Source organism: Gymnogyps californianus, chromosome 15 (genome assembly GCF_018139145.2).
Source record: "Gymnogyps californianus isolate 813 chromosome 15, ASM1813914v2, whole genome shotgun sequence".
Lineage (NCBI taxonomy): Eukaryota > Metazoa > Chordata > Aves > Accipitriformes > Cathartidae > Gymnogyps > Gymnogyps californianus.
The window spans coordinates 19,328,550-19,400,638 of record NC_059485.1 but is presented as its reverse complement, the minus strand read 5'-3'; the positions used below and the strand labels follow the sequence as shown (position 1 = coordinate 19,400,638).

At 41.7% G+C, this 72,089-nt stretch overlaps 3 protein-coding genes across 3 annotated transcripts in view; 1 reads left to right on the top strand and 2 right to left on the bottom strand.

Annotated features, from left to right (window-relative positions):
* LOC127022354 (major facilitator superfamily domain-containing protein 1-like) overlaps positions 1-1,370 on the top strand; it is a 13,113-nt gene extending 11,743 nt beyond the window's left edge. The window contains exon 13 of the mRNA XM_050905895.1: positions 1-1,370. This exon is cut by the window's left edge and continues 131 nt beyond it. The gene's annotated coding sequence lies outside the window, so the exon portion shown is untranslated.
* A 6,548-nt stretch (positions 1,371-7,918) lies between these two features.
* Positions 7,919-18,049, bottom strand: JPT2 (Jupiter microtubule associated homolog 2). The gene is made up of 5 exons (XM_050906144.1): positions 17,994-18,049; positions 11,600-11,748; positions 10,948-11,090; positions 9,008-9,053; positions 7,919-8,253 (listed from the first exon to the last, which is right to left on the bottom strand). The coding sequence occupies exons 1-5, from the start codon at positions 18,035-18,037 to the stop codon at positions 8,069-8,071; spliced, it is 567 nt and encodes a 188-aa protein (XP_050762101.1). The 5' UTR covers positions 18,038-18,049; the 3' UTR covers positions 7,919-8,068.
* A 6,579-nt stretch (positions 18,050-24,628) lies between these two features.
* CRAMP1 (cramped chromatin regulator homolog 1) lies at positions 24,629-71,415 on the bottom strand. The gene is made up of 21 exons (XM_050905746.1): positions 71,224-71,415; positions 68,449-68,798; positions 58,373-58,566; positions 56,552-56,705; positions 54,321-54,404; positions 51,527-51,575; positions 45,792-45,877; positions 44,912-45,035; positions 43,713-43,794; positions 41,394-42,659; positions 38,738-38,915; positions 35,226-35,407; positions 34,489-34,563; positions 33,181-33,262; positions 32,335-32,439; positions 31,143-31,321; positions 30,506-30,586; positions 28,943-29,177; positions 28,497-28,661; positions 27,719-27,864; positions 24,629-25,210 (listed from the first exon to the last, which is right to left on the bottom strand). The coding sequence occupies exons 2-21, from the start codon at positions 68,795-68,797 to the stop codon at positions 25,046-25,048; spliced, it is 3,981 nt and encodes a 1,326-aa protein (XP_050761703.1). The 5' UTR covers position 68,798; positions 71,224-71,415; the 3' UTR covers positions 24,629-25,045.
* Positions 71,416-72,089: the final 674 nt, after the last annotated feature.

Here is a 72,089-nt window from a genome sequence, read left to right as displayed (position 1 = left end):
AGAACGACAACGGCTGCCAGACACAGCACTGATCACTTCTGTTTGAAAGTGGATTTTTAGCCTGTGTATTTTAAACATCTTTAAAGGGAATCTTGAAGGGAATTGTCTACAGAAAGGGAATGTTTCCACTTTCTTAGGCCGGGCACACAAGTGAAAGGTGTCTGCTATATGGTCCTTAGGCATTCTCCAACATACAGAGACCTGCATGGGGCACTTGAAGAACTACACTACAGTAAGTGAAACGAACCTAGCTGAAGGTTGTTCATAAGCCATTAGATAGATAGCTGCTTTTCAATCTTGCATCAGAACTGCCCGCCTAAGGTGTGCCTGCCTGCTCCACCACTGTTTCTCCATCACAAGAATCCTGTACATCAGCACTTGCTAATCCACATACCTTGGCAGGCCTGCTGTTTCAGTTATTGCTCTGGATTAGCATCCATCTTTCACAAATTACATATCCATGCAAGCGACACCATCATTATTCTTTAGGCAGGAGGCTGAATTAATCAAAGTGATTGCCTTTTGCACACACGCCTAGCTTAATTGCTTATTACCTTACTAGAAATGCTTCTGTAAGCCATGCCTATTCATTTGCCTTCAAAAGCGTAGAAGATTTTGATCTGAAATTCTGTCCTTTAAACCAGGGTGCTTTTACTCATGAATGCTAGAGGCTTATTTTACTCAGTCAGCTGCCCTTTTCACTATGCAAAACGCTCACACACACTCACACAGTGTTTACAAAAGCACAAAGGATGTTTTAAGAATGAAGTAAACTTCAACATAGCCAAGTACAAGGAATGCTGAAGTGAATGACTTATGTAAATTATTACAAATTCTTAAGAGAAGGAGCAGCTCCGCTCAAGTTGCATTTAATATAAACACTAGTAGCTTGAAAGCAATTTAGGCACCGACAGCATCCAGTAAAGTCACATTTTGAGTAGATGTCAGAGAAGACAAACCCACCCATCAAAGCAAAGTTTTCTTAAACTGATTTACTGAAGAGAATGTGTTCAGAGGGCAACGTCTTCTAAATTTTAAGTTACACTGTGAATTCACTTCACATGACAGACAATTAAAGGATTTCCCTGTTGGAGTCTGGTGCAGCAGAAATTTGGGGGTGGGGTGAGAAGTCACAGAACTGCAAAATCACAGACTCCTTTAGTTTGGCGGCAACCTCCTGAGATCATCTAGTCCAACATCCCCTGCTCAAGCAGGGTCAGCCGGAGCAGGTTGTCCAGGGCCGCGTCCGGTCAGAGTTTGAGCATCTCCACAGAGGGAGGCTCTACAGCCTCTCTGGGCAACCTGGGCAACCTCTGGGTCCCAGTGTTTGACCGCCCTCACAGTAAAAAAGTGCTTCCTTTTGTGTTCAGATGGAATTGTGTGTGGTTTCATTTGTGCCCGTTGCCTCTTGTCCAGAGAAGTCTGGCTCCCTCATCCTCACTCCCTCCCAGCAGGTACTTAAACACACTGGTAGGATCTCCCTGAGCCGTCTCTTCTGCAGGCTGCATGGCCGCAGCGCTCTCAGCCGCCCCTCCTGGGAAGGATGCTCCAGTCCATTTGCTGCCTTTGTGGCCCATCACTGCACTCCCTCCCTAAGTCACATCTCTCTCGTACTAGGGAGCCCAAAACTGGACCCAGTACTCCATGTGAGGCCTCACCAGTGTTTTCACTCAGCTGGTAAATCAGACTCCTGCTAGACTGTGGCTTTAAGTACAGCCCTCAGCCTCCGGTCACTGTACTACTCAGTGCTGAAATCCTGCAGTTGCATTTTTTCATAGTGGAAAAATCCCATGGTGAATTTCCAGATGTGATTATGAACCCCCCCATGCAGCAGTACTGTAAACTCATGTGGGAGGCTTGTGTACAGAAGGAAGTATGTGTTCAACAGAGCTGATTTTTTGTGTCGATACTACCAACACCTGGCTTAAAAGCAGTGACTTCAGCCTGGCTGGCAGGAAGCCACCAGCTTTCTCGGTTTATATACCATACGATGCTGCAGCTAAACTCAATGGGGTTGGTCCTGTAACGAGTGCTGGGATACCCACTGAAAGTCTTCTACTTGGTTCTTCATGGAAGAAGCTCAAAAGCCAGCCATTCCCATTTGCCATCCCATAATCTACTTCCAAATTACCAGAAAAGAAACTTTACAGTTCTGTTTTGAAGAAGAGTTGTGACATACTTTCCTTAAAATCTGCTACTGGTTAAGAAGGTTCCTGACGATGTAGCACTGGAAGTCTCGCTGCCTACTCTGCTAGGTTTCACTGTGAAGCGCTCCTGCCTATTTCCTCCACTCGCCGCCTATAAGGAGAACTTCTGTTGGCCACAGAGGTTTTTGTAGAAACCGTTGTACAAAAATCCCTGCACGTGCTTTTAAAAACCCATTCATACAGTCTGAAGGTGTGGGGAGACTCTAGTGACCTTCAAGTCTGTTGCACAGAGACCATCTTTAGGTTGGGAGGATTCTACTAGAGGCTCTTACAGGCAAAGAGCTGTTCTTAAAAGACTGCTCACGTCTTTCAGCTCAGATTAATAAAGCTCGAAGCTGGCATAACAACAGTAAGGAGGCAGAGAATGAGCCTTCCTGCAGCAGTACCTGCTCATCTCCATTAGGGTACATCACCAGCTTCCTGTTACTCCTGTTTAACTGCTTTTCTCATTCGTTACTCCACTGATGACAGGAAAGCCACCCTCACTTTGCCTGTCTTCCCGATTCTTGCTGGACACCTGCTGTTGAGATGCCAGAGCTCACTTCTGAGAAACTTTTGACAGAGTAATTGCATGGCTCTCTACTTTGAGCTTGTCATGAAAATGAAAGGGTGGCATCCACAGGGGTCAACGTGCTGCAAGAAAGGGAAAGAAACAATCAGCTGGTTTAGTTTAATTTTTGTAGTTGCGCTGATCGTGTGTACAGGTAACTGAGACCCCCGCCCCTCACCCCCTCCCTAGCCATGGGCAACCCTGGAAACAGTAAGCTCTCTTCAACAATATTCTTTGGCAGAACCTTCCTCTTGTGTAAGACACAGTGGACTGCAACTCTTCAAATATAAACTGTGAAACTTGAAAGTGGACGTTAGTTCAGGCAACTCACACAGAGCTGGGGTGGGTTTTTTTTTTTTTTTTGGCTTATCACACTCCAAAGCATGCTCTCGGAAGCCAGAATGTTAAAACACTTTTACACAGTGGAGCACACGTTTATGTAAGTTTGTGGGAGGTGGCAGTGGAGGAAAAGCCATCATCTTTATGAAGAAACTGGCACAACATTAAGTTCCCAGTTACTTCTGATAGACCTCTGTGCTTCTGATACACTTTGACACGAGCTGTTTGTGTTTTTGGCTTAAGCGGCAAACAGCATACACCCAGCAGGAGCATGGGAGGGATAATCAAGAAGCCAAAGGCAGCATAGCTACTATTTAAAATATATGTATGCGTAGGAGGGAGGAGGGAAGTGGTAAGGCAAGAGACCAGAATTAGAAGCTATCTGGAGCTAGAGAGGCTGATGGGTAAAGCAAATTACTGCGTTCTTGCTGGTTACGGGCAGCATTGTGACCTGCTTGAGGAAGAGGAGGTCCTGTTAACAATATAAGGAGTTGCAGCTTGAAAGAAAGAGAAAGCCAGATTCAAGAGGGGATGATCTTCATCCCCAGAAGCAAGACAAAACAATAAAAATAAATCAGGGCTGCAAATTTAGCACAGTAATTAAAAACTGCTCTTCCTGCTCGTTGACTGTGTTTTCAGAGGGAGGAGCAAGTAGCACTCGGGCTGGCAGCCTGGACATCCAGCTTAGTCTGCTGGCTCTTTGTGGGGGTTCTGTGCATCAGTTCTTGGCTAGCAATAAATCATTACCCAGTCTACTTCTTGCACAGCTGATAACAAGTCATGACATATATGGCTTATCATGTGCCAAAGTCCCTCTATAATCCTGCCCTGCTACCAGCAGATAGCCTGTGCTCACAGAGGTCAGCATCCTTTCGCTTCACAGCATCCTGGTTGTGACCCTGCTTTATTCCTCAAGAAAAATAAACAATGGAAAACTCCAGCCTCAACAACATTTAAACCATCACCTGTTCCAAAGGGAAGTGACACAGGATTTCAGCAGAGCTTCAAGCCGAAATTCAACAGGAGGCACATCAGAGGGCTCGAACAAAATGCTGGGCAGCCAGCTGGCTTCCAAACTATGAAGATGCAAGCTGACAACTGAGCACACTCCACATGTTGACAGGCAAGCATCAAACTTCACCACAGGACCACACAGGTATCCACGATACCTGGACATCCATGAACCAGTGTGATCATACTATACGTAAGCAACTGCGAGAATTTTTCAGGGAACATCCCACAACAGTTACTCATTTAGTGCTTAAATAGTTGTCTCCACACAACACTACATATGTTCTCTCACTAGACAAGCCCCAGGAATGGACTTTAGATATTCCAAGCCTGATTAACCTCTATAAATCCTTCAAAAAAACCACAGTAACACTACTTAAAACACTGACAGAGGACACTGATCTTCCTCATTAAGAGTGCACAGCGGGCTGTTTATCAACAGTTACGCAGTGATGTAACAGAAGGACAGTATCAGACAGTGCTTGCTTAGAAGGTATTGCATGGCAGCCAGCAGTCTCAACAGGGGAAAACACGCACTGATGTGGGTTAGCGGGGTTCGCAGGGGATCAGGAGGGATGACACATTGCAGCTGGGCTGTTCATTAGAACAGTGTTGTCTTGTACTGGACAGCCACGGTGACATATTTAGGAACTCAGCAGCAGCTAGCCTAGAAATGTCCACATGACCTCCGAAAGCACGCAAGTCATCCTTTAACCACTTTCCAAGCTAAGCTTATTGTAACAGGTATCATCATTTTCCTTCCAAGACTGAAACAGTAACCTGGATAATATTCTATCCTAAGTGTTTAAGCTACAAACCTTCAATTTAAGGGCAAAGCAATGAGGTAATGTGTGGAGTTGCAAAGTGAAACTATATTGTAGTCTACTAGTTGGCAGGAGTTCAAAGGAAGGATAATCCTTCACTGCTAATGTGTTATCTGTCAAGGATATTCACAAGTCCCTACACTAAGCAGATCCTACCCAAAGCACTGCGCGTGCTTGAGGGAAGAGTTCTGAACTATAAAAGGCAAGACTGTCAGGGCAAGATACAGAAGTCACTGTAGAAACAAGTGCTGGCCGAGAGGCTCTGCAGGGCATCACAGCCTGTAAATTAAGGGATGAATGCAACAGATGCAGAACACCCTGGCTGAGAGGCCACCATGTCCAGCTCACCCGGAACTGGTATTTCTGTACCTGTAGTTACCTCCACACTGTCAGCCAAGACAGTTTGGCACACGAGCAGAGTTTTATGCACTCACCTGAAGCGTAGAAGTGGGGGTAAGACTTCTCCACATAAACAGCATCCCCTGCTCAAGGGGAATTACTACACTATTCTACAAATAGACTTAAATATTTAAAATATTTGAACATTTAAGTCTATTTACAGTAATGCTGGAGAGCATAACAGCATCCCTGCATTGTACAGGACACCATGGAATGCTGCCCACAAAAAGGCATTGACCTGAACAGCCCGCCCTTGCTACCGTCCCTTCACACTCCCCAGGGATAAGAGGCACTGGTCTCATGAGCAACCTCGAGCAGGATGTCACATCTCCAAAGCATACTCCCCAGTACAGAAGGCCTGAAAATATTTGTGCAATTTTTCCAATTTCTGATAACAAAATTCACCAGTGTATCTACATTGAACTAGATTACCAATTAATTTATAAAAGCAGACATCTACAGCACACAATGAAGTAACAAAATACAGAGGTTTATTGACAATTGCATGATTTATCATTTGATTTCCAATCCCCTTCTGTCCCGGAGAAATGCTCTTATCAATCTTACTTGATGAGTTGAAAACATGGTTTAGATTCCAAAGAAAGAGATGCAAGAAAATGAACATAGTTTAACTAATTTGAGGCCTAGTTGGAAGTTGCTGTTTAAAAGACAGGCACTGTAGCCAATGCATATCAGGTACTAAAAGATGCCAAGTCTAAGCTCAGTCTTACAGACAGCATCACTTACACCAGACCCTTCAATGCAGAAAGCAGCCTCTGGTTGGCTTTTCCACGTGGTAGCCTCTTAAAACCCTGTCAAGTACTGGAACGAGGAATTGAAACAGATAGACGTGTCTGAGACTCAGCCAGAGGCTAGACAGCACAGACTCAAGAATAGCTGCTAGGAAATACATGTTTGGAAGTAACATAAATCCATTCCAGGGTTGCAGTTAGAATCACTGTCTTGTTTTCCTAGGGGGCCAAATAACAGGGAGCTCCAAACCTATCTGAAAGGTACAAAGGCATTGAAATCCCTGCTTTCCCTGGCTACTTCTACCCTTAGCACTGCCCCCTATATTTCATTGTCACTATCTGAAAAGGCAACTAAGTCTTCATGCAGTCATCCACCACTCCTGACATCAACTGAACTGAGCAGTCTAGTAAGCACTACAATCACCGAGTGTTTTAGCACCTGGCCCAGAGACAGTCCCCTGGGCTAGAACAGCAGCGGATATACGCAGATAAGGCCACTTGTTCTTTGGTGTGCGTACCTGAACAACTCCTGTTTTGATACGTCAAATTTAAAAAGTCACTATTAAATACATTGAACAGTAAGCACCTAATGTTAACATTCATATATCAAAGCTCTGGATATGATCAGAAAGTCCATTCAGAGAACAAATGATGGGAGCTAGCCTCCCCAACAAATGTTTGTGCAAAACATGCACGTCTTCCAAACATGATTTAAGACAGCCAGCACAACCAAAAGGTTTGTATTGCTAAAGTCTTTGTTTCTCCAACTAGGATAGTCTACAGCATGTCTCAAAACAACTACAACTGTGGTTTGGGGAGAATCCACGTAGTTCTCCCAACCTTACCAACAAAAATCTGTGGCAGTCAAAGGCGAACGTAAGGCTGACCAAAGACAAGAGAATTCACTAACAGAGTCAGCACAGACAAACAAACAAAAAAATGCACTGTGGTGAAGACAGCAGAACAGTCCTGGTTTCTGCAGGGTACAAAGTAAAAACCTTTGCAGAAGCTAAGGCATTTCTATACAGGTTGGGTCAAAGCTAGCTGGCTGGACACCTCCACTCCTCCAGTATATTCTCCACGGTAATTGTACACTTCAAGTTGCTTCTGTTCAAAGAGTACCATAAAGCTATCGTTTGCACCCACATCTTTACCAGAAAACGTGCAAGCACTCAACCAGGATACTTTTAAATAAAAGTCTTCTAGAAGCACCTACATGAAACAGTATGTTGGACTGATATTATCACTTGTCAAGAGCTAGTCGTAGTAATCAGCAGATTACTGAAGGCATCAGAAAGGCCTGAATACTCTGGGGAGGGGAAGCCCACGATTTTTATTAACATATGATGGTTTATGAGTATAAAAGAAACTTTCAGCATGTTTTGTCCTTGTGTCAGCAATCATGCGCTGCAAAGCAAGAAAGGAGAAAAAGAGAACCAAAGACTGAAGACACTCAAAACCACGGTAGCACTACTCGTTCCAGTGGAACGTATTTACATTAAAGTGACTGCAAGTCAACTCACACTGTGAAGCTGCATCCTATTGCCTAGAGGAAAGCAGAGCCTACCTGCTGTGCTTCAGAATCTTTCTGATGTGACCTCCAGGTCCCTACCCATTCACAATGTTTTACCTGTTGACTGTATGGATAAGCCTGACTCCACAAGAGCGTCCTGAGCCACTAGCTAGCTAAGAACCTAACAGTCTGACAAACTCACCACAAAGTAGCACTGATCTTTCACAAAGTTACACTAATGTCCCCCTCCGCCACCCACCCAGGCAGGCCAATACTCTCATCCTCCACAGGGCACCCTTTCCCTCCCCAGCCCTCCCTCCCCAAATCATCAGGTTATCCTTCCTACACACTGTAGCATAACCCTCATCCATCTGCCTAAGAATCTATCCACAAACAATAGTCTATAAACTGACCTCGCACCCACAGACAAGAGTTTCTGTGCAGACTCCGTTAGTGAAAGTGAACAGATGACCCTAATAGAACGCAATACTGGATTTCCCCCCCGGCGGATTGAGAACTTTGTTGTGTGAGCGTGGCCTTGGCCCTAGTCGGGGCTCGTGATTGTCTATCTTGGGTTCTGGCTCCTTGCATCGCTCCTCTTTGCCCAGATCTTTTTTCTCGCCTCCATCTTCCAGCTGTGGTTTGATATTTTCTGTAGCTGAATAAAAAGAAAAGGGATTAGATCAACTTGCTATTCTGTAGTGCACAAAGTGCCTCATCTTCTGTAGGCTGCATTATTTCCCACGTCTCCCATCCATAGCACACTAAGGTTTCTCTACATCTGTTCATTTTTCCTGAAGGAAACAGGTACTGAGGAAGCATTTCACTTTTCACAACAATTCTGCTCTTCCTTCAGCAATCTTTCTAACAAGGATACGTAGGCTAAGCAATATACCTTCAGAATTATTTCGGCAGTTTCAGGCAATTAAGAGATGTAACATACCAACGAATCCTTTCATACTGAGCTTGAAAGCAGCGTTCCCATCATTCTGTAACAGTAACTAGCTGAGCAATAACACATTTTGTCAGTCACCTATTTGTTATTTACAACTACAGAAGGCCAAGATTACACACTTGAAGGAGATGGCAAGGGAGGAAGAAGCAATCTGATAGGATGTTTTTCTATATATACAGATTCCATATATCTATATATACACATACGGTATCAAGTGAAGTATATGCACACACACATAGTATCAAGACTTACGCCTGTGGTGTTCTCCTCAATAAGAGGAAGAGAACCATTTTCCTGAGACAAATGATTAAATTTCTGACTAACAGAAGGAAAACTTCCCAGTCATATCATCCTGAACAGCAGCCTTAGTCTTATGTTTTTAAGATGAAGCATAAGAAACTATTCCTCAGAGCTTAACTTCTCAAACAGAACAGAGAAAGGAATTTCTCTTGCTGACCTTCTAGCTTCTTTGGTGTTTCATCTTCTTTCAAGACAATGTGATCCTGCAAAGAAACCAAAAACTATCTAAGTATATTATCATTCTCAAACAGTAACTCTGTCACAAAATCCTTCAGAAATTTTTGCTTTGTTTCTGATCTAAGTTTATACATTTATCATGGTAAAAGCCAACAGCTGCAAACCCTCCACCGCTACATAATCCCAAAAGCAGTGGTAGAAGATAACTCCTATGTTATGTCAAGGTGCACATCTCAGACAACTCACTGAAACACAGATGAAGACGCTACATTAATTCATCAGAGGCTTAAAACTTTGGCTATGATAAACAGTTCAGTCCAACGGTCTGGAATTACCATTCTTGTCAAGCACCCACTACCACCCAGGAGAAGCTGGTATTAAGAGCTACAACACAAGCAGCCCTTGAGCACCCTATTTATATTCAGCAATGACTGTTTTCAGTGAGTATCCATAGTGACCCGAACAGCCAGATAATTAACAAAACCTTTTAAGACCATTTCCCCAACAATCCCAATTGACTGTCGGAAATACACAGCAATACTGCAGAGAAGCTTGCATGTTTTCGCACCCTTGAAATTCAACTTGCAGTAATTTTTGCAAATACGCTATCTCCTTTCCATCCCAGTATTTCCCACAATTCCAATGCTCTAATTAAAGACACAGGAATTTCCAAAATGGTGTCCTCCATTTAGTCAGGAATTCACAGGAATTAATGTTGCATTTTTAAAAAAGCAAGTAAAAAGAATCAGAGACTAGCCCGATAAAGGGGTACAGAGGAACACAACAAAGCCCCTTCCTATACCAACAGCACTGCTCCTGACAAAACCTAGCTCCCAGTCTTTTTTTTTTTCTCCTCCTTTCTTATGATCCAAATCCCCCAAAATACACTCCAGAGTCTGTATAAAAAGTTAAACAAGAACACACTACCATCTCCTTCAAATTTAAGGGGGGAAAAAAGTTACATTGGACTAATCTTTTCTTCCTAAGGTTCCAGGAAAAATGAGACTGCTACTACTTTTTCAGCACAGACAATGAGCTGTGTTTCATGGGATGTTAAGTTTCCACGCTGACATGTCAAAAACATTGCCAACATAGTAGCTACTCGCTTAATAGTATCTACTTAGAGTAAGGCAGCAAGTTGTAAATCTGAATATAGGGCATTTAAATACAGAAATAAATTAATTGGAAATGCATTCTCCTTTTTTCCAAAACCAGATTTGGTCATAACTACAAGCCTCTCCAACTATTACACATCCCAGCTTTAAAATCAAAAAATAACAACTGATATAGCACGACACACTTTTGTCTGACATCACAAAATCAAGTACACGCTGGACCTGACACTCAAAGCTGACCTTGAGTTAGCTTTTTCACTGTTGATCACTTAAGCTTAATCTCCTGCTAAAGTGCTTTCATGTTGAATGTAGATACATATATTTAAGCGAGGTGAAGGGCACAGCCATGCCACATGAAGATTTATGACTGTAGCTCACCGGTGTTCACCAACTTTCCAGAGTTGGCATGACGATCGCCTCTGCCAAACTGCAGAATAAAGACAAAAACCTTCTCCCTATCTAGCTTAAATGCCTCTTGGCTGTGTCCCAGGAACTCCAGCTGTACCCCACTTACAAGGAAGACCAAAGGCTTCAGAAGCATTTGTTTCTCTTTTCTTTTGTTTTTTTGAACACACATCCACAGTCTAATTAATAGTTTTACTGCAAACTACAGAGCATGCTGAGATCTGATATACCAAAGATAACAAGTTATCAAAAACAGACAGTTGTCTAACTTGAAGTTACCCTATGCTTAATTCAGGTCTGTCATCTTAAAGAGACTACAGGCATTGCATTGTGACAAGACTGTATGATGACTAACTGAGCTGCTACCTTCTCGGTTTGACAGCGAAAGAAGTACAAATACCTTAGGCTTGTTTGGGTGTGCTCGCACAACACTGGTAGATACAGGAGACCCAAAGATGTCACTTGTCTTCCCACCAGGCGGATTCATGCGTGGACGAGGCTGAGCAGAACTAGAATCCTCAAAAATACCACTTTCTTTTCCCCCTGCAAGGCAGTTGTTAGATTTTTTTTTTCCCCCTAGATGACTTAGTTTTACCACACTATATTAAAAAAATAATAATAAAAAAAGATACAAGAATTCAAAGACTTTAGAACCCTACTGCCTAGAGACTTACTTTTGCATGCCTGAAGATACTCGTTGAAATCCTTTGTTACAAGAATTCGCTAGAGGATCTCAGATTCACAGCTGTACTCACTGCAGCTAACTGATGACACAGCTCTAGAATAGAAGCAGTTCCCTTTCATCACTTCCTAGACCTCAACTCAGAAAGAATTAGAATTGGATGATGTGCTAAAAAGTCTGTGAACATGTAGATCACTGAAATATTCACATATTCAGAAGTCTGAATAGATTTATTGTTCAAGCCCACTCAATTTGTAAAAACGCAACACAAAGAGACAGACAGATCACAGCGTTCCACTTTAGGAATACGAAACCAGTTCTGTGCTGCAATTCAGAGCCCAATTGTGCTGAAGGAGGTAGCTGCTCTTACCTGGAGGGTTTGTTCTTTTTGGAATGTTTTGAGGTTCTTCTGATGCTCCAAAGATATTGGATGCCATCCGGTGTGGCCTGCTTGAAGAAGAAACTTCTTCTGCACCCCCAAAGAGATTACTTGAACCTCCTCCTGGGGGCTTCAATACCCTATATTGCAGAATTAGAGAAGCAAGAGACAGAAGTTTGTTTGAAATTTACAGCATTCAACATATTTGATGTCCCCTCCCCATTCTCCCTTGTATGTTATGACTATTCTGATTTGAACTTACTTCAGGTAATTCTGCTATGTCCATGAAGTATCTACTTTTCAAGAGCTGTTCTAATAAAATATTCTCAAGTTCAGTGCAAGTATTGCCAGCCTCCTAGTCAGTCAACTTGATCATTATGTTATCTACGATTACTTGGAATGGTCATAACAGTGCCACCAGAACAAATGGCTATGCTATCTGTGGTGTTCCAGAAGCAACAGGAGATTAAGAGAAGACATATGACTCTGGTTAGTATTTTAAAAATAACCATTACAGAATCAGACTTTCTGCTAAACTGCACATACCAACTTTGCATCTGCGATACAACTCAAACCCATCGACTTCTAAATAAAAGCAGACATTTCATAACTACTAAAAAATTTGCTAGTTTCAACCATCAGTTATCATATTAGCTGCTGTAGAGTTTAGAATAGAAAGGTGGAATGCCAAAAAGCCAAATGCAAATCCATTACAACCGAAGCTCTGCACCAGAGGTATATCACACAGATCCTCATAAAAATTGGAGGTTACAATACAAATGGACTGACTTCTCGAAAACCTACCAAAAGTCATGCTTGTCCTTGAGTAATAAGTCCACAGTTAATTACCTATGCCTTGTTCAACAGACTTCAGGTCCTGCCCTGAAAAGGAATTGAACCACTACCTGGGAGCAGAATCAGTGGAATTAATTGGAAAATTAACAGAAAAAGCATGGGAAAGTGATGAATCAATCAAAAATAATCTTTACAGTTATGTCTACTTGACCAGTTACCCACAATCTTAGCTGCTGAGCAAAAGTAGTAGCTGAATTATACCTCTTCTAATCCGAATACTTGATCTGGGACCTAAACTAGCCTTTACTTTATACAAATAGAACAGTTACAAATTGCAAGATCTTTATCCCACTCTACCTGAACAGAGTTCAAATGTCAGTGAATTGACTGACACGTCCCCTGTGTCAACAACACATCTCCTCCATAGATCTGTGACAGAAGCAAGCTATTTCAGGTTAGATATCTGCCAGGCATAAAAAGAGGCTCCTCTTAGAGCCAAGATCTACTCCAATTTAACTCTAAGAGTTAATTTCACAAAAGCAGAGATATTTGGCTGCCCTGTCAGAAAATGAACTGGGTCAGCATTTCTGATCTCAGGATGCAGAAAGCAGCTCTAGTCTCTTTGGGAGGAAGGAGAAAAAAGTTCCTCTTTTAGTCTAGTTTATATAGGCAGAACCAGCCTCAGAGAGACTGTCTTTACTGGCCAATTTCAGTATGTCAATCCTTTGTACGACTGTGGATTTAACGAACCCCTTTAGCGTGAGGAAGTAACTAGAATTTCAGTGGACAGGACAACTGTCTTGTCCACTGCACAGGTAAGATAATATCTGAGCAGAAGGTTTATTTACAATTTAGTGTCCAACAGACTACAGATCCAACTATGCTATAGGCTTTCCACATATTTTGGAAGACCTAAAACTGCTATTAAAACAGACATTGTATAGGCAAATTATTTATTTTGATCATTCACAATGGTCCAGAAACCATGAGGCAGTTTAAGCATTTAAACTTGGGAGATGGAAGGAAAAGGGAACAATAAAAAAAAACCTAGAGGAGTTTAGGAAGGGGGTCCTGTTAAAAAAGTAGGTCTGCTAGTATCCCTCATATAATTTAAGTGATTTCTGAGTTTACCCATTCTTTTCAGCTATTTTTTTAATGCATCTAGTCTTTCTTGAGTTCTAAGTATACTAATCTAAGTACACTATCAGAGATTGAAAGGAAGAGAAACAGTTTATACAGATGGAGTTTCTTACACTATAGATTCACTCCATTTACCATGCTGTTTTCTTAACACATGCCTACAAGTGTAGGAGGGAATAACAAAATAACTACATTCAGATTTTTTTGGTTTAAGAAAAACAACCAGTCATAAGAATCAAATTACTTCTCATTCCTGCAACTGGATTTAAGATCCATTGCAGAAAAAAATTCTAGAGAAACTCCATTTTAAGATTAAAGGTCTTGATTATTCAGTTAACAAACTTAATTAAGCACCAAAAGAAATCCAGTACTGATTGATCTTATATTATCCTCCCATTTTCAGCTCAGTATACACACTAAGAAAATCCAACTGTTGCAATGAATAAGTCAGAGGCATCACCTGAGGTACTTAGGAGGCACTTTGAAATCAGCATAATAGGTGACCTTTTCTGCCAGCATCACCCAAAAGAATGTCTTGACTCTACATACACAAAGTGGATTTGTCTCCTCAATTTCAGAAACTTCTAATTGCTAGGAACCTTCCTGTCCTGGTTTTGGCTAGGACAGAGTTAATTTTCTTCCTAGTAGCTGGTATAGTGCTGTGTTTTGGATTTAGCAGGAAAATAATGTTGATAACACACTGATGTTTCTAGTTGTTGCTAAGCAGTGTTTACACTAAGTCAAGGATTTTTCAGCTTCTCATGCCCAGCCAGCAAGAAGGCTGGAGGGGCACAAAAAGTTGGGAGGGGACACCGCCAGGACAGCTGACCCCAACTGGCCAAAGGGATATTCCAGACCATATGACATCATGCCCAGTATATAAACTGGGGGAGTTGGCTGGGAGGGGCAGATCACGGCTCGGGAACTAACTGGGCATCCGTTGGCGAGTGGTGAGCAATTGCATTGTGCATCGCTTGCTTTGTATAGTCTAATTCTTTTAGTATTACTATTGTCATATTATTATCATCATTATTTCTCATTCCTTTCTGTCCTATTAAACTGTCTTTATCTCAACCCACGAGGTTCTTTTGTCTGATTCTCTCCCCCGTCCCACTGGGTGGGGGGGAGTGAGCAAGCGGTTGCATGGTGCTTAGTTGCCGGCTGGGGTTAAACAATGACACTTCCAAATATTCTATAAACTTTCAAGTGACTGCGACACCAGGTCCATAAAATTCTAACTAATGCAGAGTCAGGTGACTAAGTCATTCACAGGAATTACCAAAAATAATCTTGAAGTACAGCAACAAAGTCTTCCAGCTTATGATAGCAAAGAGGACAGGGTTTTGCGCTCCTTCACTTTAGCCAAAACCTGGGGAGAATACAAAGCTATTTTCTTGCTGTGTAGCCTCTAGAGCATTGCTGACCTCCTTGTACTCCCGTGTCACCCAGTTCTAGATCAGCGTGAGATCACCCAGTTCTACATCAGCGTGAGATGTGCAGGTCTCCCAAACCAAACGAGAAAATAAGACTTAGCCTGTGAATCCTACCAAAGGAAAACAGCATGCTAAACTTGATAAGCCAGTGTGAGCTGCTTCAACAGAGCACAAGGAAATTCAACATACACTTTATAGTAATTTTAGTTTATACTTTACAGTCATTTTAGTTTATATTGGTATCATGCCAGTTTACATAGAGATATTTTTGTGTCTTGTAGCCAGATAAGTTAGATCTTCTTTCTTCCTTTGGGAGGAGGTGGGGGAAGGGAAGGTGTTGTTTTATTCTTTTAAACAGTAATGAAAAAAACCACTTTGTTTTCTACACAATCTAAACCTGCCTCTTCTCCCCCTCCCCTCCAGTAGACTAGAAGTCCATCAATTCATCTAGAATAGCTAAATTAAGAACCCTACCCTGTAAGTTTAAAAGCCTCTAATTGCTTTGTTCTCTTCTGGGAGGCTTGAAGAATTTTAATTAGTTCTTGTGGTCTTTTTTTCCTACATTCTAACACACTTGAATTTGGATGCCGTTTCCTCATTAAACCTTTCAGCTGACCTATGGAAGACAGGCCAAGACTTATGCATTACTTCAAGACACTGGCTATATATTTTTTTTTTTTAAATTCTGCCTGAAAGTTAAACACTGAGGTCCTACCAGTTTTCAGACAGTTCTAATAAAGCAGGTAAAATAAGAGAGTTGCATTATACATAAGAGACCATCACTAAGGTAACTAGCAGAAAGCCAACCAGAAAGCAGGTGTTACGGTTTGGAACACCAGGCTCTAAAGCAAAGACCAGAAAGTTACTGGGGGCACTCCTGCTGTTGGATCAATACAAACTCATGGCTCATTAAATAGCTCACTCATCTTACAAACAAACAGCAAGCTTTGTTACATCAGTTATGCTCTTGATCTGAAAGCTCTGCAATATTCTGCAATAACACTGATGGGGAGGAGGGGAACATGTGTATTACATTGCCAAGATGGCTACATTTAACATTTTCAGCTCCATACAGTAGTTGTGAAACTGCTCATATACTAGATGAATTGAGGATGCACAAAAGCAATGCATCTTTACAGTGTGCACCAACAGGAGGATGACAGAATTCTGTCCTGCTTTGCTTTCAGAGCAAGAGCAACTCTTAGACATGCAATTCCTTGTTTTATTTTGGAAAAGCAAAACTTCCTCAAAAATACAAAGTGTCATTATTAAAGTTTAATAAAATGAAACTAGGCAGTTAGTTTGATTCAGCAAACTAGTTTGCTATATCACTGTACACATTAACTGGATCACTAGAGATACATCTTACCGGACAATTATTTAAGTGGAAGCTTTCATTTAAAATATTTTTAGCATCATTTACTTCTAACAGTAATAACCCTGTATTATGAAGGTATCAAACTGCAAAGCATGTTTATAATTTCCTCACACAGATTTTCACATTAGGAAGAGTTATTTTTTCCCACTTCCACAGCTGTTGGTGGTTGCTGCAGGGATTTTGAATTAGGCTCAGTTTTAATTAGAGAAACTTCTACACATCAAGAACTGCAAAAGGATTCGCATTATCACCAAATAAAGTTTTGTTTAGGGAATGAATAGAATAAGCTCTGGAAAAAGTGTCCTTAAATCAAGTACTTTTTGCTTTTGATGGCACAGGCCATACGTCAATAGTTACCATCTCAGAAACCACTCTATAAAATCCAATACCGTAACGTATTGCAGTGCTGCAGTATGCATGCTTGCTATGCTGGGTCTGTTTATATAGTTGTGTGTATTGCTATAGTTTGTTCCCGGGCACGATGAAAACACTCTGCCACAATGCCAGAGAACAAGCTGCAACAAGACCACCTTTGCTTGCCGTTAACTAAAAAGTTATGATGGTCTGCATCCCAGGCTCTATCCAGAAACCCAATTTATGAGTTAAACATCGTTTCAAAATTACCATGAGAAGAGAAGCTTCTCAGAGACTATATTAAGGGTAGAGCATCCTCAGAAGTCTTTTAAAACCAGGTCATAGCTTAGAGCGACTGGAATAAAAGACAAACTTAAAGCACCCTTACACAATTTCGAAACACTTCCTTCCTTCCCCTCCGAGCACATGATTACCTCTCAGATGGATTAACCACTCCAGCTCCAAGTTATTAGGATATATGCCCTCGTCCAAGTATAACAATATCTTTCAACTTCGTAGGGCGAAAACAAGCTAACGCCTGCTTATGCAGGCATTTGTGTTGGATCCTCTCAAAGCTTCACAGAGCGTAACCAGGCCCTCCTCGAGGAGGTACAAACACGGGTGAAGAAGGGACGCCACAGCGCCAGGCCTTTCTTCCCGCACGGGAATCCCCTCAGGATCCAGACCCCCCTCTCCAGCTCGGTAACCCCCAGCAGGAGTTCAACCCCCCTCCCGGCGGGCCGGGGCCGGGCGCCGAGCGCTGCAGCCCCACGGGGACCGACCCTGCCCGCTCGCTCTCCCCGTGCCCCACGCGTGGCCGCCAGCCCAAGGCGGCACGCACCGCCGGGAGCGCAGCGCCGCGCCGCTCCCCGCACCGCCCGCTCCCGCGGCGTCACCCCCGCCCCAACCCCCGGGGCGCGGGAGAGGTAAACTGAGGCACAGCAAGGTCACCGGGCAGGCGGCGAGTGCCGCCGCGCCACGGGCCTCCTGCCCCAGCGGCTACCGGAGGGATGGGGGGCGGCGTTCCCGCCCACCGCGGCCGAAGAGGCCCCTCAGTAGGGACCCACTCCCCTCAGCCGGAGCCCCCCATCTGCTTCCCGCCCCTCAGCGCCAAGCCTCAGCGGGAGCCACCCCCCCCCTCCCTCCCCTCAGCGCCGCGCCTCAGCCGGAGTCCACACCTCTCCGCCGCCCCGAACAAAGCCCCGCCGCGGGCTCTGCGCCGCCCCACGGCTCTTCCCGTTTCCCCCTTCACCCCCGCACCGCCAATCCACCCCCGCTGCGCCACCTGGAGCTGGGCTTGGCCGAGTCGGCCTCGGGGCCCTGGAACATGGTGGCGGACAGCAGACTCGACTCCGCAGCCCCGCGCGCGGCGCTCCTCCTCGGCTGCCTGGGCAGCAGGTAGCGCCGGCCGCCCCGCCCCGCACTACCGTTGGTTGACCCACCTGCCCATCACGTCGAGGAGCCTATCGAACGCAGCCCGCCCTCTCGATATCCCGCCTGTCCGGTGAGCCTCGCAGAGGGAGGGAAGCTTGAAAAGGGCCCGCGTCGTCGTTCATCCTGGCCGCCTCCCATTGGTAATATCGCGCGTCCGTCAGAGGGAACTGCAGAACCATTGGCTGAGAGGAGGAGCGGGGCGAGCGGCGGGAGGGCATTTAAAGGGCCAGGTAGGGTAGTGACGCCTCGACGGCAAACGGCCAAGGGAGGGCGGCGGCCGTGGCGGCGGCAGGAGCGGGCCTGGTCGCCTTCTCGCTGAGGGGGCGCGGCCCGGCAGCCGCCCCTCCGCAGCCCCGTCTGCAGCCGCCCGCTCCCGAGGGCGGGCTCCGGAGCGTGTAGTGCCTTCCCCACGGACGAGCCCAGCCGGCCCTGCCCCTCGGGCGAAGAAGGCCGGTTTTTGTCCGCTGAGGGGCGGCGGCCTGTGGCAAACGGCTGCGACAGCCCCGGGGGAGGTCGGCTCCGGTCCGTGCTGCAGCCGTGCAGCCAGGCCGCTGGGGGCCTTATATGGGCATTTCACCCAAAAACGTCAACGTAAAGCAAAAATCGGGAGGAAGGCGACCCTAAGGAATAACCTCAGACACAACTTTATACCTGATGACTTCAGCATCGTGTCTGCCGGGAACCTCTGAAGCTTCACCCAGCTTCGTCAGAGAGGAGAGGGTTGCACCTCAGTCTGACCAAGTGCAGCAGGTGGGGAGGCAACGTGCATACACCGTTATCGGCCCCGGCGTGTAATCTGATCGTAAACAATCCTCTGCTATAGTTCACCTCTGTCCCTGTGTCGGGAAATGGTGTCTGTGAGTTGCTCCCAGCTCCGCAGGCTGCAGCCGAAGCAGCGTTGGGCAACTGCCACGTGAAAGCCGTCGGTTTCCTGGAGAATCTGGGCTGGGAGGAGCTGGTACAGCTACGCTCAAGGAGCCAGCGCTCGCAGGAGCTGGTACAGCTACACTCAAGGAGCCAACACTTCCACGGCCTTTTTAACCAAACATTTTTCATTGATAGTAACGTTACAAGTTAACATTTTCAGCTGAAGGTTTTATTTAATGGCTTCACAGCTTTCCATATGCCAAGAAGTAAATTTAGAGGCAGCCATATTGCTGCTTTTATCTTGAAGGGTTTAAAAAAAAAACAAACCACACCAAAAAAACATAGTCTAACCGCAATATCTTGCTTTGTTTCATTTCTTGCTTTGCTAATCATTCTTCAGACTCATTCCTTCTGTTTTTACAGTGTTAAGTTTTGGTCATTAAGGGCAAAATTAGATAATCTGTGAGAAAAAGTGGTACCAGCTTGACATAAGGTGGGGAAGAGGTGAAGGTCTCTTAGCTGTGAGCCTTTGTCACAGCATGGTGGAGGTGAGAAGCTGTACAGCAAGAGCTCAAACTTGGTCATATAGTCCCCTTCTCTCAGTAAATAGGTAATAGAGATGAGTCCTCACTCTTTGGATGGAAAGGAAGCATCAAAGAATATTACTAATAAGGTTTTTGTAGAGCTTTTTAAAAAGTTCATTTCCTAGCATCTAGTTTAAGAACACTCTTGCACTTTCTCAATGCAAGATTAAACTAAAGCTGCCACTGTATATTGCAGAGACCAAAATCCTAAATGTGTACAGAAAGGAATTAATTAAGTTAATGACATAGATCACAGGATAATGCAGCTTGAAAGGAACCTCAGGCCTAGAGTGTAACCTCCTGCTCAAAGCAGGGTGAGCTACATCAGGCCAGCTTCCTCTGGGCTTTATTCAGTTTTGTCCCGGAACGCTCTGCAGACACTGCACAACGTTCTCTGGGCAACCTGTTCCTGTTCTTGATTGTCCTGGGGGTGAAAAAGGCTTTTTTTGGTAGTGGGTATATAAAACATGATGGCCTGAATACAACCTCTACATCTAAGTTCCTGCTTATCTGAAGCTATGAAGGAAAAAAAAAAGCCGGGGGAAAAAAATAAAAACCAAGATCTACAATACCCTTTTTATTGTACCCTTTTGCTTGGTGGTTTTTTTGTGGGTTGTTTTTTTTCCTTTCTTCCCCTTGTTACTGGTGAGCATGGACAAAGACAGGACATTCAGGACAGACAGTCCTCTGGTTTGAGCCCTTTCTGACACAATTAGCGGACACTACTGGGAATGGAAGCTGTAAAGCAAAAAAAACCCCAACCAAAACCTTCTCTCACCATGGTGAAAATGATAAAAATTCTGGGATGGGAGAAATCAATGGAAGTTATGCCACTGATTTCACTGAAACCAGAATTTTACCTTGGAAGATTTGGCCTTATGGACAAATTTTTAGCGCCCCCCTGCCAAGGGGCCATTATTATATAAATAAAGGTTAAATGGAAAAATCCGATAGGGCATGAACGGCAAGTAACACACTGGACATAAGTTAGACCAAGTATTAGTATGTATTTATGCACAAGAATAAAAACAGCTTTACAAGTTGAATTGGAAATTTAAACAGAGGAAGTTTAACAGCTTTTGTATATTATATTAAATAACCAAAACACCTTTTTCCAAAATTGGTAAAGAATAAATAATATAATTTACAATATGGTACAAAAAATAATCAGTAAGGACAGGCATTCTGCTTTATACATACACTATATAGGTATATTTATAATCTATAAAACAAATTCACATCTCAAACAAGCCAGAAACCTTAGATGATATGGCTTAACTATTATTAAAAGAAACAGCATTAAATTTTGCTGCCAGAACCATAAGCTCTAAAGCAGTTATCATGTTTCAATAATTAATGATAACTTATTGCCGTAGTGCTTGCCAAGGTTTCACTTAGTTAACATTTACAAATTGCTGTGAAATTAAGAGATTCAAAGGTTTGAAAAGGTTAAAAAAAAGTGCAGTACTTTCCTTATAAATGCATCCGAAGTCTGAGTGTAAAAAACAAAATGCAACTTAATTTCCACTCTGGGATCTGCGGAGTCAGTAAATGAGATGTCTTTAGATTTGATCCAAGCCATTTAATTCAATTTAGAAATATAAAGAGGGGTGTCAAAAAAAGGCTTAACAATGCCATATTAAAAACAATCAGTATTCCTATGCTTAGTAGATTTAGTGATAAAGGATAAAATGAATTGTGTGGGTAATCAGGATGCAACACCCAGCAGAAAACCCAGTTAGCGCGCACATGCACACACAGGTAGATCTAATTCTTAGGATGTAGTACTGCTTTTCACCCAGACTACGATGACAACAAATACTGGATTTTCCGCCATTCACCTTGCTGAACTACTCAGAACTTCCTTATTATAGATAGTCACTAAACCAACACGGGGAAAGCCTAGAGCAATTACTACTAGAACTGGAGGTTGTTAGTGTCCCTCTCCAACCACCGTACAGTGCTCCAAGAAGCTATTCAGCTAACAAAGTCACATTCACCTCAAAAACAATCCTGTGTGCATTTCAGTGTAACTTGCTTGAGTGTTTGCTTAGGATAGGCTGACATTGTTACACATGCGGGTTTTGCTACTTCTGTTGGGGAAGCTGAAGTAATTGAAATGGAAAAGTTTTGTGTTTTACAAAAAAATATATATACACACACATAAGCATACATACATGTATGTGTGTATATACACACCCCCACACCCCTCCTACACCCTCCCCAATTTTTCGCTTAGCAGTCTTAGGCACAAACTGATGATGATTCGTATTGTAAAACACATCCACCTAAAATCTAGAGCTGGTGGAATCAGGTGTGTTTAAGTGACCTTTCACATAATAAGGATAACAAATTCTGCATCAGTTCAGAATTACCACAATGATCTAAGTTATTTTCAAGTTTTTCCCTGATAAGACTTACTTGTCCTGAAAGGGCTTTATTATTAAACTGCAGTTTGCAAAGCATTACATTTCTGAAATCAAATTCTGTTTCATAATGACAACTTTTAAGAGGCTGATGCCAAACACATTTCTAACTACAAAATTCTGAGTGCTGAACTGACCTCTGTCATTTCCACTTTGTTATTACTTGGTGGTCCAAGTCTACTTGCAAAGGTTCAGAATATGAAAGTTTTCCAATCTTATGGCATCATTAAAAATAGCCACTATGCTGACTTCATTCTGCAATTCTATTATTCCCTTATGGCAACTGAATGGGCTGAGAAAGGGCAGCTTGACAGCTCCCTGTATCAGACGGCAGAAAGTCTTCACAGATCTTGATGAAGTGCTCCGCCACAACACTGGCACTTATTCTAGGCAACCTAAGAGTCAAAACCAGTGTCACATCCACTTCATTACCAGCATGGGTAGAGAAGATGAAATGTTTGTCAAGCTACCTAAATACACTGGAGACCATCAGGCTGGTCTTTCAATATTTAGAAGTTCAAGAATGAGAGTTCAGAATTTTTTTTTTATACAGTACTTGATTAGAATGTATCACATCTCCTCCTGCATGACCTGTAGTCCACAGCCACAGTACGAGCCCTCTACTTTTGTTCTGCAAGTCCGAAGGATTTTTGGAGGTACAGCATATAGGATAATCAGCATTACTAATGTAAGAAGCCAAAACCAAGAGGAAACAACCTGGGAAAGACCGAACCAAAATACAGCTCAACTCTAAGTAAAACTTGAGTTTTAGAGGGAGTGACTCTTGAGATTGATGGGTATCCTCTCCATACCAAGGGTGAATGCTCAGAACGATACAGTCCTCAGCATTCATTTTTCTGACAGCCTTCAACTTTTTATATTCTAGGTCTACATGATTTCCTGATAATTCCATCAGAATTCTCAAACAAGGCTCTATAAGAATAATGAAAGAGAAATAATGACAGAAGGACTTAATATCCCACATGACATGCAGTCAGAATAGGAAGTTAGCCCACAGGTATGACATTCTCCATTCTTCTAGTCACGATCGTTTTCCTTCTAGTTGTACAGGTCTGCCTCCCTGTTGGGAACATCCAGTTGTACTAATGCTGTTTTTACACATCTGTATGGTTCCTATGTCAAAGAGGAGAATGTAGCAACCTGATACGTGGGGTCTTGGAATGTCATCCAAATCTCACTACTTTTTGAGTGAAATCAGGAAGGTTGCTCTGGGCCACAGAAAAGGTGCATCAGAAAACTTGTTACATTTTCTCTTAATGACAGAAAGCATAAGGCAAACTATACAGCGGTTAAAAAAAATAATCTACACAAAGCGGGGTAAAGTTACTGGGACAACAGCAAATCCAATCAGTGCATTGTGAGCAAGATTACAAGGAGAAACTCCCAGTCAAATGCCTTGTAAAAGTAGCTAAAGGCAGGTAGAACTACATCCACCAAGTATAGTGCAAGTTGGGAAAACGAACCCCTGATAATAGCCTAAGAGATGGAGAAGTTTTGTTTATTTATTAATAATATAAAGTTGAGGTTTATATAGGACTAGCCCCTTGGATAAGTTCAGAGCTACTTAAAATAGCTAAGGGACATCCTCTTACTGGAGAAGCAGACAAGTGCTTAAAAAAGGGGCACAATAAAGGTATTCTCTCTCATGACCGGTAGGAAAGGAAATAGGAAAAGTCTCCTGAGTTATAAAGGTAGAATCGACGGACAACCAGCTGTAGGGAAAGTAACTTTATATTCCTCTGAACCCGCTGGTATCAGGATCTGGGTCTTTCAAATATTAAAACACTAACATTAAATGCATAGGGATTTAGTAGAGGGAGTAGCAGATCCACTAGTGCCTGGGAGTGACTATAATGAAAAATGATGCCCTGAGGTACTACAGAGCACCTGGAATTCACAGAACAAGGAGGAAATAAGGAAGGGCTAAGGGATTAAGCTAGGACTTGACACCTCTCCTCTTCATGACACAAAACAGATCTCAACAACTTTAGCGTTAACATATTATTTGTTTCTATACATTACAATATTCTTTCCTATTTCCTCTCCCAGGTAAATCCTCAGTTTTTGTGAAGAAAGATGGCAATATATACAGGTTTCCAGCAAAGACAAGACTAATTATGACAAAGTTTCATAGTGATTCCAGTAAGCTCTTTTGCAGTGTTTCCTGACTTAAAAAGCAACCGTTCTTCAGGGAGAGCAAAAAAGCACTCTCCCACTCATGGGATGAAGATGTGCAATGTGATAAAGAATCTCAAAGGCGGAGAATATGAGTGCAGTCAGGATGATGATGATTGTGACATGTGATGGGGTTTAAAAATAGAGGAAACTCCCCAAAGATCCATGCAGTCTGGGAGTAGAGTGAATCAGAGCTCCCCTACAAAACAAGAAAGCAGGTACATGCCCCTGCTGGAATGGTCAAACAACAAAACATAGCCAAAGAAACAGAATGATCTATAAAAACGAAGCATTGTAGAGCTGCAGCGCCTTTGAAGAGAGTGCAAGAAACTTCAGTTTGACTGATTGATAAAAAGAGTGCCAACTAGGACATGTCAAGATGCAAAATGGTGCACCCCCAACCCCCACCCTTCATCCTCCACAACTTCAATGAGGATCCCGAATCATGGCATTTTGATTACTACACAAAAAATAATACACAGGGGAGCTTCTGGCAATACCCTTCCCTGCTTGAGCTTCTTGCTTAGGCCATTCCAAAGTACAAGTCCCGGACTGTCCCATAAATCTGCCATCTTATATCACTGACGCAGGGGACACCATTTCCTGTAATACTATTCCATGTTTTGTTGTTCCCAGTATATTGCACATTCCAGGACTTGCAGGTACTTCTTCAGACCTTTGAAGACAATGCTTCTCTGTTAGAAAGAAGCGCACAAGACGGGGACAACTGAGCCTCAGCTGCTTCTCTACAACCTGCCCTTGCCATGATCCAGCGCTGCAAGCTCCACCTTTAGCTGAACAGTCTACACCAGCCTGCTGGTCTCATACACTCACTGTGAGAGATCCCCAATTGGGGGACCACCACCTCCTCCATCAAAGAGAATTTCCCTGCGGGTTGGCTCAGGTATTGATAGTTCCTGGGCAAGGTCATTAAAACGAGATATGTAATCTATGCTGTTCTCATTCATCATGCAAGCCAGCTGGGAATCCACCACCTAGAAGACACAGAAGAGAAAAGAAGAACTACATGTTAGTCGAAATTTCACAGGATCACAGAATTGTTTAGGCTGGAAGGGATATCTGGAGATCATTTTGTCCAACCATCCTGCTCAAGTAGGGTCAGCTAGAACAGGTTGCCCTGGACCTTGTTTGGCCACGTGTTGAATTATCTCCGTGAATGGAGATTCCACAACCTCTCTGGGCAACCTGTTTCAGTGTTTGACTACCCTCACATTAAAAAAGTTTTCTTGTGTTCAGGTGAGTTTCATGTGTTTCAATTTGTGCCTGCTGCCTCTTGTCCTGAGAAGAGTTTGGCTCCCTCATCTTCATTCCCAGCCTCTCCTCATATGAAAAAGACACTTTATCTCACTTTATCTGAGTTAGAGAATAGCGCTTATTCATGGCTAAATGGAAGCCTCTAAAAAAAAAAAAAAAAAACAAACCACCAACAAAAAACCTTATAGGCTCAATGGGCTTTACCTGCCTATCCTTAATTCAGCATTAAGGTGCACTAAGAGATGCACTGTACAAAAACCGTATAGATATTACCTCTAACATAATAACTACATTTGTAAATAAAACTTGATTCTGCAGGACACTTAATAAAAGGCCTTTCAAAATTCTCCCATCATTAAAGCCATTTTTAAATGATACTTGCTTCCCGTGAAGACTCCCACACAAACCCACATCTGCCACAACAGCTGCTCCGGTGTGCCTAAAATGGTGGCTTACCCCATTTTCTTCTGAAGGCAGTCTGTAAGATCAAGGGCTGCAATGTCGCTTCAAATCCACACAAATAAATTGTCACATATTCCTTTAATAAACATACACCTTGACAGATTCTCACCACCAAGTAAGCAGAATCTTCACATTTATGCCAGGAAGTGGAGCTGTGTGTGGAGTCTGAAGCTGCCAAGGGCACATTAAAACAGCATGAGCTTCCTGCAGCTTCTGGTTACAAGGTCTGTATGGAACCTCCTTATCCAAATCCAAAGGGCAAAGGAGGAATAACATTTTCCTTTCATCAGGGCAAGCCCCCGCAATGTTACAACGTACAGGATGTTACACTGAGTCAATGACTGTAAACTGTACGATAATTAAGACTGGAAGGGACCTGAAGAGGTCTCTAGTTCAACCTCCTGCTCAAAGCAGGGTCACCTAGGAGGACAGAGCAGCTTACTCAGGGCTTTATCCATGTTAGTCGTAAAAAGCTCTGAAGACAGACACTGCACAACATCTCTGGGCAACCTGTTCCCCTGCCTGACTGCCCTCAGGGTGAAAAAGTTTTTCTTTATATGTAGTCAGAACCCTTCTCAATTCAGCTTTTGCCTGCTCCTTCCACCATGCATCACAACTCTGTGAAGGGCCTGGCTACATCTTGTTGATGACCTCCCTGCAAGTACTGGCAGGCAGTTAGGTCCCTCCCACCCTGAAGCCTTCTCAAGGTTGAACAAGCCCAGTACCACCAGCCTTTCCTCACGGACAGGTGCTTCAGCCCCCTAACCGTCCTGGTGGCCCTCTGCTGAACTTGCTCCAGTTTATCTACGTCTTTCCTGTACTGGGCGCTCAAAACTGGTCACAATAGTCTAGACATGGTCTCACAGCTGTTGAGTAGAGTGGGATAATCATCACTTTGTTCAATCTACTGGCTATGCTCCTCTTAAAACAGCCCATGACACTGTTTGGTCTTCTTAGCTGCCACAGAACATCCTGGCTCGTGTTCAGCTTGCTGTCTAGCAGGATGCCCAGGTACTTCTCAGCAGAGCTGTTTCCTAAACAGTCAGTCTCCAGCCTATATTGCCGTCGGGGTTATTCCTTCCTGGCGGCAGGACTTTGCATTTGTCCTTGCTGAATTCCATAATGTTCCTGCAGCTCATTCCTCCAGTCTGTCTCTGTCCCTCTGAAAGGGAGCTCTGTCCTCAAGCGTATCAAAGCCTTAATAACTGCTGGTCTTCACTCTAGCCCTTCAAAAGATTTCAAAACAGAAGGATAATTCTACCAACAGAGAAAATAACTCAGCAGCACAGGACCTTCTGCCATTCTCTCGGGTAACTTAGTATCAGCCATTTCCTGCTTCTTCCTTCTGGACCTATTTATTTTTTTCTACCAGTCCTCCAACTGTACTGTAACTGCATCAGTATTAACCTTTCTCTCATCTTTAGTATTTTTAATTCCTGCTCTGCAAAGCAGGACACACAAAACAGAAGGATTACAACTCTCTCTGTCAAAACAAAGATACGTCCAACAAGGTAAACGTGACCTCCCCCAGCAAAAAGAACCTGGGTTGAAGGTGCTCACAACAGCTTCTTGCACTGGCTCTGGTGCTGTACAGCCTCAAGCCATTTTACATCTTTCCATTAAGACTGTAACCCTCTTTTACTAAGCTAAAGTGCAGATGTCAAAGCATCTTTGCTTCAAGTATCTCAGAAAGGTATGATGGACAATATACAATAACACTGCACTGAAAAAGGAAGCAGACAGCTGAATGTAATTTGACGACATACCTCCGCTACATCTGCCAGAGACCGTGACACAAAAGAGTCCCGTGAGTTTCCATCCAGAAGGCTGGGTCCCAGTAAGGATGTGCCACTGGCAGTCCCAACAGGAGTTGGCAACATTTTTCGTCCCTTCTCGGGTGAGATGAAACTTGCTATAAAGAACAGGCACATCAGTAAGTCACGGCACCGAATGTTTGCAATTGGGAGGATAAAGAGAAGGAAACAGAAAATGGAGGACAGATATCTATTTCTTCTATCTCTGAAAAATTACCTGTTACCAGCATGAACACCATCAGCACACTAAGAGTATACAGACTCATTACACTGGCCTCATTAAATATTAATTAAAAAAACCACCAACCAAATCCCAAACAAACCCAGTGATCTCACGTCTTTGAGATTATGCTCACCAAGCACAGAACGAAGCCTATTTTTCCAACAGCAGAGCCAAGGGCATCTTTTCATTTTGGCAGAACAGCCAAAATGTCTCAACCTAACTGATGAGTCAGGCTCCAAACAGACTACAAAGAACTGCCAAGGAATTATTTGTCCCAAGGTATGGGCCCCAATCTAGCAACAGGATCTTTTCAGGAACCGACTTGTAAAGAGAAAGAAAATGTATTCAAGGCAACACTGTTGAAATGAAAGCAAGAAGTAAGGGAAGAATTCTACAAAATGTCCTGCTGGTTCCAAAGGATTTGCTTCTAATAAACAGCGCCTTTTTTTTTGTTTGTTTTAAAGGAAAGAGCTTTTTTGTTGCAGTTCTCTGCATCCTGACACTTACAAAACAAGCTGCTGAGAGACGAGTCTGTGGAGTCATTGGGGTACCACTGGGGATCATGGCTGGGAGAGGCAATCCAGTTCTGTTGAGGACTACTGGATGGGGACGGAAGACTTTTGGAGCTGTCACTGCCATTCAGCTTTGCAGGAGAGAGAGAAACACCTTCACCTGTAAGCCAATGTCAGGAATTACCGATTCAGTCAATGCGGTAAAGTTATAGGACACTGCACCAATTTATGTTTAGAAAGGGAAAAAAAAACAACCCAACAACAACAACCCCACCTATATATGCTAGAAAATAAAGGCCAGGCACATAATTTTATTTCCAACAGATATTACAAAAAAATAACCAAGAACTGCTTCCTGGAAAAGTTTCTGCTACACATGTAAGATGACAGGGATTTTTTTTTTTAAGTTAATAGGAGGACTTTAGCTAAGCTCAAACTTACTGTATTGACCAGAGCTGATAGCTATTTCAATAATAGAATCACTGATTTGAGTGGCAGGTTCTCCTTGAGAAAGCACATCTTCAGGTGGTCCAGGCAGAGAAATATCCAAGAGAGCAGAAACATTGGGAGGAGAGAGCCGGGTACTGGAAGCCTCTGATGAGGGAAGTGGAGGGGTGGAAAGACCATTTTGGAGGGGAGTCTTGGACAGTTCTGACAGAGAAAGGACTGATGTGCCCTGTTACAAGAAACAGAATTAATTCTTCATAAATTTATGAAGGACTTGGAAATCTGTCTGAAAGGCAACAGCTTAGCTCCTAAGTATCAGATTAAAATCAGACTTGGGGGGGGGAGAGGACTAATAACCCTAACATTTTAGGAATATATTATTTATGTAATAAATTTGTATTATTTTCATGAAAAATATCTGTAAGCATAAATATGCTTCAGCCCATATCCTGCCAAATCATCTGAAAAAATACGGGTCTGTAACATTCCAAAGAATATTTAATACAGCCTACATGACAGAAACAAGCATAATAATAAAATTAACATGATTTTGATGAACCTACAAGACAGTTCTTAAGAATTAAGTATTAATTTGCCTTTGTATAGGCAAAAAACCTATAACTGCCTGAAGAGTATATAAATATTTTAAACTGCTAACTCACTCCCTCTTTACAGCCAGGCTTCCCAAAACTCAATTTGTCTTTTTTAAGGAGTCTCATTATTAGTACCTCATCGTAGAACTCTTTGTGATTTTTTCCTGATGTAGTATATACAAAGCTGTCCTGAGAGCCAGAACCAGAACCTAAGGCCCCATTACCACAAATAAATGCCTAGTAGGTTCACGTCCTAAGATCTGTGCTATAAAAAAACCCTTCCTCTCCTTTATACTCTCCAATCAAATTAATTTGACCTTTTTCGCATGTACCAGTCACAGAAAGGGTGGAAAGTGCTTCCGCTGAAAAAAAGAAAAGCCTGTATCCTGAGGCTTAAGTATCTAACACAAGGTCCTGGATCTCACTGGAGAAGGAAGCTGGGGATAGGATGACAACGCTCTTACAACTCAGGTGCTGCCGCAGTTACTTTTTAAGTATCTATGTCTTACTGGATCCAGCATAAAGAAAAGTGATTCTCTGAAGAGGATGCTGGCATTACAATCACGCTTTTAGTCTTAATATTCCTCCTTCAGCAACATACAAGCAGCAGGACTGCCAACTGCTGAAATCTTTCTTTGTGATGTCTAAAAAATACACATGTATGATATATCAGAGCAATTATAAACTCCTCCACTGTATCAAGAAATACCTAAAACCTGTTTGTCCTTCAGAGGTCAGAGATTGTCAGCTTTGCTTTGCTTTTTTAGAGAACCGCACTCACATAACTTTAAGCAGCTCTCCTAACTTTCTTTAAATTTGTTCAGACGCTAGAGATTTCAATTCCCACAGAACAGTACCAATGGTGTACAATTACCTGGGAACAAGGGGTTTTAACTAGTAATACCAGTGGTGTTTTCAGAACATTACCCATTTCACACAATTGTTCTTTCAATACATACTCTACCTGGAAACCATCAGGAACTGCCTCCTGCTCATGCCGTGTTGGTAGGCTGATGAAGGGAACCCGACACCCAGGGCCCGAGCCCTAGAAGCACAACAGAAATCATGTGAGTGACAAACGTTTACATGAGATGCTGCAAATATAGCTGGGGAGGCAAGAGACAAGTAAGATCACCGTTTATGCATGCTGTTTTTACATATCATGACTTTCAAAATTGTCCATCAACTCCCTGAGAAAATGACACGGACTAACACGTATCTGGGTCTCAATGAAAGAAATGGCAAGGAGAAATCAGAGTTTCCATTCCAAATACATCCCTAAAAGTCCATGTTTTGCTCCAAATTCCCTCCTGAATTACTGTCTATTGAAATGCTACTGTTTCTTTTCAAGCCCAGCTTTCTGGATGGCCAACTTCAACAGTCTCACAGCTGAAAGCTATTCTATAGGATGGAAATCTGTTCAACGTGATCATGATTTCATCCCTCTACCCCGAAATACACACTATACAACACAGGTATGGTGTCTAACAGCAAGCTCCAGGAGAAAGCTCATTGAAGAGTCATTAATAATACAGCTTTTTTACACAATGAAAAAGCAAGACACTTAACTACTTTAAAAAGCATGCTCAAGAGACTCTGACCTCTACGGTGGTGATGGAGCCTCCATTCTGATGCGCTACTGTTGACTCCTGCCCTGTTACCACCGTGGTCACTCCGTCTGGTGACAATGGAGACACACCTGACAAACCATCTGCATCCAGGACAGGCATAGGGCTACCAGGGATAATACCAGCACTTTTAGCTGCCAAGTCAATAGCACCTTTTGTGAAACAAAAAAGCAAAAAACACATTACAAGCCTTTTCTTCAGGCAATTACTTTGTTGTGACTCATCTAAAAGATGCTTTTTTAAAAATTGCCTAGAGTCAAAACTTAACACATGCAAAAAGCGAAAATGGTAATTATGTGATCAGCTCTATCAGTTGTTCCTCTTCAAAGTATAACATTTCTTTCAGCTGAAACGTTTCACTTTTTCTGCCCTGTTCCAACATGTCATCAGGTATATCAAAACAGTTTAGAGAAACATCCCAGTTCTCCCCCCCTGCCCTTTATTTTTTTTTCTTTTTTGTTCTGCAAATTGTTAAGTATTTGGTTATGCAATTTCTAGAAATTTCCTATGGTTTACTAGAGGAGCTCTAAAAACAACATAGCCTTATTTTGTTATCTTGCCTCTAGCAGCCATTTAGACTCAATATAAAAAAACCCTATGTTGTTGCAGGGTCAGCCTCACCCAGATCTTTTACAATCCACTTAAAACACCTGAATGTCTTCCCATCACAGAGAATCCTCTAGGTAAAACACAGAGGCAGTCATTGTTTTCACCCCACTAATCATTCTAATTATGGGACCCATTCTTTTGTCGCAAGACAGTATTTGCTTGGGGTACACCAGCATGTTTTTTTCTTGTAGAATTCATAATCCCACGTTAGTAGATAAGCTGTTTATAAGTTTCTTTCAATTATGTCACAAGCCCTTTTCAAAGTGGTCTTACAACAAAACATCACAGAAGTGCTCAACTTTGGTTACAAATTCTAACCCCTTGCTTTGCCTGCAGGTCACACACAGCAAAGGAACCTAGTTCAGACTGTCCCACCACTGACTGCTCCCTTTCTGCAGTCACACAAAGCCACAGAAAGTGAGACAGCATTAACACAGCCGTCTTCTTTAACTTCCAAAGGCACTAACAATTTTACCTAGGAAATAGAAACCAATAAAGTAACATCAGACAGATCACAACAGACCGTGACTCTCATTCTGTTTAAGAAATGACTTACTAGACAGATGGTTGGTAGCCTGTGTTGGAAGAACTTTGGGCACAATTGGACGAGAAACAGCAGCTTTAGTCAGTGAGGACTGGATTGGCCGAAATGAACCTCTCCCTAGGGTGAAGGATTACATACCTCTCAAGCAAATGAAATCTAACATCTTTAAAGCAGAGCACAACACAGTTCAATAGAAGCAAACAAATTCCAAGCAGTAGCAAGCTCTGGGAATGCAAGTAGTGGAGACGATGAAACAGACTTGAAATAGTAATGCAATCTAACCAGTGCCTTATCACAAAAATCCAACAGCAAGCGTTGCTGTGTTATTGAAGCTGCTTTCATTATTTTCAATTAAGATAACCTTTAAGGTCTCATGTTGATTTTGAGATTTAAGCCGAGATGGGGGATCACCTGACCATTGTACTCAAGAGCGTATCAGCAGAAAAGGACAAATGGGCAGCACATTGATTATACTGTATGAAATTTAAACAGTATCCCAGGTACTAGGAAAAGTCCATTATAAAATGTAGACAAATGATTACACCCTACAGAAAAAAAAAATTCAAGTAATTTATTCCAAAATTCTGTCTCCTTGTAGAGAACTCCTTAGTCTTCCCCGCTTTCAATACTGGAAATGGAAGAAAAAAATTTCTATCATAATCATGACTTGCTTAACAATGATCCAGGAGAACAATCCCATCATCCTGTAGGAAGTGACTCAAGCAACTGGTAAATGACTGTGTGGTTTTGAAAGGATATTTTCCTCTTTTTAGAAATTATGCCTTTATGCAGTTTTAAGGGACGCTTTCCAGTCCATCTCGTGGCAGCATAGAAGTGATAAGAGATATGCAGACTCACCTGTAATGGATGAGTTGGATAAGATAGAAAAGGAACAGACATGCTGGGACGGATTTCCAGATGGCCTGGGGAGCAGTGTTCTCTACGTGAGAGAAACAACAATAAACCAGAATATATTTAAACACAGAACAGAAGGTAAAGCTCATCTTCTAAGGCACAGAAGTTCATGACACCTTCCAGAATAAGCAGAGTATTTACATGGCATGACTATCATGCAACAGACACAGCAATAAGCTCTGTGTAATCTTGAGAAAGAAGCTACAGATAGGAATCGTGTTTTCTCTGTAAACTAGTATGAGAGAAAGTTTCCACATGGACAATTCTCAGAGAAATGCTAATTAGAACTATATTCCTTTCTGATTATACTTGCAGTAATTTTCAAATCTCCCACAGAATTACAGCAGTGATCTTAAGGATGGGATCTAGTCTGTGTGCAAACTGATCTTCCCTTACAATTAAACAAGTGTGAATTAATGAGGCAGCTGTATGTACTTGGGAGCTCTCAAAACAAATGGAATCACACAGACCAGAATATCTCAGTACCAAAAAATAGTACGTATGTAATATCTAAGTCTCCTACTCTTATATAGAGCAGAAGAGACAAAAGGGTATATTGACACTTGGTAACTTTGTTTTCCCCAAACAAGTTTCCATTATTTTGGTTTTAGATTTCTTGAATGTTCTCCACCTGCCTGTGGTTTCACAGTGGCATGTGCCTTTTTGCTGAGTTATCAGAGTAGTCTAAAGGAGGTTAATGCCTGCCTACCACCAAAGTTCCATGACAACAGGCTACCTCTTCCATACATCTCTTTGCAAGTCCTGTTTTTTTCCCAGAAATCATTGTTCTTTCAAATAGTGTTATGTTTTATTTCACTACAGAGGTTTATACCCACCCCAGTTTAACAGCCATTAGTGAGCAGGAAGCAGGAAAAAATATCTAAAGGCAGATCATGTTGCAATAGCACTGACAGCACTAACACTACCACATGAACACCCTGCTTGTGCATCAGTACCAGCAGGCCCACACAGCAGAACCTGCTTTCAGAGGAGGCGGTTTTTTATTTTTTCCAAACTACCTCATGCACTGGACTACTACTGTTGTTGACATTCCTCATACAGGGAATATAACATGGCCAGTTACAATATAGACTAAAATGTTTGTTCCTTTGTATGTTCAGCTTCGCTTTTTCAGCAGATGTATGAGGGAAGTTCAGTTTTTTATTTCAGTTAGGTGCAAATCATTATAGCCTTACTGATATCTATTCAGGAAGCAAAGCAGGCATTTCACACTTTGCAAATTGTTCTGACCTGTACTACTAACGGCTTCCGCAAGTGCCTGTTCCTTAACTTCCTTGGCTTTGGCAAGAAGAAGTCCGACTGCATCTGGACAAGAACAGGAAATGCATTAGAAAGTATTTTAAGCATGCAGACACAGAACAAATTATGCCCCTCAAACTCTGTTTTTCAATAAAGTTGTAACTATTTATTAAAATACTGTGTTTTGTTTCAGACAGTAGAATATTCTTTCTACTAGAGTAAGAAAATTTTCCACCAGGAATGTATTTTTTTTTGTTCTTTTATGGAGATAAAGCTTTCTCCCAAAAAAGCCATTTCACTACTTAACTACTGTCGCTTGCTATGAAGTTGTTACTGAGAGCGTATATATAAAAATAGAATGAGTATTTGAATTAAATACAGCAATGAGGTTGTATTAAAATTAGCTGCACGGTAAGAAGGATATCAGTTTTGCTAAACCTGGCAAATACATTTGCTGGAGCAACTTCATTAGAGTGTGAACCAGTTTCATGGGGCTGTGTGATGGCATTCAGATTCAGGTCTGAAGAGGTGATGTCACTTCAAAGCATAGTTATATAGTCACAGTCTGACTAATCTCAGCTAATATAATGTTATGCTTGAGCATCACTAGAAGCACTGCTTCATAGGGAAGCCCATACGTTCTGATGAACCAAAAAAACCCTGTAATGCCTACTGGCAGCTGGCTCAGGGACAATATGCTGCTTTTTTCATTCGGTCATCTCACTTACACTGATTGTGTCTAAGTGCTGCCGGAAGGTCAGTTCTGCTTCTTTGCTAGGCAAGAACAGTTTCCCATGGCGGCTGTTGGGTGGTAGAGTTGTAGGAACTGCAAAGAGTCCACCATCAGCATCAGTGCTTCCAGAACTTGAAGGACCAGCCACCAAGAGAGGTCTAGGGAGGTTTCTCAAACCTAGAAGATTTTAACAGCAATTTAAATGAAGTGAAAACAAAAAGAAGGTAACTATTTAGTAATTGAAGGATCATACAGAGAGCTGGGATTTATGGATTCTGGCTCTGCCACCATCTGTTTGTGATCTCAAATCATGAAACTCTCAATACTTCAGTTTTCCTATCTGCAAACTGTTAGTATTTACCTGCTTCACAGGGATACTGCAAACATTCACTTGCTTTGAAATCCTTGGAAGAAGGGGGTTAAACGCAAATTTACGCTACTAAAGAAACTAGAATTTAAGCACCCAGTTTTAAGCCCCACACAGACTGTGTTAACCAGTTTATCTATTCGCCTTGTAGTCATACCTGAGGGCCCTTCCCACTAAACAAACTATATATCCACCATTCCTTCTGTAGGGGAAGATAATACAAACACAGACTTATTCTACAATGTTTATGTTTTATTTACACTCCCCACCTCCCACCTCTTCCCCATGGTAATTCAAAGTGCAACCCCAATAAAATGATTCTGGTGACTGAGAAATGAAAGAGCAGGGATCAATTTACCAAAATACCTTTCAAAAGATGGACAGTCTTAGAAATATATTTGGCACATTGAATTAATGGCATCTGGTCTCAGTAAGCCTTCTCCATTTACATTTAACTTTAAAAAATATTGTAGGGTTTCACAGTGCTGTGCCCAGTCTGCAGGCATCCAGCTAGGATGAAAACCAGTATTGTCAGTATGTCATGCTGAGATAACCAAGAAGTGTACCTGCCTCTCTTCCACAGAAGTGCTCGCTGTGCATATAACACTGGGTTTTGTTACGATAGACAATAACGGCTATTTTTACACTCATACTGCACCCATACTTGTCATGGTACTCCAGCCTCTACTGCTGGGCTGGAGATCTCAGCTGGGAGGCAGCAGGCACCTGACTGAGCCAGAGGGGGAAGAAGCAAAGTGGGCAACGATTCTCAGTCATGCCTGCTGCCTCCCTGGGCAGGAACATGGTACAGCACAAGCTTGGGCCACATGAATGCAGAGATGGGTATACGCAACAGTATTCCACAAGTGTTTTGAAAAACATCAAACTTTATTTACCTAACAAATAAACCTGCAGGTTTTATTATCCTCCTATTTAAAAGACAAAATTGCCACCTCTACTCTGCTGCTCTAGATTCTGCTGTTTTTCCAAAGGTTAGTTAAAATTACTGTGTGCCAATGTATCTAAAAATCAATTAAATGCAGAACAACGTATAAATTTGTGCCTCCTGCCTGACCAGGAGTTAGAGAGAATTGTTAAATATAATACACATGATATTATCTTTTAAAAAAAGCAATAAAGGGATGCAACTATAATTACATAATGATATTTTAAGCACTATAGGTGATGTTGCATCACAGCTGTTGCTTCAGTTTTTCTAAATCTCTTTGCATGATTCTTTTTAGCCTCTTTTTTGTCTCTCCAGCTAGCTGTGTGGCTTTTGTGGAGCTGTCAGTTTGCCAACGCTTCAGTACTTCCGGAGTGGACACAGGCTATCTTCTAATCTTTATTTTCTACTGAGAAAGCCAAATCAATTTATCTTTAATTAAAAAACCCCAAAAGACAAAAACTAAAAAGCAGTTAGCACCTAAACGGACTCAGGACCAAAGTCCACGAGGGAACGCACCTAGAAGGCTCATCACCAAAAGTAACCTAGCAGTTTGCTTTCCGACAGCCAAATTACTGCAGTCATTTAATAGCACTATGTGAGGACACAAAGAAGCTTGATAATTACTGTATACTGAAGGTTGCAATCTAGACCACAAACAATCCTATTTTAGATCCAGAACATCCTTATCAGGGCTGAAAAAAGGGATTCACAGTTTGTCTACCAAAAGAACACAACTTAGGGTGAAGATACCAGGCTTGCTTGGGTACCTGTTTGACATGCTGGAATGCCGTTACCTGAGGCCTAAGCTGAGGGCCTTACCCCAGGCAGAACTGCTGAGAAGCTAAACTAATTAACTAGGTAGAATGTTGTACTGAACACTTTTACTGCTCCTCTGTTCCAGCCGAACAGCTCAGCTGAAGCCAATGTGGCTATCTTTGGTACTGTACAAAAGCAGGAATACATAGTCTGTATTTCTCACTTCCTGATTTTGCACTAAAGACTACGTGCTTCATTACAGTATGTTAAACCATAGTGCTGCACAACCCTACTTGTCATTCAGTGATGCGAACCGAAGACTAACACGGACAATTATATTTGTTTTTGAATCAATGAAGCTCTATGTAAACAGAACAGGTGTCTGTTTCTAGAGAATCAGACACAAAGTATTGTTATCTTCTTGCTGTTTCTGTCTGATATCCTCAGTGGATGATCCTTACCCTTACTTAAAATGCTTCAGAAAGGATTTTCAAAGCATTAGGGAAGCATAAAGTACCATCTCATAAAAATGAATGTCACAAACTAAGGAAGTTTGATTCTACTTGCAAGTCTGATTTAAAAAGATATGTCCTTCAAGCCTGTGTATCTCACTGAAATGTAACAATTTCTCTGTTTGATCTATTAAATTATTGGCTTTTTACTAGGTATTTAAGTACGTTCTCGTCTGCAAGTAAGCGCAATGAAAGCTTTAGACAAAGATGAAATTGCCATAATGCCATTTTAAAATCAAAACCACACAGAGTACCAAGTATGTTTTACAGCATTGGTTAAACTGCTCATGGTCCATTGCTTCTTACAGCACGGGTGTGAAAAGGACAGCGTAAGAATCACAATTGTTCCCAGTAACCCTGACACCTTCACAGACTTTTCTAAAGTCATAAAATATTTGCTGGCAAATGCAACTGGACTGAAGAACAGAACTGAAATTCTTGGTCTGCATGGCTAGGGCTCCCAAGTTATAGTAGCTGTACCTTCTATTAAAAGAAAAGGTAATTCTTAATCATTCTGTATTTTATAATGGCAGAATGGCACAGAAAATTTTCAGTAATTATTTTATCAACAAACTTTACACCATATATTTACTTTCCAGCTGTGTAAGCCTTCACTCTCTTGAGATCCCATACCCTGTATCAGTCAGCTCCTAACAAACGTCAGCATCTTCTGTGAGAGTGACTCGTGAGAGTTCTTCTGGATTGTAAACTGTATTATTGACATGCATTGTTTTTAAAGATTCAAAGAAGTATTGAATTTATGACAACTCTAAAGCAAATTAACACATACCGATGTTCTTAAACAGTTAAGTTTGTAAGAGCAAGAACATTCATGCTCCCAGTGTTACATTACTGGGATGTACTCATCACAGTATGGGTACTAACGGTCTCATCTCTTGAAATGGATTTTTATCAATACTCACCTGAGGAGCTGGAAGCAGCACCAGGAGAAAAAGTCTTGTTGTTGCGAAGGGCAGATTGATTTCGTGCACAACCTGGACTCCTGGTGCTGATGGCAATCACCTTTCCCGGAGGAGTGAGTGATTGCTCCTCTTGAGCAGGCTTTATAGGTGACGTGGCAACAGAGCTCATCTCGGGCGTCTAAAAATGCACACGCATTAAATGAATATTGTGTACTGTTACAACAAATACATTGTTAAATTCATTCTACTTAGGAAGCTTAAAAAAAAAATAATAATCTGACATACTACAATATCTTTAAGTACTCTAGCCGATACCGCTGTATGTGTGGCAAGTAGCTGAAATTCCCTTCCTGTGCATTTAGCAGTGTTAAATGCCATCGGTTCAGTATCATTAATTTATGTTACAATCAGGTTAACACTCAACAAGCTTCACATAATGTGCTGGACCACCCCAGGATAAAAAGGAAAAAAGAAAAAAAAAAAAAAAGGAAAAAAAAAGGAGGAAAGGACAGAAGGAAAAAAAAAGGAGGAAAGGAAAGGAGGAAAAAAAAGGAAAAGACACAGATTTGTCACAGTAATGGAAAAGGTGTTGGTTTTAATTCAGTGCAAAACTAATTTTCATAAACTCTAACGATCCAGAAGGCTCCTCTGGTTGGAAGTACACCTGGACAAAAATATTTTGCTCTTGATTAGAATTAAGTAGAGACCAATAGTTTTGAATTTTTTCCCATCCCTTCTCCTATTTCATACTGTAATACAGCAATAACAAGAGGCACATGGCAAGGTGCTTTACTAATCTTCCAGGCCTATCCAGTTATTTCATTAAGTTGTTTAAACGCTTTTCTAGAAAATGCTCCCTTTTTAAGGAATCTGTGTGCAACCACAGGCATAAAATTACCACCCACACTTGACTGCAATGCAATTTGCTAGAGTTTGTTTTATGCTGGTAATCTTCATTTAAAGGAAAGAATCAGAGCACAGTTGGCCATTTTGGCTTTGTTACATATTGTCTTGAGAAAATAGCAGGGATCTAGACAATCAGTCCTTCCTCTGTTGAAGTACCCTGTGGCAAAAATATTATGGTTCCTGTTGTTATTTGATGAAATATCAAGGATTCAAGAGACAAAACTTTCAAGAAGTCTACAGTACTTTCAGTTAGGCAGTAAATACCATCCTCGCCTCTTGATTATGTATCAGTCCCACGACACTCATTGCCACAAGAAGAACATCTCTTTTTCTGAAACACAGCGAGTATAAAGTGGTATTTGACAAATAAAAGAAAAGGTTACGTTACTTCTTTGTATTGGAATGTACGATATGGTACATATCTGAAAGAGCTCCTTTATTTTTCAGTAGCACTACACTACTTTGATAAAAACACTAAGAGTGCCAAAGTGACAGGAAAACACTTGCAAGTAGTAACTGCTGGGTTTTTTCCCCCCTCTTCTATCCCTCTCCGCCCAAGTGTAAGGACATGTCCTTCTTTCTAGTCTGTGATTGTTTAATCGTCTCATCCCTGGCTGTCACACGTGTCACCAGAAGTAAAAGTAGATGCCAAAAGAGGAGACATTGTCACAGATCTGTGAGATATCAGACCAAAAGTCTTCACAGTTTAAACAAAGTCTACATCTGGAGCTCTATCTGAGCAAAGATGGTTTTAAATTTATAAAATCCTACATTCTATCTCTATAAAATCAGGATCAAAAGGAGCTTTGAGGGAGGTTAAGACTGCACCAACAAAGAAAGATCAAAGAACTATGTGTGTTTGGGAATAGCGATACATTTGCATCCTATGCTGGAATACAATGCAAACAGTATCTTTAACTCATCGTATCTCCATCACAGGCATTCAGTCAGATCTGTTGAATTCAGTGTCTTTTTGGTCTTTAAAAGGATGTTTTACTAAGTTTCAATCAGTTGCACTAGGTGGAAATGGCTGCCCAGGTATCACAGGGGCAGATCTTAAACATTGGTTACAATGCACAAGGAAAACAAGTTCATTCCCAGTTGTCTGCCTAAGGAAGAAGATATTTTTCTGGGTCTGTTAAACAACTACCCTAGAGTCTGGGAACTTTTACAAAAATCACTGTGGCAGGCGCAGTTATATTGGCTATGCTATCCCAAAAAAATAAATTCTTTTCACACTTACACTTAGTGTAACTTGAACTACATAAACATTGGAAATTAAGGGTTGCCGTTTTCATGTGGACTATTAATCTCATCTAGGCTCCCTTCGCCATCCAGGCTCCATTTCCCACAAAAGGTTGGATCAGATGATCTTCCAAGGTCCCTTCTAACCTGGGCTGTTCTATGGTTCTGTGAACCTGAGAGAGAACAGAAGGTACCTACCTAACCTAACCTCATCACTGATCTTTTCAGTAGTCACGTTAAATGTTCATTGTCATACCACTGAGACTCATAGCAAACCAGAAACTAAAAGGTAGTGTAAAAAGCAAATACAGCATATTGAGAAGTCTACTCTGTAGCAAGCTGGGTTGTGTTGGTTTTTGTTTTGTTTTCTTTTTTTTTTTAAACACAGGAATCTCCAAGACCTTGACAAGGCTGGTCATTGATTTACTATGAAAACACAACTGGGCAATTATTCCCCAGATCAAATAAGAGTTTAGCATCTGGAGCATGAACAAGAGCTACTTACTGGTTTGGGATTGACTTCAGTAGAGATGAGTTTTAAAAGGCAGTTTAGGAGTCTCTGCTTGTGAAAGGTGGTACATGCAGGAACAGCACCTGACTCAGATGTTTGCTCCCTAGCATCCTGGGTTTCTGGCTCCAAGACAGCCAACCAGTCATATTCCAGCTGCAACTTGTTCGGTTTGCCCATCATGAGGTAGACTTCAGCCAGCGTAAGGCTCTCAGAAGTTCGCAGACTCCATCCTTCTTCTCTAACCTGCTGAGAGAGCCGGCTTGGGTCATCCTTGAGAGACTTTGTACTAGATTGTCCCTGAGGTGGAGGTGGAAATGAGGAGCCCAGCTTCTCTTGAGAATCCTCCATTACTGCATCTGTTATATCCTTGGTACAAGCATCAAGCTGCTGGCCCTGGCTGTGGCTAGCCTGAGTTTCATATCTGGATGGGCCACTGCCGGGTGAAGCCACACCACCTCTCGGTAGCTGTGAATAGGAGTCAGATGTCTCTGCGCTCCTCCCGCTTGGAAAAGCCACAGGAGATGTATCACCAGCTGCTGGAGTAGAGTCTTTCCCATGCAGTTTGTCTGTGCAAGAACATTTCTCTGGGACGATCAGGTCCTGACAGGACTTCATGTACCGTGGGAATGGATCGAGCAGAGAGAGTTCCTCCACATCAGGGATCTTACTGCAAGCACAAACTGTGCTGCACAATGGTAGCACAGTCGCTTGGTCACTAGCCAGGGCCTCCCTGCCCTCCACACAGAAGGCCACTGAGCTCAGCTTTTCGTGGTTCCCTCCTGGATCTTGAAGTCCAGAAGGCGGCTTTTGGAGAGAATTAGCGATGCCAAGATTTGCGGCTGTTCCTTCCACCAGGCCAGGCTCTGGGGTGCCATCTTCAGTGCTTGCAGAAACTTCAGCTGCAGGCTGACAGGTTCTGCTTGACTCTGTAGTGCTCTCTGCCCTTCCAACACCCTTACCTTCTGTTCCCCGCGTGTATTTTAGCTGTCCCCTAGCTGTCCCCTGACCACTCTGTATGCCTAGGATTTGTGCAGGGGGTAGTAAGTGAGAGTCTTTCGTGTTCTGTTTGCATTTGCCAGTTTCCTGCCAATGCACTGTGCAGAAAGCCTTGGAGTGGACCACTCTGGCTACCCCAGGCAGCGGAGTGAGTGTACAATTCTCTCCCGGAAAGAGATGGAGCATCACTTTCTCCTCTGAGAAACTGCCTCTTGTTTCTGAGTCTCTGGAGTCTTGAAGCTGCCGTTCTTCTAGTGTTTTACGCTAAAAAGGATGTGTCAAAGAATACAACAATCATCTGTCCCTTCCAAACAAGCACCTGGTAGCCTATTTTGCAAGTTAAAAAAAAAAAAAAAAGTAGCTGATCAAGGACATGTTCTATCTTCAGCATAGATATGAAAACTCTGTGATCAGAAATGAAGTCCTTTTGTGGTGATAAGGACTACACTGAAGACCTGCTACAGGCACAAACCAAATGTCTGTTCCAGACAAAATTACTTACCTCTGCTTCACACACCATTGTAATTGTTAAAAAACCCAACCAACTAACAAACCCCAACAAAACCAAGCAAAAAAACCCCAATGTCACTGCACAGCAAAACAGACTCCTCTTTCTGTGCAGTAACCTCCATCTTACATGTTCTGACATCCTTCTAAGTTTCAAGTGCTATGCTGCTACTTCTTCCAAGCTCGCAAATTAAAAAGAAAAGCCTGAATTAAAGGACTAAGAACAGGATATAGCACACCAGTCAACAGGAGAACAGAAGGCTGTTAACTCACAAATCCTTCTACTCCATGGATTAAAGTTCAGAGGTAGGGATATCTCTAATGTTGTATGGCTCAGACAGCATATAGATACGTAACAGGTAGCAGCAGCTACCTAGACAAGAAGCTTACGCCTTCATTTGGTGAAACTGCATAAAGCAAGTGAAAAAATCTGTTCTTAATCTCTTTGCTGAAACTGGAAACAAAATCATCAGTTATTATCCAGGCTTCTATGGTGGTCACCCATCTATAATGAAACAGACTCAGCTCACTGTTTAAGGAAATGAAATAAAGGCAGGGAGCTTCATTTATTACTAACTAGCTTTTCAGGGGATCATAGTAGAGAAGAGTTGAGGTAAAAGTGGAATACTATGGGATTTCCCATGAAAGGTTCCATTAGTGATGCTGAGATACTGACCTCTACCTTTACTAAGCAGGTGCTGGTAAATTTATGAGGTAGAATCACACTTCTGATGCAAAATGAACGTAGAATAGGAAGGGAATTGCTCCCAGGACACAGTATACAGAACAGACTAAGCAGAAAAAGGATACAATACGCACTTCGTGGAGAGCCCACTTCTGTTTCAGGAACTCAATGAGGCTGGAGACCTTCCGATGTAACTCCACAATCATCCTGTATGCAAGATAAACAAAGCAAGGGAACAGAGAAAAAATGTCAGCAGAAGTTCAAACCACAGCCTTGATGCTAGAATGGGAATTAGGGAAGAAACTGGCATTCTGTAATACAAGCACAGAGAACACACCTACCACTCCCAAGCTCTAAGAAAAAAAACCAAGAGAAACAAAAACATATGTTATGCCGCAACTTTAAAATCTAGGTAACTCACAACTGAGAAAGATCTAAAAGCCTATCAGCTAAATCTGATTGCCATGATTCAAGATACTAGTTTCCCCAGACGGAAGAAGATAGGAAAAGATGGCAAGATTTAGCTGAACTGCAAAAGTGCAGGCAAGGCACAAAGCTACCACATGAAGTGTAGAAAGAAAAAGGGGCACAAAAAACCCCCAAACATTTACTTTTTGCTCTCAAAGCATTTTACAAAATAAACCTAATGCTAAAAATCTTCATTATCCTCTCTGCATGATCTTTGGTCATTATACTGGAGTACTCTATTTGAAAGAACAAGCAACATCACAGAGGCCTCGTGTTTTCAGCCCTGAGTTTTGGACTAGATGTAAGTACTAGGATGAACAGCCATTGATGACACTGAAACAACAGCACCAACTACATTTTGCAGGGAGGAGATCAAGCTACAGATACCTTCCTTTCTGCTAGTATCACTGTGTTGCAGCTGACATGTTCAGAGTCTTGGTGCAGGCGCCTCTGACCGTTGTTTTACTTCCCTCCCCTGTGCCTCTGTTTCATGGCACATTCAATACAAATTTTAGTAGAACTAGTGCTGCATATCTCCATTTTACTTGCACTCTGCTCTGACAACTGGGTGTAAGTGGCACAAAGTATATTCATCTCCAACTCTAGTAGCTCCTATCATTACTCAAATTAAAAGATATAAAGAACAATGGTAATCTAATTTTCAAGTCCAATATCTCATGTTTACAACAACTCTGGCTGGAGAAAGCCTTCAGAATAAGTACATTTAGGCAAACTGCATTTTCAAAGATGAACTGCCCAGCTGGCAAAGAGAACCCTGAAGAGAGAGGAAGATGCTAGAATGCCGCTCATGTATTTCCCTATTCTATTCTGAGTACCACAATCAGTTTTTCATTACCTAAGCCGTGGATTCTGGGCAAGACTCTGTACTCGAGCCCATGCATGATTATTTCGTGGCTGCAACTCTACAGGGACCTTGAGAGGAAGACGTACTGGCTTCTGGTCCTCTTCATCGCTAACACCTGAAGGGAGATGAAGCACAGAGGGCATGGGTCAAAGCAAGGAACAACTCAGTCACAATGCTATATGCTCAGTTACATGAAAAAAAGCATCACAGACATCAGCATCACCTACAGACAACTTAGGCAGCTCAGCTTCACCAGTGGAGCCTGCTTCCTTAGATTACCTCCTGTTCCAATATGTTTATTTTTTTCCTTGGACACTGCAGTGGTACTGGAGCTTCCAGCTGAGCAGGCAGTGTCAAAATCAGGTGGCTGGCAACTTTGAACAAATACAGTATTTCAGACCTCTAAACTGCACTGATGCTACTTATTGGGGGGGAAGGAAGAGGAAGAAGAAAAAAATAATAAAAAAAAATTTCGCACATAGCTGAACTGCAGAAGGTAAAAAAACGTCAAAAATGCTCAATGCTAAACAACATACTACTGCTTATTCACTGGTACAAGGGACTAGAACTTCGCATATAGTGAACGCACAACTGGTAAAGCAGTGGCGATCTTGTCTGGTGTAGCTATTTCCTTTTCAATTTAGCTAGTGACATACTCCAAGAGTTAGAGAGCTGGGCAGGTCCTAAAGTATTGGGATTATACAAGCAAACAGGATAAGTAAGACAATAGCGACGTATCTGTGCCCAACACAAATGTGAAATAGCACAAATTCCCCTGCCAGTGATGTACACATCAAAACAGGCCTACTCTCTCTCATATTTTTCCGACCATCTGTTAAAACTCTCTCACGTTCCAGCGTCTCTTACTTACCATCTGGATCACAGAGTTTCTTCAAAGCCCTGCACATCGGAGCTTTGATACGAAGGTTTCTGCCTTTGTAACGAACAGTCGTAGCCCTGAACACATTGAAAGAGCAGTATTTACAGGGACCATTAACAAAAGTTTGTGAATACATACGTATTAGGGACACAGAGTCAAATACAATCATGGCTATAGGAATGAACAAAGAAATGTAAGGGTTTGCAGTGCAGATTCACAAGAGCGTTCAATCTTTTCTGTCACCTTACTTTTCATTATCGAAATGCTACTCTTGTGACCCTCCTCTTTCAGACTTTCATGAAACATTGGGCTGTCCACTTAGGGAGGGACTGCTATTTTATAAAGCGGATCAGAATTATGTTACTTCAGTTGAAGAGTACCCTCAGAGTCAGCTGCTTCATAAAAGACAAGTGGTTTTTCTTTAGTCTCCCCTTTAAACTCCTAACTTAATTATGGGAGGAAAAAGTCTAAAGTTTTTGAAGAGTCTTCCATTCTGGAATATCAACACCACATCTGTTGCAGAAATGAGGTCTAACAGCTTGTGCAGGAATCTGAACAAAGTAATTTTTACAGTATGATTTCACTGGCTTTTAGCTTCAATACCACATTAACAGCTATAAAGATCCTTAAAAGCAAGAGGCCATTTTTGTTTTCACACAGTAGAACTACTTGATTTCTTCACTCAGTCAGCCCTGTTTTCTTTTTAGAGACTTAAAAGGCAGGCATTGAGACCAACAAAGTTACTGATGGCAGTATTTACTACCTAATACTTCAGGCAATACAGATCAGCTAGCATAGAAGCAGCAGGATTGAACACAAGTCCCTGCAAGTAAAATGAAAATTATGGAGAATATTCCTACAGCAGGATCTTATTTTTTCCTACGCTGTAAGGAAGACAACATTAGGCAGAAAGAGCACTTGTCTGCGCTGCTAAGCGGGAAATTCACAAAACAGCAGCAGAAGTGAAGCCAGACCTGAGAAGATGGAGTTGATGAGGTGAGCAGCTCAGAAGTTTCAGTTCCTAAGCTGTGAACTTCTACAGAATTCAGAATATCCAAAGGCTAGAAGGGCAGATTTCCTCAATCTGCACTGAGCTACCAGAAGCTAGAGGGAATATGTTAGCCCTCACTCTTTCTAACTAGCTCTGACACAGTAGTAGTGATGGCTCACCTAATGAAGAGAAAAGGCTCTTAAGTGCTGAGGGGAAACTACCAATAGTGCTACTTAAGAAAAAATAAAAAGACCTAAGAGCTACTTGCCCGGTTTTAAACAGTGCTTCCTATTTCCACATCTGCAACAGCAGACAACACTACAGCTGCTGTAACAGAAGCATTGTTGTTACCTTTCCTCCTTCAACTTAACCCCAACTTGAATTGTTGGAAACTTGAATTGTTTGAAGATAGAGGGTCCCACCAAGTACAACTGTCAATCTCTGCCAGTGGAAAGACTTTTAGAGGAGGACACAGTAACGCTTGTGGATATCTAGTCAATGACAGAAGGTAACAACAAAAGGTAAAACTTCCTTCTGGTCATTGCAAAGGACACCTTAGCCTTAACGCATGAGGCTCAATATCCTCTTGTCATTATATTAAAGCGCAGATATGATTTTATCAGAAAATCAGCATTTGTTAGAAAATAAATCTCCTGAAAATAAGTTTAATCCTATGCAGCTAGCACCCTTTTTTTTGTGTGTGTGTGTAGATAAACCAAATTTCAACACAAGTGAGGATAAGATCAGTATGAATCAACCTATACTCACTTATGTCAAGTTAACGGGGACTGCAATGTATAAAGACAGGAAACCAACTACAAATGCTGCTGCTCTCAAATTCAGCTGGTCAGTGTTTGGACAACTTATCTCTTGGGTCTGAATCTTTAGGTGAAGAATCTCCACTTTTCTTCACGTGCCCAAACTTTGGTCTCAGCCAGCAGTCAGAAGTGGCAGCCTAGTATATATGTGCCTGGCACAAAACCTGTAGGATTTGGTAGAACCTAGAGAATTTGCAGTAAATAAAAACTCTAGATACATATTACATTTCTTTGTCCAGTGCTTATTATTATTTCCTCCAAGAACAGTAACTGAAAAAACAGCTGAGGGCTAAAAGTCTACAACTTTTACTGTAGCGCCTAGAAATCGCTCTTCCTGTTATGTAGTTTTATGCTAAAGTAACACATCCTCATAATTCACAACAAATACCTTTTGCCTTTAACTACAGTGATTCAATGAAAGCTACATTTACTCTATTACCACTAATGCTGTTCATCACAGTAAGTAATTTTATAAAGCTCAGGTTGAGATGATAGGATGCACGAATGCACCCAACCACTAGAAAACACAAAGTCTGGGAATGTGACAGAACGGCTGTACGGAAAACAATGCTGCTGCATGAACATGCCAAAATTATTGTCTTCCTTGTTCTTGCAAGGAGTTAATTACAGTATTACAGCAATCAGAACTGCTGTAATGATTTCCTTGCTTAGTGAAGAGATGCCTAGATGCTCCCTCCTGTTCCAGCGGAAAACACAGTTTCATAATAGCCTCATAAAAAATCCACTAATACAAAATCCACCAGTGAAAATAAATCCAATAATTCAATGCACCTTGAAACAGGTTGCTAAACTGCAAATTTACACTACTTTGGGACAGCAAATTCTTTTGACTACTTGTGCGAGCTGAGCCTCTCCTCCTGCATCTCGATTTTAGCTAATGCAACACCTTTTTATCAAATGTGCCCTTGAAGTAGCTGCATGCAAGTGAAGAGTCAGAAATAGCATTATTATTATTATTATTATTAAACTTTGACAGTGTAAGGGTATAAGTGAGAAGGGCATTGTGGGGAGAAACATTATTTCTTCTTAGATTAACTGATATGACTATACAAAACAGACAAGCTTGGTGGAAATTGTTCCATCGCATGACTTGAAGACGACTGAAAGAAGGGCCGGAATGCGTAAAAGGCTATTTGATCCACCTAGAACAGCTGAGCTAATTTGATCAAGAAAAAGAAGGAAGAAGAAAAGCGCTGCTGTTCATTTTTCCTATTTTCTATTTCTCTTAAAGAGCCTAACTAGTTGGTCATAAAGCATTTATTATTGAGTCAGGCTTCCTGGCATTTGCTCCTGATCAGTTTGTCTACCACCTGCTCAGCTGCACCTTGGGTTGCAGATACCACTATCTGTTACTACCACAGAGCAGCTCACACATGAACAGTGGATCAGCATCATAAGCTCCTGGCTGCATTTGTAGCTGTGCTTAAAAGGCATAGAGGGGAAAAAAAAACCCCACCCACCAAAACCTAGGAGAAAAGCAAGAAAAGAAGCATGAAAAACGTAAGTATATTATGGAAAAGATATTAAATATATATCTCAAAATCTAGGAGAAAAATCATATTGGAGGAAAGAAAACAAATACGAAACTGCTGATAGGCCTAAAAGAGAAGCAGGAACTACTGTATTCCCCGAATACTGAGTGAGAACGGCACAGTTTAGAAGCTAACAAGCAAAGTACACTGTTCAGTAAATGAAAGAACACACAACACACATAAATTTGACAAAAAAAATGTTAAAAACTTCACATGGAAGTTTTCGCCCCGGCACTACAGCACTCTTCCACGACTACAGCAATCAATACTTTTATTTTCATTGTGTCTTCCATCTGGTAGACAACAAGCCTATGCAAGAGCAACTATTTCTGAACTGCCTAAGAATGTTAATATTATGTTCACTCTAGTTTTTGGTTAGAAGATTAGCATTAATATTTTCAAATGCAAGGACTCCTGTTTTCAAAATGGTTTGTTACAAGACTGGCTTTTATAGAATAAACACCTACACTTCATAGAAATCATTAGCCCTTATTAACAATTAATTAGAAGAACTAAGGCGTTAATCATGCAAAGTGCTAGACTGACGCTACAGCTCGCTAAGAGTCATCAGTCTCATTTATTACGGTTTAGTCTATTTGGATGACACAGTATTAGAAAGGTTCTCCAGTACAACACAGAGACCAAAATGACTGCCTATATCCTGAACTCTAGAGATATTCAGGGCACTAGGGAAAAAAGGCTCATCCCAGGCCCATTTTAACTGGTAATTCCAATTTAAAGAAGTAATTTGCTTTAAGTAGCATTTTGTTATATGAAAAAACTTACTGCTAAGATTTTCTTAATTGTACAAAACCCAAGCCAAATGGCAATTTCTCTTCTAATTTCAAACTTTGCAGTTAACAAAAGAATGAACAAGTGATTTCCTAAATAATCACATTCAAGACTCGCAACACAACAGTACACTGTACACAGTGCATCTCCCAGGAGATGAAAGTTTAACAAACTGTAAGGAACTCATTTGGAAACTCAGTTTGTGAACAACAGAAAGGCGCAACAACAAGTAGCCATTTTATGTAAGGTAAAGTCAAAACGTCAGCAGCTGCTGAGTGGGCAAACTCTTCCTCCTGTTTACAGTAAAGTTTACTTCAATAATTTGTCTGCTGCAGTGAAGCACCCTAAAAGCACAAATGCCAAAAGTAAAAAGGTATCTGTAACAGACAGAAAATACTATTTTCAAATAGCTTTTAAAGATATGATTAGGACAAACCAATGCCTGCTGAGTGATGCCTGCTTAATGATCACATTCCTTAAAATAATATCCTTTGAAAGAGATTTCACTTTAGAATACACAAATTCTAAAAGCAGGACTACTTCAGAAAATTTTACGTACAAGTATATCAGGTATTCCCTCGTTTCTAATAGTACAGCAACTTCTAACCCCTTCTGTATTCTAAAAGTTCATTGCCAAGACTGAACCCGCAAATCCCATAATCCTTCTTGAAGTGAAAGAGAATACTCCTTCTTAAAGTCAAGTAGATGCAGAAGCGACTGCAGGGCTGAGGCCTTGGACTGTGTTGTTTCGCATCTGAAAGTCAGGACTCATGAGCACTGTTGGCAGAACTGCTTGGAGATGAACCCTCACTACAAGACACTGAAGTGCCGGAGTGCGTCCAAAGAAGGACAGCGAAGCTGGTGAAGGGTCTGGAGCACAAGTCCTATGAGGAGCGGCTGAGGGAACTGGGGTTGTTTAGCCTGGAGAAAAGGAGGCTCAGGGGAGACCTCATCGCTCTCTACAGCTACCTGAAAGGAGGTTGTAGCGAGGTGGGGGTTGGTCTCTTCTCCCAAGTAACAAGCGACAGGACGAGAGGAAACGGCCTCAAGTTGTGCCAGGGGAGGTTTAGATTGGATATTAGGAAAAATTTCTTCACCGAAAGGGCTGTGAAGCACTGGAACAGGCTGCCCAGGGAAGTGGTGGAGTCACCATCCCTGGAGGCATTTAAAAGACCTGTAGACGTGGTGCTTAGGGACATGGTTTAGTGGTGGACTTGGCAGCGCTAGGTTAACGGTTGGACTCGATGATCTTAAAGGTCTTTTCCAACCTAAATGATTCTATGATTCTATATTCCCTATAGTGAATCACATAGTTATAATGCCGTAACTTCTGTAAAGAATTCCCATTTCATTACCTTCTTAAACTTCACCCATCATTTCTTACTAATAAGAATTAATGGCTTCATGGAAAAGGGGACAAAAAGACCCATACGAAACAAACTAAGAACAGAAAATGTCAAACTGCAGCTCTAAAAAAGCAGGAAATGTCCCCTAGACTCTGGATGACCAATTCAACAACCAAGCTGCTGAACAACCCAGTTTTAAGAGTTTCAGGAAGAAGTTATTACTTACCCGGCTTGAATGAGCTCATTGAGTTTAGCTGCGTTCTTGTCATCCATACCTTTACATGAAATGGGACAACACATTGAATTAGGATTTAAAGTGATATAGTCATGACCTTTTTTTGTGTCCTGTTTGGTTTTCAAAGCTATTACATTTTATTCTCACATAGGACTAATGTGCATAAATGTGCTGTAACATACCCTTTCTGAAAAGTTTCTATTTTCATAATGTGCAAGCTTTACACGATCCTTGCCACGAAAATTACATTTTACTCATGGATTAAATGACCCTAGTTTAGATGCTACTGTCATCTTGGGTTGTTGGGTGTTAACCTGACACTGCAGTATTAAAAAGAAAAGCTTCCTCATCTTCCTGTTGCTATCTCTGTTGCTAAGGCAGCACAGCGTAATGAAAGAGCATCAAGCCCTCACAGCGCTGAATGCAATAAAAAAAAGTAAATAAAAATAATAAAATGCACATGTAACCCACACTTTTCTTCTATGCATTATACAGCATATTTTAAAATGGACATTATGGTAACTTGATTTATATTCCCTATGATAGTTAGGCCCAGATCTAGTTACTGAACAATTAACCTCCCTGTGGCAATGCTGAAAGTATTCCTCACATGCTTTCCTGTCTCAATAGCTCTATGTAAGTCATCTCAATTTCTGGGAAGACGGGACTGGGTGAATACCACAGAAGAGGAAAAGAGGGAAAGGGAAAAAAAAAAAGAGAGAGAGAGAGAGAGAGAAAGAAACTACTTTCACTAGCTACAGAGCAGACCTCTCATAAACTGGGTGTAGAGGCTTGCAGCTTAAGCCCATTTGGTCTTGGAGACCAGAATTTTCCAAGTGACAGTGGGTAAAATACATAACGAAGTACCAAAGTTATAAAAAGACAGAAGCACAGAATATGCATGCATTGCCATGGTGACTGTGTGAAACCTTATTCCCAGTCATAGCAAGGAGGGTCTGTTGATGCTTTTAAGACAAGATGTGGATATAGGGAAGAAACACTAATACTGATTTCTACTGACAATGCAATCTGTCTTGCCTCTGCACCTTCTTTGTCACGAAACACTTCAAAATTGCTTCTCCAAGATGAATTAACACACTGGAGATGTTCGAACAAACAGAATAAACTCAGCGTGAACATTCACAACAGTCTCATTCATGACACCTTACAGTAAAAATCCCAGGTGAGGAAAGAATATAGCAAAAAAAAAATTCTGCCAAAATACCACGATTCTATTAGGAATTGTATACGTCCACTCACTAAAGTTTTCCTGTATTTTTCACTTTGCAACTAGTATGACTTTACAATGAAGTGAAAGTATTTTGATGATTTTCCATGTCTCCCAAATTAAACAAAACATGTAGAAGCTGCACTATGATAACACTGACTCTACAAAAAGCTCGGGGACAAATGAAAAAAATACACAGATAAGAAGGTATACATGCATGGACCAGCACATACAGTGCATGTTCCTCTGCCCATTCTCGAAGCTAGCCACATTAGAGCCCTCTCTAGACTGGAAGCCGTAGACCATGGGAACCATATCCTGGGCTGCATCAAAAGCAGCATGGCCGGCAGGTCGAGGGAGGGGATTCTGCCCCTCTACTCTGCTCTTGTGAGACCCCACCTGGAGTACTGCGTCCAGCTCTGGGGTCCTCAGTTCAGGAAAGACATGGACCTGTTGGAGCGGGTCCAGAGGAGGCCACAAAAATGGTCAGAGGATGGAACACCTCTCCTATGGTGAAAGGCTGAGAGAGCTGGGGTTGTTCAGCCTAGAGAAGAGAAGGCTACAGGGAGACCTTATTGCAGCCTTTCAGTACTTAAAGGGGGTTTATAAGAAAGATGGGGACAGACTTTTTAATAGGGCCAATTCCAATAGGACAAGGGGTAATGGTTTTAAACTAAAAGAGGGTAGATTTAGACTAAATATAAGGAAGACTTTTTTTACGATGAGGGTGGTGAAACACTAGAACAGGTTGCCCAGAGAAGTTGTGGATGCTCCATCCCTGGAAGTGTTCAAGGCCAGGTCGGACAGGGCTCTGATCACCCTGATCTAGTTGAAGATGTAGCTGCTCATTGCAGGGCGGCTGGACTACGTGACCTTCAAAGGTCCCTTGTAACGCAAACCATTCTATGATTCTATGAACATGGTACTAAGCCTAAGCTCAGATATCTTGCTAACGCAACTAATCAAATTCCAGTTAATCGGGGAGCATTGCTATAGCATATACTCATCCATCTACACTCATCCTTACGGACAAACCAGCCTCCGGGATTGACAAGGTCAGAATGCATCTTGGTTAGCCAGTAAAGTTGTTATTTCTGATTATGATTCGTAATGTTTTTCCATCTTCAGGGTTCAATAAGTGAAGATGTAGAGAATAACTCAGAGAAAGGCACCATCCAAGATTTTGATTGCATAGGCAGAAATAATTGTGGGTGCAAATGATATAATTTACACATTTAATTGCTTAGTTTTCAAGAATAATAAAATAGACAGATAATCTAAGCTGCATATACATTCACCTGTCATCTGTGGGTATTACATGCACTGCATTCCACAGATAGCAAAAGCTAAAGAAATCTGTCAAAGAAAAAGGGGACTAATGCAACAGACTAAGGTCTTTAAAAATAAAAATACATTTAATGAAAAAACAATACCACAGATTACTACAACAGAATTCTGAATAACTCAAAAGTGAAACTGTACTAGACATTGCCGACTTCAAGGGTAGACACTTCTGATTCTACCATATAAAAATGATTTTAAGTCATTCATACTCACATCCCCCAATCTTTTTCCTCAGTTCTCCATAGCAGATTAAGCCATAAAGCTCCAGGGAGGATTTTTTCAGCCCTTGAGAAAACACTGAAAAGCAGAAAAGATGTAAGTGAGATGTAGATTGCAGATACTCATACACAGCTACATTGCAGATCCTCATTTCAACACTGAAAATGAGGTGATTTGTATTTTCAATGATGAGACAAATATCTCAAAGGTAAGACTGAGTTCTGTTTCAAGAAACACTATAATGAGACAGGTTCACCAATTTCCTTTTGGTGACTTAAATATCTGGGAAATGCAACATTTTTTAGATTACAGAAAAAACAAAGCAGCTTCCACAGAATTTAAGCAAATATGCAACAGTTCAATATGCAAAATAAAGCTAATTCATAATAAAGCTAACTCCAGTATCACTTAACTGTTTACAATTTCCAAAGGAAATGTCCAGATGCCCCCAAGAAAATGCATACAGAACTCTTTCTTATATGAAAATTAAAAAGTAGGTCTGAATTTTCCAGAAGACAGACAATGTCTTCTGTGCACACGAATGCACCTTATGAATTTAATGCAAATTCTAAATTTTTACATGAAGAATTGCACCCATTTTATTCAAGAGGTTTTTTTCTCCTTTCTCATCAACACACGATGTGGACATTATTATTGCAACATTATTATTGCTAATAGAACTAAATATCTATGACAGCAAGGAAAGACAGTCTTGTGGTTTACAAATCAGATGAAAATATTCACTCTTGTCTATTCATCAAGAATGCAGTTCTCTGACTTGCAGACTCATTCAATCTCAAAATCCAGGCACACATATTTCTACCAATACTAAAGCTAATCAAACTACTGCACTAATTTTTAAATTCCTTCACCCAATGAGATTTCAGACCTTATAGGTACAGATACAGAATTTTACGTTATCCAGGAAACAGATGAAGTTCCTCCATGACATCCTTTTTTTTTTTTCCTTAAAAGTTCTTCCATACTGTGTTTGCTGTAACATTTGTTTTTAAATAAAATACTAATGGCTTGTTTCATCTTAAAATGCTCTCTTGTTTTGAAAAAGGAACTCAAAAATACACCTTATGAGAGGTGTTTTAGATGTGTAAGTCCTCCTTTAGATAACCTAATCTCAGGAATAGACAAAACAATTGTATAAAGAGACTATATCATACACTATCTTTGCATTCCTTCAGCTTTTTTCTAGTCATATCCATTTCTCGTTAATGAGTTATTTTTAACTTGAGAGGCTCTAACCACAAATCGTATAGATGAATTTACCATCCAAATTTTTGCTGATGTTAGAGAGTTGTTTAAAGACCAAAAAATTCAACCACCATGAAACTGCCATGATATATGCAACTTAGAATATAGCATCAGAAGGACAGGAAAGCCCTGGAGACCTTTAATTAATCAACAAGCTAACGGGAGAACTGACATTCCTCATACCTTAAAAAAGTCAAAAGAACCGGGTCTTAGTAAAATCTGTTCACTCTGAAATAGATTTCTTTAACCGGCTATTCAGATTAGGCTACCCGCAAATTGACCTGAATTCTCACTGCCTGTTACTGAATAGTATGTATTTGATAAAAATCAATTATCAGTGATAATATATTACTATTATTGTTACAAAACATCACTAGCAGTTCATATGACTTCGCAATTTCCTTTTCATTTAACAAGCTGGGGAAGGAGGGAAAAGAATGGGAAGAAGGGAATATGGTACTGGGAATCCTAAGTTACTGAACCAATGATACAATTTCAGGCTTATTTAAAATGTGAGCAAATATTTCACCATTTACACTTGTATCGGACTATTTATTTATTTCCACCCTCCCCCAAGAAGTGCCAAGTAGTGCTGGAGTCAATTTGCTCAATGAAGTCATGCCTGACTAACATTTAGGCAACTGTCCTCAAAGGTGTGTTCCTGAGAATAGAAAAACATTTCCTTGAACCTGGCTCTTCCCCACTATTAATAGTCGGATCAGCATTTATTATGGTGTGGTGAATTCATATAAAAGCAGTGGCACAAATACCAGTTTTTGAGAAGTATTTTTCAAAAAACATGAACCTCAGTATGGTCATGCTAATGAAAAAAGACATGTTCACAGACATCCTATTCACTATTTATTTTCTCCTGCCCTCCATGATGGCACTATAAGGCAGGGCTCCAACCCTCACGAGACTGTGAGCTCTGCATTAAGCCCATTTCATTGCATACTAACCATTATCAAAGTCAATGTACTTTGAGATCTTGTGCCAGGTGCGGTAGTAGAAATGGCGGACCTGTTCCTTATTCTTCACCATGCTTGCTGGTTTGCCTTTCTTCTTGTATTTCAGGGCAATATTGTTCTGGATAGCTTCAAAGTCCTTCCCATGCTGAAGAATAAATAAAACAAATCCAAATACTCAAAACCAAACTTCTATCTTGTCATAAGACAACTCAAACGACATGAGGGACTCTGGGGTTCTTTGTGGGAAATTAGATTTCAATGGTCATAAACAAAACTCTTGGGTATCAGAACTCAACAGCAGAAGAATGACACTTGTTTCCTTTATTTTATATAAAATGCATCATAGATGCCAAATAAATTACTTTCCAATTTCTTGAACTGTTTCAAAATAAAAACTGTAAGTTGCTAGCAAATTTAAAAAAAACCCAAAACTACTCATAGACGTGCTAAATAGCAGAATTGAAAATACCGACTTTCTCACTTAGCTTTCTTTACCTTCCTCTGCATTCTTCCCCCTCTCCCTCCTACCTCCATTTCTGACTAGGGTGAATTAAAAGCCTATTATATTTAACAGCTTCACTTTTATTTACAGTAAATTTAATGTTCTGGTTACTAGGAGTACAAAATTTGAGTTTCAAATAATGAAGGAAAATATTATATTTTTTAAAAAAATAACAATCTTCTTACAGAAAACACATTTTTACACTGTAGGTCATTCAGAAATTTATTCTCAGGGTAAAAATAAAAATGAGACACCTAAGTGTCCCTTTAAAACTAGCTAATTCCTATAAAAACCTTGGAGTCCAAAAGAGGAAAATGTAATTTTTTTTATACATTATCATTGAACTCCTGCTATCACAAAATTTCTTAGTATTCAAAAAAGGCTGGAACTGATTTAAATACAAAGTGTGAAAACCTCTTTTGAAAGGTAGTGACACAAAATGAATGGAAGTGGGGGACCACACAAACTGAGTTCCAAATCCATCTTAGAGCAAATTTTTGAACTTTTTCCTCAGCATTCAAAAAAAAAATGTTTTCTTTGAGTGATGAAGGGACACGATTCCCAGGAATATTACTGCAAGCCAGAGGAGTTAAAAAAAGAAAACAGTGTTTAAGTGTTCATTTTGTCCACAACATACATACACATGAATCATGCTTACCACTAAAAAAAAGTATTTTTAAAAAGATGCACACATACAAAGAAAACCCACCACCACTTCTTTTGTTTTCACCTTTAGTATGTATTTTCATAACAAAAATGCTCTTAAAATAATCATAGGAACAGGACAACCAGGAATACATCATATCAGATAAAAGATACGATGATCTAACTTTTCTTTGTCTCTCAGCCCTAGCACTGAACTGGCTTAAACCTTTTCATGGTCAAAGACTAAACACAGGGCCTACAATTCTTATTAGAATATCAGAATAGAACATATTTTCTTGTTTGGTAATATTACAGCACAAGTGTGTTGCTTTTGAAAGCTGAGATGGGGACATTATTTATTTATTTCTCATTTGAAACAGAACCATAATTGAAAAATAACTGAAATTATTATAAACATTCATGAATAAAACTCACAAATATTTCCTGTGTATTTCAAAAGAAAAAAAAGCTTGACACTTTTGAAATGGGGCTTTGATTGACAGCTGGTTTATAGCCAACTGTACAGACACATATGCATAGACTAACAAATGCACATGTGCACGTATGCATTTTGCTCCTGCAAATCTCAGTTGAATCAACCTTCTTCAGGAATATCCAGATACTAAACGAAGCCATCTAAGCTTGTTATCTTCCTCTACGTGTACCTCATACAGTCCCTCGAAGAAAGTATTTTTGTCCTCTGTGCTCCACGATTCCCACTGCCGTCTGACCTTCTTTCCTTCCTCCTTCTCTCCAGCCGAGGAGCCCAGGTTCCTTGCTGCTGACTTGGAATTCCCAGCAGGATTGCTGGGTGGAATTCCTGATGTGCCACCAGATGCAGCCCCTCCATTATCTGCTGCTGCAAAAAAGCATGACCAGAGTGAATATTAAACCAACAGGAGGATTCATGGATAAAGGAGGAACTCAGAATTTCCTCCTTCTTCACCACTCCCATCCACATCAGGTTTTTTTCAAGATATTTCACCTGAAATACAATAGGCAAATAACAAGGTTTGTTTTAAAGAAATAAAATCTCAAAGAGCAAATAGCAAGGGGAAGGTTTCAATGGCTTAATTTTGTATTTCCAGCGATAAGACAGATCAGCAGGAATATACCAAAGCAACCTCTAAAAGACAACACGCTCTCTGACACTTATACCCTGTTGTGCTCTGCAGTTGCCCCTTTGCAGCTGAGGGGAACTTCTGAGCAACGCTGACGAATGTGACCAATAAAGCAAACCAATGACCATGAGAAAATATATGTAATTTCATATCCTTGTCTTTGGTCGTGATCCTACTGCCTCCAAAATAACTGGTAACGAAAGGACTGAAAAATGTCTACTTTAGTTCATCACATGACAACGGATAAGCATTCTCAAGAATCTGATCCTCAGTATAAAGAGTACCATCTCTGACACTTAGCCCATCTAGGATAATTCAAGGTATCCCAAGGATGGCAAGTCCCAACCCCTTTTTCCTTCCCCAAATCCTGCTGTGGCTTTTGGAAAAAGGCACAGGAGCGTAATCTTGATTGTACCTTTGTCGGTTATTGGCATTCCAAAGAACTTGGATCAGAAAAAGAATAGGAAGATCGGAAATACTAAAATGAGAATAAAGCCTGATGGAACTAAGAGAATTTGCTGTTTATGCAAGTAGGGGACAGGGAAGAAAATGGGATGGAGAAACTGCAGGAAGGTGAGAGCTACATATAATGCAGTAAGATTCCACTCCCTCACCTTAATTCAGAAGAAAAAGCCTCTTTTCTTTTTTTTTTTTAAATCACCTCTCAAACTATTAGTCTTTCAAAGACATTTTAATCAGCAAAAACATTATCAACTAACCTTAAACCTGTGATTTATTCACAACATAAATCAAACCAAACATCATGCTTGGTTTGACACTGTAACAGATTATCAGAATATTAATCCAGAAACCAGGGAGACCCCCCAAAAAGTGCACTCATTTTTTTCCATGAAAATGTAACCATTCTCAGTAACTTACATTTCCAAAACATATTCTCTTCAATTTTGCTAGGAAGTATTATTTAAGATTTGACTGCCCTTATCAATGCAGTCGTGTACTTAATAAAACAGAAGCCTTTTAGCATTAAACATACATTGCTCATTATAAAGAATGCTTATTACCGTTTCCATTTTTCTGGTTACTGTCCTTTATGTTTTGTGTTTTATCTCATGATAAATCGTCTTGCCTTAGTTTATTTACTTATAAATCCAGCTTGTACAATATAGCAATCCCAACTAGTTTCCCAAACTTTTATACACATTAGCACAGTTCTCTCTTTCATATTTAGGCTTAAAAAGTTCAGTTATCTTTTGAAATTCAATTACATGAAGCAGTTTGTTTATCTGACAAAGTCAGTGTTTTTATATATACACATACATCTCTCTCTCTCTCTCTCTCATTCAAGAACCAGGATATCCCAGTTTGACAATCCTAATATTATTAAAAAAAGAGTATCAGAAGAATCAACTGTTATAGGCTTACTATGCTTTAGAGATTTGAAAGACTTGTATGTAAGTCTTAACTGTAACTATTCAGTTGTAATTTGAAAGTAATTCCTTTCAATGACAAAACCATATTTCTCCAAATCCTAAAAAAGGTATTTGTTCAAGTAACAAAGAACATATGAAATCAAACCTGGAAGAGAGTAAGATGCGTGAAAGTACATTTTTCCTGCATACAATAAATATTTACTTGATATAAAATATGATATTGTGACCATTTTAAGGTTAATGTTCCTTTTATTTCTAGGAATGACTATTTGATCCTTCCGAAGAAAATGACTGTCACCACAAGGAAGCATGTAAGGCAAAACATGAAAAAGAATTGGACATCTAGAAGAAAATGCACTTAAAAACAAATTCTCAAATAAACAGCTTCTCTATTTCCTAAAATCTTCATAAGTCACTGATAAAATAATTGAAAGTTAAGCAATTTAGTTCTGGTACTGTGAAGGTAAATCCTTTTAAAAAAAGGAAACCATAAGAAAAACCTGAGCACTTCAACAGACGACTGAGAAGAAAATCAACAATTTTAAGACACAGAATTGCTTCTTTATTCTGCAAATGTGAGACTGGAATATCACAATTTGCATGGTAAAGAAATACAGATCTTAATATTTAAAATCTTCCGTCAGGAAGGGGGAATTCAAACATATCAGTCCTCAATCTACAGTCTCCTGTTGCTACTAGCTCCCAATGCAAAAGACGTACTTTATCAAAAGACAGCTACAGGATTCTATTCCAGAGTTACTATTCTGATCACAGACCTCTAACTTTATGAGAAATCATTTAGAGGAACCACGAATGCAGGGGTTCGGGGTTTTGTTTGTTTGTTTGTTTGTTGGGTGGTTGTTTTTTGTTTGGGGTTTTGGGGGGGTTTGGTGGGGGTTTTTTTATCTCTCTGTATACATACTCAAATAAGTAAAAACCTAAAGTCAGCTGCCTGAAGTTCAGATCTTACCAAGGATTTTCTAAAGATTGTACAGTACACTTGGTACACACGAAGTTTTCATTATTAAAAAGCATAAGAAGCAAAAGTATCAGTGAGGACTTTAAATTCTTGTAAGACTATAAAATTCAGTACATTTCCTCTTAGTTGTATGTAAAAGATTAAATGAACAGAACAGTTCTATCGAGGACATGGCAAGGACTCCACTGATGCAACTTCTACAAAGGATACGTAGCTCCTAATTGCTCTTTTCTTCCTTTATATATACTTACTATTCTACAAGACAAACTGTAGTCCTGGGAAGTCTATCACAGTCTTTCTTGTTTTAAACACAAATAAATTACTATCCAGACAACTGTTCAGAGTATTGTCTATGAAGATCTAAAAATTCTAATATCCTGTCACCACTACAGAGATCTTATATGCCACTTAATTCTTCCAGGAATAAAGGAGTTTGCTCTATCATCCCTTTGCATAAACTTTCTTACTACTGTGCATGGTAATATTTATCACTGGGTTACCACAATCCACCCTAGAGTTTACTGGATCTCTGTAAGGCAATGGAATGCAGTATATTCCAAAACATGGTATTATAAACCAATTCAGGATAAAAGGCAAAAGAAAAAGTAAAAATAGTCATACCTCATTAAATTACACCCCATAAATTCATTCTTTCAATCTTCCTGTATGAGATTCTTGTAACATACAAAACAGCTAACAAGGTTTCATCCCCTCACTAATGATAGACGATGATGATAATTAACTCCCAACAATAGATTATTTAAAACTTCAGCAATGCATTAAAACAAAAAGGTCCATCGAGGCTAGCCATACCATTACTGCTGCAGAATTGCTGGAGAGAGGAAGGGGGCTTACTCTAACAATCTGCTTAGCTGCTTGTTCTAAATAAAAATCATTTATAAGAGGAGAACACTGCAGACGAGACAAAGACAAGACGGTCATTCTCACTCTGCCTACTTATCCTGCATCACCCAACCACTGGACTGGACATCCACACAATTACAGCTACAATTCTTTCCCATCACTCCAGGATGCAGCGGAGCACCAGCACCTGCATACATGGTACAAAGCAGCAAGTTCGGATGCGTAAGTTCTCGACATTTTCACTCAGCTTTCAACCCCCAGTTTGCAAAGACATCAGGTTTCTGTACTTGGTATTTGAACTACAACCCCCAACAAAATCACAGATCAGAACACCAATGATTCAGAGAAACCTATTCATTCCTTTTATCCAGGGTTCTCTACCCATCTATATGCCCCGTTATTAGAACTTCCTTTATCTGTGAATGGCATAACATCACCTCAAACTACATTTTCTGTAGAAAAAGCTGTCCGTTTTGTAGTTCTAAGCAAAACACAAACACTTGCAAAAATTTATACAAAGGGATTTAAAGACTGCAATTTAAAAATCTGATACGAAAATGACAAACAATGCAACACTGCATGTATCAAATAATCAAGTCACTGATAGTATTGTCATCTTATCATGGCTACAGCCACAAGAAGTTCTTCCTTCCAGGCTCTACGTAGCATCTTCGTGTCTGCTTTTCAATTTTCCACTAGCAGCTCTTACATGCCAGCTGATTCATATCTTCTATGACAGATTCCACATCTACAGAAGCTGGAATTCACAGAGTTAATTCCTACTACACCCATCTATCTCAACACACAGGCTGGTTCTCTTATTGGTGTTCTACAGGTTTAGCTTGCAAAATCTCAACTTCTTCAGAAGTCACCAGTCAACTGTAGGTGGAACACCTATCAGGGAATACCTTTATAAATGAGATGGTACTTTCACAGACTCTTGCATGCCGCAGGCCAAATGCAGAGTGTTAGGACACTAAACTCGCTCCCCAAAGCACAGGATGCAATGCCAACTTGTAACATGCCAGACAGTTCCCTTCAGAACATTCTTTCTTCCCTTTTGGGTTCTACAGGAGCCAATAGCAAGGCTAAACTACACAAGGTCACCTTCAAAAGTGCTTTCGGTAAAGACTGCCATTAAGGAGGCCATACCAGAAAACACCTTCGAGTGACTATTTTATTCTCACAAACCTGCATTAGTGCTCAGCAGTCTTATGAAATGCACATCACAACATCTGTTGCCAACAGAGCTGGGTAAGGTGCTATGATCTATACTCTCCAGAAAGCTTCACATGCATTCTGCTATCCTCATGGCAGAGCATTCCTCAATGAGCATTTATTCCTCGATTTTAATGAAAAGCAATTGAAGACAAACATCCAAACTTTCTTTCTGATCACTTGGTAAATGAGCCCCGTTTCTAGCCACATATCTTTCTAATGGCAGATACTGCATCATATACTTCAGTGAAGAAATGAATCAGGTGATTCCATAGAAAGTGTGCGCTTTAGGAATTTAAGTGAAGCCACTTCTCTGTGGAAGGACAACCCAACAAAGCTGCAGGCTGGATCCAATTTGCTTTCGTCTCCAGGCACCGCAGCTGAGAAGAGAATACAGATGAGAGAGGAAGAGAGACAGACACATTCCCCACAAGTCAAAGCTTCATTTTGAGTACTAACGTAACCAGAAAACAAGTTTCTATCCTGTATGCCTCCAGAGTAAACAGCATGGACTGCTAAGAAGGGTAAGTCTACAACAGCTTATGCCATATTGCATGATTATACCATATAGCGTTCTTGTTATGAATTAACATTCAAAGTTTTAAACACAACAGGTAACTGTCCTACAAGGATACAAGCAGTCTAGCTTCTTCTGCCTCTTATTATTTAGAAGATTTGCACAACCAAGATGTAGTTGAATGTGTTTAAACATATACAGTGTCCATTATCAACAGGAGTCTACAAAACTATACTGAAGGCTTGCTTTTCTACAGACAGTATATATTTAAGCTATCAAATGCAGCACTATCTGAGCTAACCAAGCATAGCTGTAAAAAATAAGCACGTTTTATTATAAATTTGGTTACTCCCCCAGTAAATCATTATTCTCTTGCTCTTCCATTAGAAAACACCCATAAAGCCTAGTATGAAGTTCCATCTAAACCACATGGTTGTGCAGCCTTGCAGGCAGGCACTTTTGAAAGTTCAGTTCACCTACTGCACAGGGCACATGAAAAAATCCTCCTCTTGTGGTGTGGGATGAGATACTGCGGAGTTCGGGTCCTGAGCCACTTTCAAAGGAAGGGAGGGAGAACTGGGGTAAATTGGAGGGCAAAGAATGAATGAAAGCACATCAGGGTAGGATGGAAGGAGAAGTACCAAGTGTAAACAAGATGGACAGAACTAAGGAGAATATTAGAACAAGGGACCATGCCAGTAGTTTTTAAAGTCATTCATGCCTTAGAGAAATAATGCTGGAGGAATGACATTTCAAGTGAAGGTTACAATACATTCTGCAGCGTACAAATTTGGGAAGATACAATAAAATTGTATTGTAAGTACATACATCGGGTATCTTTGTATATACATCCTCTCCACAGGAGACGACAGCAGTTAATTTAATCCACATGCTACGGGACACGCAACTTTGGTGGGCTGAAACAAACTAGACTGCTTTCTAGCAAGTTTTATATTATGTCAAAAGATGGAACATTTTAATTCAATTAATGCTTTCAGCTGAATAATTCTGTTTTCAAGAAAGAACTGCTTATTACTGCAAAACAAATCCAAATACTTGTTTGGGCCATTCTACACATTTTATGAATAAATCTAGAGCAACAGCATGAAAAACATCTTCAAGCTTCAGCTCATCACCATCAGACTTTGTTACTATTTCCTCCTGACTTCACTCTGCATTCAGAAAATGGATAAAAACACGGAAATGGGAACACTCTAGTTCAAACTAAATCTACAGCACATGATGGCAATGTATTGACATTTGCTTTTACCAATGTGGTCACAACATACACATGCATATTCTAAGCACTTTCGCTTCATGGAAAAAATCCCCAGAACACACCTTAAAACCTGTGCTCAGCAACCGTGTGGCGTATTTGTATTTGAGAAGTAAACTCTCAGAAATCCCTCTTTTTCAGCAACCTTATACTGGTCTGCTTCCTCTCCCTCAATGAACCTCCCTGCTTTTGAGCTCTCATAATAAACCGCCTCCACCCCGCTATTCCTTCAAGTTCCTCCTCTGATTTCATGCAAGTTACTTTAAGACCTACTTCCAAGCATTCACACTTCAAAAGGCATGCATTAGTTGAGGTGTAGACTATGAACTTGAAAATACAATAAAAAGATTACCAACATTTGAAAATAAGATAATAATCATTCTAAAAAAATGCATACATTTAGGTATTTGTGCAGGAAATTTGATAAACCTTTCAACAATTCAAAATGGATTGGCTGTTTGAAGCGAAATACTTTTCAAACTTCATTTTACTATGCTACTTTCTATGTCATTTTTGCCCTAAACTCAAAAGTGCAACTCAGTACACAAAAGGCAAGAGACAGAATCCAAAGATGCAATTAAAGATTATGTCAGGATAATCTGAAAATTAGCAATACATTTATACATTCTACTAGACAGAATTTGAGAATTATTACTAACAATCTTCCCTGAACCATAGTAAAGTTGAAAAGTCGGCAGCTGCTGAGTGGGCAAACTCTTCCTCCTGTTTACAGTAAAGTTTACTTTATCAGTAATTTGTCTGCTACAATGAAGCACTCTAAAAGCACAAATGCCAAAAGGAAAAAGGGATCTGCAACAGACAGAAAAAAATACTATTTTCGAAACTCTTTTAAAGACATGATTAGGACAAGCCAATGCCTGCGGAGTAACTACAATTTGAAAGAAATTAAGTTTATTGATTACACTCCTTAATAATAGCCTTTGAAAGATTTTTCACTTTAGAATACACAGATTCTAAAAGCAGGACCACTTTAATAAAATTTTAAGGGTTACATAGCATTATTGAAAGGCTATGACAAAAACAAGTTTCTGGTTTCACTGGACCAAGTGTAAGTGTGGTCTAGCCACTCCTGCTGGCCGATGTTAAAATTACCTTTGCAGCTATCACCTTGACTGTGACACACAAAATGGAAAAGCTTCCAGTTTTCAGAGCTGATCCAAAGCACATGCATTCAAGCTTTTTATCATTTTTACACTTACAGAGGGAGGAGAAAGTTGGTGGCACAGCAAGTGGAAGGATTTAAATCCAATCTGTATTACTAATCTTCACCCTTCAATTAGTTCCCTATTGGAAGCTAGCTCTGTGAGATACTTCACTCAGAATGCAAAGCCCTATAAATTCTGATCACAAGACATTCCATTAGGGAGAATTCAGACAAGCCTGGAAGACCTCTCAGTATGCATCCTTGAATGTAAAGAACTCACATTAGAAAGGATCCCACTCCATGGCTCTGTTCTCCAAGACGTGACAGTTATAATCTCAACCGTATCAGAGAAATCAACTTTAATGCATTCACCTCAAAACTAGCCAGGCAGAGCTGTGGCTGGTCTTACAATTCAGAAGTAAAAGCATAACCACAATTCTATCACCGACTGTCACCCCCAATGATTTAAGAAGTTTCCCCAAACCTGACAACGTAGTCAGGTACAGTGATTACAAGCACTATCTATGACCAATTCCATTCTGTATATAATTTTATTAGGGTTATTTTAGAATCTGAATTGCAAAATAAACCAAGTTTGCTTTTCAATTGTGTTGGTACACCTACTCAAAAATCGTACTGCTGCTCTAAAATTGGAAATGAATGTTTAGGTACAAATACACAAACATGAATACACACGTGCACAAAGATACATGTATTTTGTTCACATGTGTATACACTTTCAAAGCAATGGAATAATTTCAAATGCGTATATTTGACTTGTCAATCATGGACAACATTTATTCCAAAGAAACACCTCCTCGCCTTTAATACTATTTACAACCCTTGAAATAATTATCTGTAGCTAAACACTCCTGCGTGTTCCATCTGGTTATTTGGTTTAATGCAACTGGGAGAAAAATTATGTAGGCCTTTCTGTTCTATCCTCCAACATCACACATAGGAGTTTTTCACTTAAAACAAAAAGCTTAAGAGATTAAAGAGGACTTACTAAAGCATTAAAAAATACTTTAGTCAATTATACAAGCTAACTGTCAAGCAACTGAGTTCAAAAAATTTTTTGTGATATGGCAATAACTAAAATACCACAATTTGCACTGCTTTATTACTGTAACACAAAACTATCATAATTCGTAATGTCTACCTTATGTCCAGCATGTGCATACCACTGTAATAGACCAAAAAGTGAGGCAACCTCCAAGACACATTTATACTACGTGGAGTTTTATTTGTTTTAGCAGACGAGAGTAAACTTTGTTATTGCAAATGTTGAAGAAATCTCTGAGTGTTGTTTTTCTCAAAAGTTAACAGAAAATAACACTTGAGTACTTTTGCACAAGGTATCCAAAATTAGTCTCAAGTACAGCTCAAGTACAGTGCCAGGTGTCATCCAGTAACTGCTGAGCACACACAATAGCACCAACATATTCAAATATCCCTGCTGTCTTCTACCTACTCAAGTAAGAAACAGCTTTGAAAAAAATCAAATTCTTATCTACAATGCTAAAGTGAAAAAGCACGTGTATGTATGTGTTTACGTACAGACATTCAGATGCATACAAAACAATCTTAATAAAAACTCAAATTACATGGAAATGCCCAAACTGTTCTGAAACAGTAATGCAGGACTCACAAAACCTTAGAAACAAACAAGTCAATATGTGTATTTCATAGCTGTTTCCAAAATAGTTCCTTGGGTAGAAGAGTCATAGAAATAATTGGGGGAAATCACCAACGTCTTGTGGGTTGTTTTTTTCCCTTTTTTAACTAGCACCCAGTGAATATTTTGTTATTATCCAAGAACAGAATTCAGAGTGCAGCCACCTGATTACACAGCCAGCTAGAGTCTCATTTCCTAACCAAAATACAGGAATTTCCTAAAACTCAAGAGAGATGAAATGAAGGAATTAAAGGTTTGCTTCAATAATGGAGATTCCTTTCTCCTCCACATACACATCGAAACCCCCCGTTTCTGCAAGTGCAAAGAGGACAGTGGGCAGCAGAGAAGCTGAAGCCTTGGGACACAAAGAAGATTTCAGCTACTGTGAGAAACAAGCCCCAAAACACCTTCCCCCAAACCAAACAAAAGATGGCATCTACAGGAGGAGAATGACAACTCCCAAACCCACAGGTGACTCCCTCCCCCAGAACCCCCCTCGCCCGCGTGTTTTCAGGGTGCCAAAATACAGTACCTTTGCCTTTTGCAGCAGTGCTGCTGCCAACTGAAGAGGATGCCTGGGAATCCTTCTTCAGCCTCTTGCTCTGAGGTCTGACGCTGGACCTGAGAAAATGATGCTGGTCCTGGCTGTGGGAGGGCTGGAGGGAGGCCGGGGCCTGTGATAAGCTGGGGTTCGGTGGGGGGCTGCTGTTAGTGTTGTTGTTAATAATCTTCTCTTCTTTCTTTGTGCTGCTGCTGCCTGGAGCTGCCTCTCCTCCTCCTCCTGCCCCTTCTTCTTCCAGGGACTCCTCATCTCCTCCTGCTCTCTTGCCCAGCTTTTTCACCCCTTCCTCCCCGCTGCTCTCTCCCAGTTTCACTGTCATCCTGTTGGGGAGGAGAGAGAGAAAAGAGGGGGGCACAAAGTCAGGCCAGGGAGCCCCCCAGAGAGGGAGAGAAATCCTTGGGCTGAGAGGGGAGAAGTTTAGCTGCAGAAATTCCTCTCAACATGGCCGCCGTTGTTTGTTACTAAATCCCCTTTCGTTTGCTGTCCCGACCCAACAACCTGTGCCGAGGGCGGGAGGGGGAAAGCCCTGCCGGAACCCCCCCAAACCGGCCCAAAAGGCAGCCGGGCTCCCCCGGCAGCCCTCCGGCACCCTCCCGAAGGGGTTCGGGGCGCCTTTGGCGGAGAAATCGCCCAGCCAAACTCGGGCGTGTGGAAGCGCTCGACAGCCGCTGAGAGGAAAGGCAGCCGCCGAGCCCGGCGGAGCGGAGCAGGGCAGCGCGGCCGGGCCGGGCCGGCTGCTCGCCCCCCATCCTACCCATTCCGCGGCTCCGCGGGCCCAGGGGGGCTCTTCTTTCTCCTCACCATGGAGCCGAGGTGATCCGACCTGCCGCGGGGGGGGGATTCATATTCCTAGATGCGGCGGCGGCGGCTTCTCCTCCCGTGTGTGTGTGTGTGTGTCTCTGGGGCTGGGACTGGCCGAGGCTACCGAGATTTCCAGCTCCCCCTCCGCCCCCACGCCCGCCGAAGCCCCGGCACCTCTCCGCTGCTCCCCGCGGGGCAGCCCCCGGCCCGGCCGCCTCCTCTGCGAAGAGCATCGCGCCGCGGGCCGGGCGCCTGTCACCGCCGGCCCTCGCAGACCGACCCGCGCCAGGAGACGGCCTGGCTCCCCACAGCCGACCACGGCTGCCGGGCTCTGTCAGCGGCTTCCAGCGGGTTTTTTTTCCCTTTTTAAATTAACGCGACCCCCTTTATTATTTTGTTTAATTTGAAGGGCAGCAAACTCCGCAGGCATCTGCAGCGGCTCTTCCCCCCTCACCTCGATGGGGACCGCGCCGCTCGCAGCCATGCTGCAACCTCTTGGCCAAGCAAAAAAGTTTTGAAACATCGTTTGCTAGAGGACCGCTCCTGGACTTTCTGAGAGGCATCGCTGAACAACTGTAATTCCGAATCTGACATTCGGACCGGCCGCCGGGATGACCGCTCACTCTGTGTCTCACTTCATAAATCCTCTCAATTCTAAAGTTTTTTTTAAATGCTTGGAACAAAACGCCAGATACGCACACAAAAGCTTAAGGCATTAAATCGTATTACCTGCTAAAACCCAACAACTGGTGGGTTTTTTCTTAAAGAGTGTAAAAACATGACTGACACCGTATCTAAAAGAAGTCAACTTCCAAGAAACCACTTAGAGCAAAACAAAGAAGTAGCAGTTGCAATGCAGCTGCCTTATCACCAGAGCAAGAGCCACAGTCCAACTTTAATTAAGGCAAAAGATAAAAACCAACAAGAGAAGGAAATTCTGAATATCACAAATAAAGAATGGAATTGCTACAGATTAGGCTGACACCAGAATAACGTGGTTTAAAATGAACAAGAATGCATCAGCGTTATATGGCGTACAAATTTGCGCGATTACAGTTTATGGATTGTATTCCTACTATTAAAATGATACTTTTCCCTCTAAAGATTTTCAGCTAAACCACTGAATCTACCAATTCAGAATTATGCTGGGCAATGTTCCATTCTTTGCAAATGCTCAATAAACTGATTTGAACTGTGGATCTAGACTCATATTAAAACTTGGTTAACTATTCACCTGACAGGTCCCTAATTACAAACACAAACTTGTTCTCCGCACAACAGAAATTGCAGTGTTTTCAGTTGTTCTGAGGACAGAAATCTTGCAACTCTGACAGGCTGTGCTCAAAAACTTCACTTAAGTAAGGCTGAAATCGCCTCGATTTCAAGTTTAGTTTTGTTACTGCAAATTAAACGATGCATCCACTGGCATCCCCCAAGAATTAGTAGGGGGATACCAAAGAAACACATCTTGGGGACAGTAACTTACTCACAAGACTAGGGTAGCAAATCCCAGTATCTGCCCCACTTCCCCATAGCTGGCTCCTTACAGCGTCCTGCCTAAACCCTCCGGCAGTGCCCTGCACCCAGTTTACCCACTCCAGCTGCTTTCTCCTTTCGTTTTCACGTTGCCCCTGCTTTTCCTTTTTCTTCCAAAGGGAAAATCTTCTCAGCCTCGCGGCTTTCGTCCTCTAGACCTTCAATACTCAGCCGCCGTCCCTTCACTCTGTCTCCTACAAAAGCCCGGCTCCCCTCAGAGGAGATGCCTTCTCCTCAGACCCCAGCGCCGCCGCACCCCGTCGATCGACGGCCCGGACAGGAGAGCTGGGCCGGGGCGGGCCGGGCCGGTCCCCCCAGGGACACGCACACCCCGCGGGGGCCCCAGGCGCCGTTTCTCCCCCCACCACAGCAGCCCCCTCCGCCCCCCGCGGGAGGCTCCGTCCTCACCTGCCGCATCAATGCCGCCGCGCAGCCTCCGCGCTCCAGCTCTCCCGCCGGCGGCTGCCTCGGGTCTTCCGGCACCCGCAGCCCCAGGCACCCCCAGGCTGCGCCCCAGACCCGCCAGCTCGGGAGGAGGCCGGCGTGCCCTACGACCACCGCGGACCCCAGCGGCCCTCCCAGCTTTGCTGGCGGCGGCAGCCCCGCTCCCGGCCGCGGGGGCGACCTCTCTTCCCCGGGCTCCTCCGAAACCGCGGCCGCGGTCCCGGGCACCGCCGGCTCCCCGTTGGGCCTCAGCGCCCCCGGCCGGCGCCGCGGCTCCCTGGCGCCCCGCGCTGGGCCGCGCTCCGCCGTCGCCCCCGGCCCCGCGCTCGGCCGCAGAGCGGGCCGCGATGGGCTGCTGGCCGCGGCGGTTCCGCTTCCTCGTCACCCTGCGCCGGGCCGAGGGGGCGGGGCAGGACGCGGCGCGCGGGCCCAGCTGAGCGCGCCGGCGCTCCCCGCCCCGGGACCCCAAACAAGGCGTCCCATTGGCTCGCGGCAAGCGGGAGCGAGGCGGGAGGCGGGGCCGGGGCCGGCGCCCCAGCGCAAGCCAAACAAAGCGCGGCGCGGGGCGGGTGACGAAAGCGTAACGCAAAGGAAGAGGCGGCAGCCGGTGTCCGTCAGAGGGCGAGACGAATCCCGAGACCTGGCTGCTGATTGGCTAAAAGAAAAAAACCAATTGAGGGCGCTATAGCCGGGGTGCGTGGATGTGCTCCAGGATGCCATTGGTCAGAGAGCTGGCGATTTGCATGCGGCGTTCTATTTATTGCCTGCCGGGAAGGCGGGGCTCCTCTGGGCTGGGCGGGGCGGGCGGGGCATGGGGCGGTGCTGCTCTC

Excerpts from the sequence above, each read along its gene's own strand:
- JPT2 (XM_050906144.1), bottom strand. The coding sequence starts at position 18,037 with ATGTTCCAGGGCCCCGAGGCCGACTCGGCCAAGCCCAGCTCCAG. Across the intron at positions 11,749-17,993 it reads TCGGCCAAGCCCAGCTCCAG|GGTATTGAAGCCCCCAGGAG; the intron begins GTGGCGCAGCGG and ends TCTGCAATATAG. Across the intron at positions 8,254-9,007 it reads AACACCAAAGAAGCTAGAAG|CTACAGAAAATATCAAACCA; the intron begins GTCAGCAAGAGA and ends CTTTTTATTCAG.
- CRAMP1 (XM_050905746.1), bottom strand. The coding sequence starts at position 68,797 with ATGACAGTGAAACTGGGAGAGAGCAGCGGGGAGGAAGGGGTGAAAAAG. Across the intron at positions 58,567-68,448 it reads CACTGCTGCAAAAGGCAAAG|CAGCAGATAATGGAGGGGCT; the intron begins GTACTGTATTTT and ends GCTTTTTTGCAG. Across the intron at positions 42,660-43,712 it reads CTCTCCACGAAGTGCGTATT|CGTAAAACACTAGAAGAACG; the intron begins GTATCCTTTTTC and ends CATCCTTTTTAG.